At 39.5% G+C, this 72,089-nt stretch overlaps 2 protein-coding genes across 2 annotated transcripts; one reads left to right on the top strand and one right to left on the bottom strand.

The window, feature by feature from the left end:
• The first annotated feature begins 17,079 nt into the window (after nucleotides 1-17,079).
• Nucleotides 17,080-69,769, top strand: RGS5 (regulator of G protein signaling 5). Its single transcript, XM_032645065.1, has 5 exons — nucleotides 17,080-17,258; nucleotides 45,661-45,771; nucleotides 52,275-52,336; nucleotides 60,328-60,494; nucleotides 64,650-69,769. Exons 1-5 carry the CDS (start codon nucleotides 17,215-17,217, stop codon nucleotides 64,809-64,811), a joined length of 546 nt encoding a protein of 181 aa, XP_032500956.1. The 5' UTR covers nucleotides 17,080-17,214; the 3' UTR covers nucleotides 64,812-69,769.
• Nucleotides 23,787-24,274, bottom strand: LOC116759733 (biorientation of chromosomes in cell division protein 1-like). The gene is given in 2 exon segments (XM_032643792.1): nucleotides 23,787-23,989; nucleotides 23,992-24,274. Coding segments are annotated over 2 exon segments (486 nt in total).
• Nucleotides 69,770-72,089: the final 2,320 nt, after the last annotated feature.

Here is a 72,089-nt window from a genome sequence, read left to right as displayed (position 1 = left end):
TGTTCTATTTCTTCCTGGTTCAGTTTCGGAAGGTTGTGCTTTTCTAAGAATTTGTCCATTTCTTCCGGGTTGTCTGTTTTACTGGCATATAGTTGCTTGTAGTAATTTCTCACAATTTTTTGTATTTCTGCAGTGTCAGTTTTTACTTCTCCTTTTTCATTTCTAATTCTGTTGATCTGAGTCTTCTCCCTTTTTTTCTTGATGAGTCTGGCTAATGGTTTGTCAATTGTGTTTATCTTCTCAAAGAACCAGCTTCTAGTTTTATTGATCTTTGTTATTGTTTTCTTTCTTTTTCATTTATTTCTGATCTGATTTTAATGATTTATTTCCTTGTGCTAACTTTGGGGATTTTTTATTCTTCTTTCTCTACTTCTTTTAGGTGTAAGTTTAAATTGTTTATTTGAGATGTTTCTTGTTTCTTAAGGTAGGATTTTATTGCTATAAACTTCCCTCTTAGAACTGCTTTTGCTGCATCCCATAGGTTTTGGGTCATCGTGTTTTCATTGTCATTTGTTTCTAGGTATTTTTTTATTTCCTCTTTGATTTCTTCAAAGTGATCCCTTGATTATTTAGTAGTATATTGTTGAGCCTCCATGGGTTTGTATTTTTTACAGTTTTTTCCTGTAATTGATATCTAGTCTCATAGCATTGTGGTCAGAAACGATACTTGATATGATTTCATTTTTCTTAAATTTACCAATGCTTGATTTGTGACCCAAGATATGATCTATCCTGGAGAGTGTTCCATGAGCACTTGAGAAGGAAGTGTATTTGTTATTTTTGGATGGAATATCCTATAAATATCAATTAAGTCCATCTTGTTTAATGTGTTATTTAAAGCTTGTGTTTCCTTATTTATTTTCATTTTGGATGATCTGTCCATTGGTGAAAGTGGGGTGTTACCGTCCCCTACTATTATTGTGGTATTGTCAATTTCCCCTTTTATGGTTGTTAGCATATTCCTTATGTATTGAGCTGATCCTTTGTTAGGTGCATAAATATTTACAATTGTTATATCTTCTTCTTGGATTGCTCTCTTGATCAGTATGTAGTGTCCTTCTTTGTCTCTTATAATTGTCTTTATTTTAAAGTCTATTCTGTCTGATTTGAGAATTGCTACTCCAGCTTTCCTTTGATTTACATGGAATATCTTTTTCTATCCCCTCACTTTCAGTCAGTATGTGTCCCTAGGTCTGAAGTTGGTCTCTTGTAGACAGCATATATATGGGTCTTGTTTTTGTATCCAATTAGCCAGTCTGTGTTTTTTGGTAAGAGCATTTAATCCATTACCTTTAAGGAAATTATCAATATGTATGTTCCTATTAACATTTTCTTAATTGTTTTGAGTTTGTTATTGTGGGTCTTTTCCTTCTCTTGTGTTTCCTGCCTAGAGAAGTTCCTTTAGCATTTGTTGTAATACTGGTTTGGTGGTGCTGAATTCTCTTAACTTTTGCTTGTCTGTAAAGATTTTAATTTCTCCATCAAATCTGAATGAGATCCTTGCTGGTAGAGTAATCTTGGTTATAAGTTTTTCCCTTTCATCACTTTAAATATGTCCTGCCACTCCCTTGTGGCTTGCAGAGTTTCTGCTGAGAAATCAGCTTTAACCTTATGAGAATTTCCTTGTATGCTATTTTTTGCTTTTCCCTTGATGCTCTTAATATTTTTTCATTTTATTTAATTTTTGATAGTTTGATTAATATGTGTCTTGGCGAGTTTATCCTTGGATTTATCCTCTATGGGACTCTCTGCTTCCTGGACTTGATTGACTATTTCTTTTCCCATGTTAGGGAAGTTTTCAACTCTAATCTCTTCAAATATTTTCTCAGACCCTTTCTTTTTCTCTTCTTCTTCTGGGACCCCTATAACTTGAATGTTGGTGCATTCAATATTGTCCCTGAGGTCTCTCAGACTGTCCTAAATTCTTTTCATTCTTTTTACTTTATTCTGCTCAGCAGTAGTTATTTCCACTATTTTATCTTTCAGGTCACTTACCCCTTCTTCTGTCTCCGTTGTTCTGCTATTGATTCCTTCTAGAGAATTTTTAATTTCATTTATTGTGTTGTTCATCATTGTTTGTTTGCTCTTTAGTTCTTCTAGTTTCTTGTTAAATGTTTCTTGTGTTGTCTCCATTCTATTTCCAAGATTTTGGATCATCTTTACTATCATTACTCTGAATTCTTTTTCAGGTAGACTGCCTATTTCTTCTTCATTTGTTTGGTCTGGAGGTTTTTACTTTGCTCCAACATCTGTTGTGTATGTCTGTCTTCTCATTTTGCTTACCTTACTGTGTTTGGGGTCTCCTTTTTGCACACTGCAGGTTCATAGTTCCTGTTGTTTTTGATGTCTCCCACAGTGGGTAAATTTGCTTCACTGGGTTGTGTAGGCTTCCTGGTAAAGGGGACAGGTGCCTGTGTTCTGGTGACTAGGGCTGGATCTCGTCTTTCTGATGGGCAGGTCCACTTCCGGTGGTGTGTTTTGGGATGTCTGTGACCTTATTATGATTTTAGGCAGCCTCTCTGCTAATGGGTGGGGCTGTGTTCCTGTCTTGTTAGTTGTTTGGCATGGGGTGTCCAGCCCTGGAGCTTGCTGGTCGTTGAGTGAAGCTGGGTCTTAGTGTTGAGATGGAGATCTCTGGGAGAGCTTTTCTATTTGATATTACATGGAGCCAGGAGGTCTCTGGTGGACCAATGTCCTGAACTCGGCCCTCCCACCTCAAGGGCTCAGGCCTGACACCCAGCTGGAGTACAAATTCCCTGTAAGCCACACAGCTCAGAAGAAAAGGGAGGAAAAAAAGAAAAAAAGAAAGAAAAGTAAAATAAAGTTATTAAAATAAAAATTTTAAGATATTATTTAAAAAATTAAAAAGTAATTTTAAAAAAGAAAGAAAGAAGAGAACAATGAAACCAAAAGAAAATCTACCAATGTTAACAAGTGCTAAAAACTATATTTAAAAAAAAAAATTGACAGACAGAACCCTAGGACAAATGGTGAAAGCAAAGCTATACAGACAAAATCACACAAAGAAGCATACACATACAAACTCACAAAAAGAGAAAAAGGAAAAAAAATATATATATGTATAAAAGGAAGAGAGCAACCAAATCAATAAACAAATCTACCAGTGATAATAAGCTCTAAATACTAAACTAATATAAACCTAAAACCAGAAACAAATTAAATATAGAAAGCAAACCCGAAGTCTACAGGTGCTCTCAAAGTCCACCACCTCAATTTTGGGATGAGTCATTGTCTATTCAGGTATTTTAGAGATGCAGGGTACATCAAGTTGACTGTGGAGATTTAATCCACTGCTCCTGAGGCTGCTGGGAGAAATTTCCCTTTCTCTTCTCTGTTTGCACAGCTCCTGGGGTTCAGTTTTGGATTTGGCCCCACTCTGTAGGTCAGTTACCCTCTGCCTTCTGTTCCTCGCCCAGACAAAAGGGGGTTAAAGGAGTCACTGATTAGGGGGCTTTGGATCACTCAGACTGGGGGGAGGGAGGGGCACAGAAAGCAGGGTGAGCCTGCGGTGGCGGAGGCCAGTGTAATGTTGCATCAGCCTGAAGCATGTCGTGTGTTCTCCCTGGGAAGTTGTCCCTGGATCACGGGACCCTGTCAGTGGCAGGCTGCACAGGCTCCTAGGAGGGGAGGTGTGGATAGTGACCTGTGCTTGTACACAGGATTCTTGGTGGCTGCAGCAGCAGCCTTAGAATTTCATGCCCGTCTCTGGGGTCCATGCTTATAGCCGTGGCTCACGCCAGTCTCTGGAGCTCGTTTAGGTGGTGCTCTGAACCCCCTCTCCTCGTGCGCCTCAAAACAATGGTTTCTTGTCTCTTAGGCAGTTCCAGACTTTTTTCCCAGACTCCCTCTCAGCTAGCTGTGGTGCACTAGCCCCCTTCAGGCTGTGTTCTCATAGCCAACCCCAGTCCTCTCACTGGGGTCTGACCTCGGAAGCCTGAGTCTCAGCTGCGAGCCCCCGCCCACCCCAGCGGGTGAGCAGACAAGCCTCTCGGGCACTGATCCTCTGTGCAGGAATCGCTCCGCTTTACCCTCTGCACCCCTGTTGCTGCGCTCTCCTCTGTGGCTCTGAAGCTTCCCCGCTGCCACCCCCATCTCTGCCAGTGAAGGGGCTTCCTCATGTTTGGAAACTTTTCCTCCTTCACACTCCCTCCCAGATGTGCAGGTCCCATCCCTATTCTTTTGTCTCTGTTTTTTCTTTTGCCCTACCCAGGTACATGGGGATTTTCTTGCCTTTTGGGAAGTCTGAGGTCTTCTTCCAGCATTCAGTAGGTGTTCTGTAGGAGTTGTTCCACATGTAGATGTATTTCTGATGTATTTGTGGGGAGGAAGGTGATCTCCGCGTCTCACTCTTCTGCCATCTTGAAGGTCCCCCCCTCCTGTTTCTTATTTAACCTGTTGTTATCTGGCTTATCAGATTTTATTGGTCTCCTTTAACTCTAACCGATTGCCTATACAACAATCAATAATCTAATTCTACCTTTTTTCTTCCCCCTTATCCCATTTTTAGTTTTATTTTTTATATAAAGAATTATTGCACATCAATACTGAAAAGCTAAACAGCAAAATAGTAAGATTGTTTAATAAATGAGAATATACAACAAATGGAAGAAAAGAGCAGCTATGGCCAATACAAATATGAACAAAAGCTCGAATTCATCAGTGATCAGAAAGTCAAAAATCAAAATGATATATTTTTGCCTGGCAGTGGCAAAAATTAAAGCCTGGCAAATGTTGTGTATTGGTGAAAATGAGAAGAAAATGATGTAGTCATACATTTCTGTTGGGGGGACCTAAATTGGTCTGACCATTTTATAATTTTGTAGTATTATATCTCATGATCTAGCAATTGTGCTTTATGAAATACTTAGTAGATAAACTGCTCCAGAAGACATAAACAGTGACATTAATTGAAGTACTTTTGTGAGAAGTAAAAAATTGGGAATGACCTAAATGTTCAACAGCTGGTCTGTAGACAAATGCAATTATATATGTATATGATAAATTCTCTCCACCAATTAAAAAAGATACACCAGAGGTAGAGTGTAGGCTCCATACTTGCAGTGTTAATATCAATGCTTTTTAACTCTCAACAAGTTCATCTTTATTTAAAAGATCAAAGTGCTCCCTCATTTTTAAAATGATGATAACTACAACACTTATCTCATGGTTTTATTGTGAACATTAAATATACAAATGTATGAAAAGTGTTTTTTAAAGTTCCTAGTTCATAGAAAATGTTCCATAAGTGTTAGCTAACACTGCATGCTAAAAACAAAAACCAAGAATGCATAATTTTAAATAAAAAATTAAGATGGAGATTATATTACCATATATATAAATCAAAACATAAATTATTACTATATACTTTTTATGAATCCAATGTATGTGAAGGCATTAAAAAATGATCTGAAAGACAAACACATACCAAAATATTAATAGGGATTTTGTGTGTGAAAATGGGGAATAAATGGAAATAGGAATGGTCTTTTAAAAGTTTAGTTCTATCGTTGCTTAATTTAAAGAAGAAAAAAAAATGCCTGGAAGCAAATATCACAACTTGTTGACAGTGTTGACTTCTGGGTGGTGGAACTGAAAATTGACCTTGTATATAATTTTAAAAATTTATCAGAAAGAAAGAAAGAAATCAAGCAACATGTAATGTGTGCTCCTAGCTTGCCTGAGGGTGGAACTCAGCAGCAATAAGGGAGATGAATCAGTGGGTGGGTGATGCCTCTTCATCGTCCACCACACATCCTGGAGGTCACCAGATTGGACGTTCTCCTTGTGGTGCCATCACTGGCTGTAAAATGTGTCTCCATAAACATGTTGCTAATAATAGCTAAATAAATCAATACATGATTTAGCTAAGAAAATGAATTAGAAATGAATCAGAGCAGTTGTGTGTGGGGAGAGAGGTGTGTGGGCAGGAGACCCTTTCATCTGATGAAAATTTTCAATTACTCCCACCATTTCCATCTCCTCAGCTAATTCCTGTCCCCTGTAGTATCTAGCATTTGGATCTGAACCCCTGTGGGGTTATTCCTGCAAGGCAAATGGATACCTTTTTTGGGGGTGTTCTCTGAATTCTTTCCCTTGTTTCTTTAGTTACTACTCCTAACCATCTTTCCTCCTCTGATAAAGAGATTGAAACCACTCAGAATGTGATGACCTGTTTCCCTTTCTCTATGTTATTATAGCTTTATACCTTTTTCATACATTTACTATCATTTTGAGAGGTGTTCAGGAAGGAAGAGGAGAAAAAAATGTTTGTTTTAAAAAGAACTACAAAGTTATTTTAGAGTGTGATGATTAATTTTTTTTAACATCTTTATTGGAGTATAATTGCTTTACATTGTTAGTTTCTGCTGTATAACAAAGTGAACAGCTATAAGTATACATATATCCCCATATCCCCTCCTTCTAGCATCTCCCTCCTACTCTCTCTATCCCACCCCTCTAGGTGGTCACAAAGCACTGAGATATCTCCCTGGGCTATGCGGCTGCTTCCCACTAGCTCTCTATTTTACATTTGGTAGTGTATATATGTCAGTGCCACTCTCTCACTTCTTCCCAGCTTACCCTTCCCACTCTCTGTGTCCTCAAGTCCATTTTCTACATCTGCATCTTTATTGCTGCCCTGCCCCTAGGTTCCTCAGAACCATTTTTTTTTTTTTTTTTAGATTCCATATATATGTGTTAGGATACGGTATTTGTTTTTCTCTTTCTGACTTACTTCACTCTGTATGACAGACTCTAGGTCCATCCACTTCACTACAAATAACTCGATTTTGTTTCTTTATATGGCTGAGTAATATTCCATTGTATATATGTGCCACTTTCACTTTTATTGGAGTATAGTTGATTTACAATATTGTTTTAGTTTCTACTACACAGAAAAGTGAATCAGTTATACATATACATATATCTACTCTTTTTTAGATTCTTTTCCCATATAGGTCCTTATAGGGTATTGAGTAGAGTTCCCTGTGATATACAATAGGTCCTTATTAGTTATCTATTTTATATGTAGTAGTGTATATATGTCAATCCCTGTCTCCTAATTTATCCCTCCCCTCCCCTTTCTCCCCTGGTAGCCATAACTTTGTTTTCTACATCTGTGACTCTATTTCTGTTTTGTAAGTAAGTTCACTTGTATGTGATGGTTAATTGTATGTGTCAAGTTGATTGGACCACCAGGCACCCAGATATTTGGTCAAGCATTATTCTGGGTGTGTCTTTGAGGGTGTTTCTGGATGAGATTAACATTTGAATCAGAAGACTAAGTAAACCTGATTGCCCTCCCTAACATGGGTGAGCCTCATCCAATCCACTGAAGGTCTGAGTACAATATAAAGGCAGAGGAAGGGACAATTCATCCTTTCTCCCTGATTGTCTTTGCGGGGACATGGATCTTCTCCTGTCTTCAGACTGGAACTTATACCATCGGTTCCGCTTCTCAGGCCTTTGGACTAGGACCACAGACCATTGGCTCTCCTGAGTCTTCAGCTTGCTGACTGCATATCTTGGGACTTCTCAGCCTCCATAATCATGTGAGCCAGTTCCTTATAATAAATCTCTGCCAATTTCTCTGTAGAACCCTAATACAATGAGCAAGCTCTTTTATATCCCCTCTGGTTACCTCATCCTTATGATGTTTTTAAAACAAATATATGCTGGATTAATATTAATTTCTATTGAAGTTTGCTTTTTTTTTTTTTTTTCTTTTTCATTTTGGGTTCTAGCCCATCCTAGTCCATCATTTACTATGATTGATAGAATCTTGATTTTTGAATAGTCCACCCAACACATGAACTCTTCTGGGATAGTCAGAAACCTGCTTTGATCCCCAGCCCTGGGCAAGGCATCACTCTCCAATGTTTTACATTAATTTTTTTTTCCATATTATTCTCTCCTCAAGGCCCCTTGGGTATCAAACAGTAATTTAGGCTCTAGCTCCAAGGAGTCTCCTCTGCTTGTTTTACACATATTCCCACTATGAGACTCAATAGTCAACAACAGGGTTTACATCTCTATGAAAACTGAATGTTCCATCACTCAGATTAATTGATTTTCTGGTTTTAAGTAGCCAGTAACAGCAGAACTTGGACGGTTGCATTTAGTTCAAGCAATCTTTATAAATGTCTATGTGCCTGATGTTGTATGAAGTGCTTGGGGTACAGAGGTGAATACAATAGGGTTCCTTACTTTAAAAAATGTATAGTATAGGGGGACCTTGAAGATGGCGGAAGAGTAAGACGCGGAGATCACCTTCCTCCCCACAGATACACCAGAAATACATCTACACGTGGAACAACTACAGAACACCTACTGAACGCTGGCAGAAGACCTCAGACTTCCCAAAAGGCAAGAAACTCCCCACGTACCTGGGTTCGGCAAAAGAAAAAAAGAAAAAACAGAGACAAAACAATAGGGACGGCACCTGCACCAGTGGGAGGGAGCTGCGAAGGAGGAAAAGTTTCCACACACTAGGAAGCCGCTTCCCGGGCGGAGACTGCGAGAGGCGGAGGGGGGAGCTTCGAAGCCGCGGAGGAGTGCACAGCAACAGGGGTGCGGAGGGCAAAGCGGGGAGATTCCCGCACAGAGGATCGGTGCCGACGGGCACTCACCACCGCAGAGGCTTGTCTGCTCACCCGCCGGGGCAGGCGGGGCTGCGAGCTGAGGCTCGGGTTTCTGTCGGAGCAGCGCAGGGAGAGGACTGGGGTTGGCGGCTTGAACATAGCCTGAAGGGGTTAGTGCACCATAGCTAGCCGGAAGGGAGACCGGGGAAAAGTCTGCACCTACTGAAGAGGCAAGAGACTTTTTCTTCCCTCTTTGTTTCCTGGTGTGCGAGGAGAGGGGTTTAAGAGCGCTGCTTAAAGGAACTCCAGAGACGGGCGCGAGCCGCGGCTAAAAGCGCGGATCCCGGAGATGGGCGCGAGCCGCGGCTAAAAGCGCGGACCCCAGAGACTGGCGGGAGACGCTAAGGCTGCTGCTGCCGCCACCAAGGGGCCTGTGTGCGAGCACAGGTCACTATCCACACCCCGCTTCCGTGGAGCCTGTGCAGCCCGCCACTGCCAGGTTCCCGGGATCCAGGGACAACTTCCCCGGGAGAACGCACGGCGGGCCTCAGGCTGGTGCAACGTCATGCTGGCCTCTGCCGCCGCAGGCCCGCTCCGCACGCAGTGCCCCTCCCTCCCCGCAGCCTGAGTGTGCCAGAGCCCCCGAATCAGCGGCTCCTTTAACCCCGTCCTGTCTGAGCAAAAAACAGACGCCCTCCAGCGACCTACACGCAGAGGCGGGGCCAAATCCAAAGCTGAGCCCCTGGGAGCTGTGAGAACAAAGAAGAGAAAGGGAAATCTCTCCCAGCAGCCTCAGAAACAGCGGATTAAAGCTCCACAATCAACTTGATGTACCCTGCATCTGTGGAATACATGAATAGACAACGAATCATCCCAAATTGAGGAGGTGGGCTTCGAGAGGAAGATCTATGATTTTTTTCCTCTTTTCCTCTTTTTGTGAATGTGTATGTGTATGCTTCTGTGTGAGATCTTGTCTGTATAGTTTTGCTTCCACCATTTGTCCTAGGGTTCTATCTGTCCATGGTTTTTTAAAAAAAATTTTTTTTAATAATTAATTTTAATAACTTTATTATACTTTATCTTCTTTCTTTCTTTCTTTCTTTCTTTCTTTCTTTCCTTCCTTCCTTCCTTCCTTCCTTCCTTCCTTCCTTCCTTCCCTCCTTTAGACAACGAATCATCCCAAGTTGAGGAGGTGGTCTCTGAGAGCAAGATTTATGATTTTTTCCCCTTTACCTCTTTTTGTGAGGGTGTATGTGTATGCTTCTGTGTAAGATTTTGTCTGTATAGCTTTGCTTCCAACATTTGTCCTAAGGTTCTATCCATCCCTTTTTTTTTTTTCTAAATAATTATTTTTTTTATTCAATAACTTTATGATACTTTATTTTCTTTTACTGTATCTTCTTTCTTTCTGTCCTTTTTCCTTCCTTCCCTCCTTCCTTCCTTCCTCCCTCCCTCCCTCCCTCCTTTCTTTCTTTCTTGCCTTCTTTCCTTCTTTCTTTCTTTCTTTCTCCCTTCCTTCCTTCCTTCCCTCCTTTCTTTCTTTCTTTCTTTCTTCCTACTTCTACTAATTCTCTCTACTTTTTCTCCCTTTTATTCTGAGCCATGTGGATGAAAGGCTCTTGGTTCTCCAGCCAGGAGTCAGGGCTCTGGCTCTGAGGTGGGAGAGCCAACTTCAGGACACTGGTCCACAAGACACCTCCCAGCTCCACATAATATCAACTGGCGAAAAACTCCCAGAGACCCCCATCTTAACACCAGCACCCAGCTTCACTCAACGACCAGCAAGCCACAGTGCTGGACAACCTATGCCAAACAACTAGCAAAACAGGAACACAACCCCACCCATTAGCAGAGAGGCTGCCTAAAATCATAATAAGGCCACAGACACCCCAAAACACACCACCAGACGTGAACCTGCCCACTAGAGAGACAAGATCCAGCCTCATCCACCACAACACAGGCACTAGTCCCCTCCACCAGGAAGCCTACACAACCCACTGAGCCAACCTTAGCCACTGGAGACAGACATCAAATCAAAAACAGCAGCAACTACGAACCTGCAGCCTGCAAAAAGGAGACCCCAAACACAGTAAGATAAGCAAAATGAGAAGACAGAAAAACACACAGCAGATGAAGGAGCAAGATAAAAATGCACCAGACCTAACAAATGAAGAGGAAATAGGCAGTCTACCTGAAAAAGAATTCAGAATAATGATAGTAAAGATGATCCAAAATCTTGGAAATAGAATGGACAAAATGCAAGAAACAGTTAAGAAGGACCTAGAAGAAATAAAGATGAAACAAGCAACGATGAACAACACAATAAATGAAATTAAGAGTACTCTAGATGGGATCAATAGCAGATTAACTGAGGCAGAAGAACGGATAGGTGACCTGGAAGATAAAATAGTGGAAATAACTACTGCAGAGCAGAATAAAGAAAAAAGAATGAAAAGAACTGAGGACAGTCTCAGAGACCTCTGGAACAACATTAAATGCACCAACATTCGAATTATAGGGGCTCCAGAAGAAGAAGAGGAAAAGAAAGGGACTGAGAAAATATTTGGAGATTATAGTTGAAAACTTCCCTAATATGGGAAAGGAAATAGTTAATCAAGTCCAGGAAGCACAGAGAGTCCCATACAGGATAAATCCAAGGAGAAATACACCAAGACTGTCAAACTATCAAAAATTAAATACAAAGAAAGCATATTAAAAGCAGCAAGGGAAAAACAACAAATAACACACAAGGGAATCCCCATAAGGTTAACAGCTGATCTCTCAGCAGAAACCCTACAAGCCAGAAGGGAGTGGCAGGACATACTGAAAGTGATGAAGGAGAAAAACCTGCAACCAAGACTATTCTACCCAGCAAGGATCTCATTCAGATTTGATGGAGAAATTAAAACCTTTACAGACAAGCAAAAGCTGAGAGAATTCAGCACCACCAAACCAGCTTTACAACAAATGCTAAAGGAACTTCTCTAGACAAGAAACACAAGAGAAGGAAAAGACCTATAATAACAAACCCAAAACAATTTAGAAAATGGGAATAGGAACATACATATCGATAATTACCTTAAATGTAAACAGACTAAATGCTCCCACCAAAAGACACAGATTGGCTGAATGGATACAAAAACAAGACCCTTATATATGCTGTCGACAAGAGGCCCACTTCAGACCTAGAGACACATACAGACTGAAAGTAAGGGGATGGAAAAAAATATTCCATGCAAATGGAAACCAAAAGAAAGCTGGAGTAGCAATTCTCATATCAGACAAAATAGACTTTAAAATAAAGACTATTAGAAGAGACAAAGAAGGACACTACATAATGATCAAGGGATCAATCCAAGAAGAAGATATAAGAATTGTAAATATTTATGCACCCAACATAGGAGCACCTCAATGCATAAGGCAAAAACTAACAGCCATAAAAGGGGAAATCGACTGTAACACATTCATAGTAGGGGACTTTAACACCCCACTTTCACCAATGGACAGATCATGCAGAATGAAAATAAATAAGGAAACACAAGCTTTAAAGGATACATTAAACAAGATGTACTTAATTGATATTTATAGGACACTCCATCCAAAAACAACAGAATACACATTTTTCTCAAGTGCTCATGGAACATTCTCCAGGATAGATCATATCTTAGGTCGCAAATCAAGTCTTGGTAAATTTAAGAAAATTGAAATTGTATCAAGTATCTTTTCCGACCACAACACCATGAGACTAGATATCAATTACAGGAAAAGATCTGTAAAAAATACAAACACATGGAGGCTAGACAATACACTACTTAATAATGAAGTGATCACTGAAGAAATCAAAGAGGAAATAAAAAAATACCTAGAAACAAACGACAATGGAGACACAATGACCCAAAACCTATGGGATGCAGCAAAAGCAGTTCTAAGGGGGAAGTTCATAGCAATACAAGCCCACCTTAAGAAGCAGGAAACATCTCGAATAAACAACCTAACCTTGCACCTCAAGCAATTAGAGAAAGAAGGACAAAAAAACCCCAAAGCTAGCAGAAGGAAAGAAATCATAAAAATCAGATCAGAAATAAATGAAAAAGAAATGAAGGAAACAATAGCAAAGATCAATAAAACTAAAAGCTGGTTCTTTAAGAAGATAAACAAAATAGATAAACCACTAGCCAGACTCATCAAGAAAAAAAGGGAGAAGACTCAAATCAGTAGAATTAGAAATGAAAAAGGGGAAGTAACAACTGACACTGCAGAAATAAAAAAAATCATGAGAGATTACTACAAGCAACTCTATGCCAATAAAACGGACAATCTGGAAGAAATGGACAAATTCTTAGAAATATACAACCTGCCAAGACTGAATCAGGAAGAAATAGAAAATATGAACAGACCAATCACAAGCACTGAAATTGAAACTGTGATTAAAAATCTTCCAACAAACAAAAGCCCAGGACCAGATGGCTTCACAGTAGAATTCTATGAAACATTTAGAGAAGAGCTAACACCTATCCTTCTCAAACTCTTCCAAAATATAGCAGAGGGAGGAACACTCCCAAATTCCTTCTACGAGGCCACCATCATCTTGATACCAAAACCAGACAAGGATGTCACAAAGAAAGAAAACTACAGGCCAATATCACTGATGAACATAGATGCAAAAATTCTCAACAAAATACTAGCAAACAGAATCCAACAGCACATTAAAAGGATCATACACCATGATCAAGTGGGGTTTATCCCAGGAATGAAAGGATTCTTCAATATACGCAAATCTATCAATGTGATAAACCATATTAACAAATTGAAGGAGAAAAACCATATGATCATCTCAATAGATGCAGAGAAAGCTTTTGACAAAATTCAACACCCATTTATGATAAAAACCCTGCAGAAAGCAGACATAGAGGGAACTTTCCTCAACATAATAAAGGCCATATATGACAAGCCCACAGCCAACATCATCCTCAATGGTGAAAAACTGAAAGCATTTCCACTAAGATTAGGAACAAGACAAGGTTGCCCATTCTCACCACTCTTATTCAACATAGTTTTGGAAGTTTTAGCCACAGCAATCAGAGAAGAAAAGGAAATAAAAGGAATCCAAATCGGAAAAGAAGAAGTAAACTGTCACTGTTTGCAGATGACATGATACTATACATAGAGAATCCTAAAGATGCTACCAGAAAACTACTAGAGCTAATCAATGAATTTGGTAAAGTAGCAGGATACAAAATTAATGCACAGAAATCTCTGGCATTCCTATATACTAATGATGAAAAATCTGAAAGTGAAATCAAGAAAACACTCCCATTTACCATTGCAACAAAAAGAATAAAATATCTAGGAATAAACCTAGCTAAGGAGACAAAAGACCTGTATGCAGAAAATTATAAGACACTGATGAAAGAAATTAAAGATGATACAAATAGATGGAGAGATATACCATGTTCTTGGATTGGAAGAATCAACATTGTGAAAATGATTCTACTACCCAAAGCAATCTATAGATTCAATGCAATCCGTATCAAACTACCACTGGCATTTTTCACAGAACTAGAACAAAAAATTTCGCAATTTGTATGGAAACACAAAAGATCCCGAATAGCCAAAGCAATCTTGAGAACGTAAAAAGGAGCTGGAGGAATCAGGCTCCCTGACTTCAGACTATACTATAAAGCTACATTAATCAAGACAGTATGGTACTGGCACAAAAACAGAAAGATATATTAATGGAACGGGATAGAAAGCCCAGAGATAAACCCATGCACATATGGGCACCTTATCTTTGATAAAGGTGGCAGGAATGTACAGTGGAGAAAGGACAGCCTCTTCAATAAGTGGTGCTGGGAAAACTGGACAGGTACATGTAAAAGTATGAGATTAGATCACTCCCTAACACCATACACAAAAATAAGCTCAAAATGGATTAAAGACCTAAATGTAAGGCCAGAAACTATCAAGCTCTTAGAGGAAAAGAGAGGCATAACACTCTGTGACATAAATCACAGCAAGATCCTTTTTGACCCACCTCCTAGAGTAATGGAAATAAAACAAAAATAAACAAATGGGACCTAATGAAGCTTCAAAGTTTTGCACAGCAAAGGAAACCATAAAGAAGACCAAAAGACAACTGTCAGAATGGGAGAAAATATTTGCAAATGAAGCAACTGACAAAGGATTAATCTCCAAAATTTACAAGCAGCTCATGCATCTCAATAACAAAAAAACAAACAATCCAGTCGAAAAATGGGCAGAAGACCTAAATAGACATTTCTGCAAAGAAGATATACAGGTGGCCAACAAACACATGAAAGGAGGCTCAACATCATTAATCATTAGAGAAATGCAAATCAAAACTACAATGAGGTATCATCTCACACCAGTCAGAATGGCTATCATCAAAAAATCTAGAAACAATAAATGCTGGAGAGGGTGTGGAGAAAAGGGAACACTCTTGCACTGCTGGTGGGAATGTGAATTGGTTCAGCCACTATGGAGAACAGTATGGAGGTTCCTTAAAAAACTACAAATAGAACTACCATATGACCCAGCAATCCCACTACTGGGCATACACCCTGAGAAAACCATAATTCAAAGAGTCATGTACCAAAATGTTCATTGCAGCTCTATTTACAATAGCCCGGAGATGGAAACAACCTACGTGCCCATCATCAGATGAATGGATAAAGAAGATGTGGCACATATATACAATGGAATATTACTCAGCCATAAAAAAGAAACGAAATTGAGCTATTTGTAATGAGCTGGATAGACCTAGAGTCTTTCATACAGAGTGAAGTAAGTCAGAAAGAAAAAGACAAATACCGTATGCTAACACATATATGTGGACTTTAAGAAAAAAAAAATGTCATGAAGAACCTAGGGGTAAGACAGGAATAAAGACACAGACCTACTGGAGAATGGACTTGAGGATATGGGGAGGGGGAAGGGTGGGCTGTGACAGGGCGAGAGAGAGTCATGGACATATACACACTACCAAACGTAGTAAGGTAGATAGCTAGTGAGAAGCAGCCGCATAGCACAGGGAGATCAGCTCGGTGCTTTGTGACCGCCTGGAGGGGTGGGATAGGGAGGGTGGGAGGGAGGGAGATGCAAGAGGGAAGAGATATGGGAACATATGTATATGTATAACTGATTCACTTTGTTATAAAGCAGAAACTAACACACCATTGTAAAGCAATTATACCCCCATAAAGATGTTTTAAAAAAATGTATAGTATAGAGCTATAGCTTTCAAGCCTTTTTGATTATGATTTATAGTTAGAAATACACTTTACCTAATGACCATGTTCACACACATATATGGATAATTAAAGCAAAAATTTCGGAAAACAATGTCTAACTTTCTTCATGCAATGTAATTAGATATTTGACTATTATCTTCTATTTATTTAATTTAAAGCATGAGGTCATAATACACTATATTGACTTTACAGTTCCTGATCAACAGTTAAAACCGTTTAAAACAAGTAATTTCAAATAAAAAGGAACTTTATGAGCATCATATTTAATTCCAAATTTAGAGCTTTTCTTACAGCTTATGTGATGTTCTTTATTTTTAGCTGGGATTCATGCCTACCCCTTAGGCATTTGCATTTACATATTAATTTATCAGCCCCTTGGGTCCTGAGAGGATGAAACACAAATAAAATTAATTTTGGTGAAAATAATCCTTGAATGGTGGGAAGCAGGAAAATGTTGAAGGGGAAAGCGTGACAAATCTAACCAAGGATGAGTGACTTGGTGGGGGTGGTGCTCCGAAGAATTACCTAACCTAGTCATCAAATAAAGATCAATCAGAATACCACTTATAGAATTAGGGGAACTTGGGGGGTAAAATCTAGTAGATAGAATCATGTAAGGTATTTTGTCTCTTTCATCACTCAGCTCAGGGGTTATTGCCTCCAAAAAAATCTTCCCTTGTGGTGCTTGAAAACACAATATCCTGGACCTGCCTCTATTGCTCACTTATATCGTACTGATATGATGTTTGGGGATCTTGAGAGCAGAGAGTACCTTCTTCTTTGAACTCCTAGCATCCACCTGAGTGCCTGGCACATCATAGGGACCCATGTACATGTCCCCTGAACTTCTCTAACACTGTTTCCTCCACTGTGAAACAACGTTGGGCTATATGATCTGCAAAGGCCCTTACAGTCCTAACAATCTACGACTTTGACATATCTGAACTAGCCCAAGGCCCTCTGCTTCATAACAAAGCCCACATCTTTGGTGTGGTTCGTTCAAAATTATGTGTTAAAACATGAATGATTTGTGCACAGTTTAGGGACTCCTCTTGCCCTGGCAGAGTAAGTGTTCTGATAAGAGCAGTTGGAAGCCTAATGCAGCAGCGCCTGCAGCAGAGAAGAGATTCCAGCCTCCAACTCCCACACAATTGCTGCTGTTCTCCAGCCTGTAATTTCCTCTTAGGCTCTGGATTGGTCCACAGAGTGACAGAGGGCTGGGAAAGAGCCTCTATATATTCCTCAGAGAAAAAGGCAGTCCCAGACGGATTTGAAGTTTTCAAAGACTTGCTCTGCTGATAAGGACTTGTGCTCAAAGCTGAGGACCTAAGCCATTTGCCAAAATGTGCAAAGGACTTGCAGCCTTGCCCCACTCATGCCTGGAAAGGTGAGTTATTTTGACTTAAGAGGTAGAGATAAGGAGAATCTTCACTCAGGGGAGGATACTCAGAGGCAATAGAGGGCCACTGTAGTTTGTGGCAAAACAGGTGGTTGATTATAGACTGGGAATTGCCTCCTCTCTGTTAATGGCAAGGTTTTGAAAGATCTGAGCTAGCAGACTGATGCAATATGAGATATATCATACATCATTTATATCCAGAACATCATTTCCTCTGAGGAGATGCCTACTTTATAAGCTCTTGTTCAGACTCAGAAGTGTATGGTTAAGAGCATGGATTCCAACATCAGACTGCCTGGGTTTGAATCCTGGCTCCATTACTTACTATTTGTGTGGTGTTGGACAATTTATTTAAACTCTGTATCTCAGTTTCCTTACTGGTAAAAATGGATCTACTAAGTATCTTCCTCACTAGCTGGCTATGAGGATTGAATTACTGTATGTGAAATGCTCAGAACACTGTCTGGCACATATGAGAAATGTGTAAGTGTTAACCTTTATTAATGTACATGGAATAAGAAAGGAAGACTGAGATTTGCAATGAGGCAGAGAGGACTTCTCATTTTTCTTTGTATCTGGATACCATCAGATAGAAGGAGCTGGATTGCTGGATAGAAGACAGCCCTTGGGACATAGACATTATTTATTAGCTATCATTGTTCTTTAGATACAGAGGAGCACCTTTGAGGCTCTGTGGTTGTCCTCAGACTGGACAATGTTCTGGAGGGAATCCTAAGTATCTAGACTAAGTAAACAGGAGGAGAACAAATATCTGACTTGTTAGAAAATTTAACCCAGAAATCCTACCTGATGCAGAGAATTAGGGATATTTCTCCTCTTCTTAGTTCTTAAGAATGAATTTGATTAAATTTTGTTTGATCCTACACTATTTAAAGGAAATAAAGGTGATCCTTGTACAGCCTAACTTCATCCCTAAAGGCACTGTCAATGTTTGCCTAAGAAGGTTGTGTTGTTCAATGGATCTGTACTTCTGTCTCTTACAAGTTCAGGTTTTCTTTTTGATGACTTCAACCCTAGAAATAATCTCAAAATGATTTTTAAAGAGATAACATCCTAGCAAAGGAATTTGTCTCCAACAATACTGTCTAGTGACCAGAAATAAAGACCTCTCTCACTTTGTGCTGTCAAAAGCACAGATTATTTTTAAAAGATGTATATATTTTTTAAAAAAGTAAAGTAGGACTTAAGTAACTAGACTAGGACTAGATTGTAACTAGGTGGGCAATATTGGCCATTGGATCATCCTCGGGGGGGAGACAGGTTTCAGTGCTGGGTACTGTTTATCAGCCTATCTTTCCCCCTAGAGAAAGCATGAGAAACAGGGGGAATACAGGGGTGAAAGGCAATTCCTTGAACATGACAATGCATAATTTTTTCCATTTCCACTTTTACAACTCTGCGAATTGCAGATTTGACTTTTACAACAATTTTAACCCATGTCTTTAGCCCACTTATTGTTTGAAATCATGTACTTTCATGTAATGGGTAAATCTTAACCTTGTTAATTGGTGAACTATTGCCTCAGAATGATTGTTAACATCGGTCTGCCAGTCATTTTGTGATCCTATGACCCGCTGCTTGGCATTTAGTGAAAAAGCAAGAAATGTTTGTTGAAAGTTTGGCATTGTTACTAATGTTGCCCGATTTGTTTTTGTAAGTATGCATAATGTTTACTGAGGCACATGGATTGCACATTTCTTTCATTGATTCCTATAACTGTTTCATATCTGATTCACTAATTCACTACCAACATTGCTATTGATTCACTTTACAAATCTTTTAATTCACAGTAAATTCTTCTGCTCCAGGATATAACTAATGTTCACACAGTATATTATAGACTGACCAAGGAGCAAGCTCTTTTGCATAGATTGCCTGAAACTTTTAAGGCATATGGTAGAATCCTGTGATTATTGTGTCCTATTACATTTTTTTTCATGATCTGTTACCATTGCAAATATAGTCATACTTCCAATGACTGTAACGAATGATTTGGAGAAGTGGAATTGTAGAGCTAGGGAGCTGTTAGCACACTCTCATGGAAAGAACCTAAAACTGTCCACTCCAAGGGAAAAATGATACTTGAATAAATCCTTCCAAACCTGCCTTCCTTGGCTCTATTCATAGTGGAAAGAACACTGGTTACGGAGTAAAGAACAGACTTCGTTTTGTCATTAACTAATTTGTGTCCATGAGCAAGTGATTTCACTGTCCTGGGATTTTATTTTCTTATTTAGTAAATGAATGTTGGATTAGCTGTTCTCTAACATCCTTTCTAATCATAATATAGTTTAAATAAAGTGAAATACACCTGGTTTCAGTGACTAGCGAGAGATGCAAGTAAAGGAAAATTTTTCCTAATTTATTTCTCTCTAAAAGTTTGGGAGCCAATTAATGAAAATCGTCAAGAATTCAACCCTGTGTTGAAATCATGGCTGTGGCAGAAGGAATATACTCAGTGAGAATCTGACTTCCAAGAAAACAACATTTACTTCATGTAACAGGAGTTTTGGAAAATAGTCCTTTCTCAATGTTTACGGAAGCATTAAGCCAGAGTCAACTTTGACGTATTTGTAGAAACTATTGTTTTACTATTTATTTATATTTTTAAGACTATTGCTCATTAAAACTCAAAGTTGACCTCACATTTTTTATATATTTAAAGAGACCAATAATCCAAATATTTGGGCAATAAATGGCCCCCACCCCACAGTTTTTACCTTCTAGCCTATTGAAACCTGTGCTGTATGGGTGGGAATCTTAGAGTCAATGGAAAAGGAAAGAGTTGAGTCAATTGAAAGTCTTCTTTTTACCAGTGATTTTCCGCTATGAATTTTAGGCTTCTTTTTAAAAATTCATTTTATTTTAAGTGTCTTGAATTTCTCTGAACAAGTTTAATTTTTAAAGTAAATATTGCTCTTTGGAAAAAGATGGAAGTCTTCTGAAACAAAGAGTGTTATCATTGTGATTCCGCCAAAGCTGTCACCATTACATAAAGCAACCAGTGTGATTATTATTGTTTTTGTCCATCGGGGTTGACCACTCCTGATACCAAATTTACAGTCTCTACTAAACTAAAAACGGGGAGTAAAGGAGTAATGAAGACAGCTACCGACAAAGAATTTTCCCTGGGCTGTTAATAAAGTGTCACAAACTCTTCTACAGATATCTGACCTACATCTGATTTCTGTTTAAAATTATAAAGGCTGCTAGTTGTGGAATGTGTTTAATCCATAGTTCACACAGGGGCTTCTGGCCACCTCAAGTGTGTGGCCATGCTGGGAATTTCAGGAGCTATAGAAAGTAAATGGAGAAAGTGATGTTTTGTTTTGTTGTTTATTATCATTTTACTAAACATTCAATTTTTCCCCATCTTCTTCAATTTATGTGGGTCTAAGTATGGATAATTTAGAGTAGAAAAGTACCTAATCAACTAATCTTGTAAGGTTGTCAAGCCACACAGAAGCAACAAACAGAGTGGGTCAAGGCTCCTGAGTCCACAGGATTAAGTAAATACAGCTTTTTCCAAAGGCATGAGCACATCCTTGGACCAGTTATAGAGAAAAGATAAGCACCTAGTGAATTAAAGACTGTAGCAATGAACTTGAATAAATGATCAATGAATCAGAATGGACACAGGATCATCAAAGAAGCCTAAAGAGATAGTAGGGTTTGGGATCATGCTTTCTGGGAACAAGTATGAATTTGAAGCTTTCTATTGCTGATAGAGAGTCTTGTGACATAATTGCAAATATTTCAGTGAAACCCTGCAATCTTAAGGAAGTGAATAAACTATTTAATAAAATAGCAAGGGGATGTTCCTAAGAAAAACCTTTGTTTCAATTCTTACTGATGAAACAATTTCTATTGTTTCTCTGGATTGCCTTTCCAACCTCCATACTTGCCTTAAGCATAAGGGTGAAAGAACTCTCAGGGAAATTTCAGTCCACGTAAGGAGATAAATAAGAAGAAAGTAGCCCTCCGTGTTGAGATCCACTATAGAGGAATAAATACACCAAGTGCTAAGAAGCACAAAAGTGGGGGGAATGGGTGGGGAGCTCCTAGAGTTTTGGGTAGCTATGGAAAACTGTAAGAAGTCACAGGGGATGATGCTTATGAACTAAGCCTGAAAGGACTGAGGAGTTGGTCAGGTCCAGAGAGGAAGAGGAAAGAGAAGGAAGTCATCCCAGGCCAAGGGGCACGTCTGCATGTGCAAAGGCTGGGAGGTGAGAGGGGATTGATGTTATGACATCTTTGTGCAGTCTGTATTGTCTCTCTCATGCAAGCAAGGAGGGAACTTTGGATTTCCAGCCACAGTTAACTTCCCATGCACCTCGTCCTGCATACTGTTTCCTTGGAACTTGTCCAGTGCCCATCTACTCCAGCTGTGAGGATTGAAAAGATGTGTTCATGAAAAAGATTTTCCCCCCTTTTGTCTAAAGACTTCAATTACTAAAAAGACAATCTGTACTTGGCACGTAGTAGGCACTTAAATACTTTGTCAAAAGAATGCACAAATATTTATTATAGCAAGTGGAGACAGACCTGCTTCCAGGTTGTCCTGGTGTTTTCTCTGCTTCCAAAGGGATTGAGAAGGACAAGGGCAGTGACTTTTATGCTACAATAGGATAAAGAGTGTATGTTGCAAAATAAAGAGGACTTCCTGTTTGGGGGGCAGAGTGGAAGAGACTGGGAGAGGAAGAAAGCTTTTCTATAATTTCATCAGGAAAACCTTGTTAAAGAGGTGAGTCTTCTTTTGCTTCTAATGCAAGATGAACCTCATGAAATTATATCACTTTGGCTATTTCTCATGCAGTACTGTCCCAGCTTCTTTAATGACTTACATTCTGTATTCTGTTGCCTCTTCCTATTATTTCTTTCATTTACTCTGAGCTATGTTGAAACACCAGATATCAATTCAAAACGCTTTTAGATCCCAGAATCTTAAGTTTGGAAAGCTAACCTGAAAGGTTATCTAATTTGTTTCTCCTTCTTTAACAAGGACTACACACTATTATGGGATAGATGCTATCTAGGGAGGGAGTTTATATTTCTGGGGTTGTGTGTTAATGGCTTTTGTCTGTCCTGCTGGCCAGAAAGCAAAGAAACTAAACTTTAATTAGTTCAGTCAGGATCAATCATTAGTAACAGGAACCAGAATATGGCTGGAGGCCAGAAGATAACAGGTTCCTATCTCTTTCTTCCTTTAAAGTTCATTTGAATGGAGTCTCAGATAACATTAAACCTGCCCTCTATTTTAAAGGCTGAGTCACCCAGAGGATAAAGACAGTGAAAGCCTGATTGTTTTTCACTGAGAAAGTAGCTCCTAAGATTACACATTTTAGAGATATTAAAGAAAACCCAGAGTAAGGAAGGATGTAAGTTCACAGTCTATCCCCTGCCTTAACATCAGCAATGTGGTGCAGTGAAAAAAACATGGAGGTGGTAACTCCATCTCTATTACTTCCTTAGTTGTATAAACTCCAGAAACTAAACCTCTCTGGCTTTCATTCCTTATCCATAATTGAGGATATTTATCTTGTTGGGGAGAGATGCTATAAAAAATAAATGAAATAATGTATATAAGGTAACTAGTGTTTAGTAGGCAGACCCTTATTAAATACTTAATTTCCTTCCATCCTTCTTTCCTTCTTTATAGGTAGTCAGAAAAACAACATTTACATTTCAGTTATGTGCCACGGCTTTTTTTTCCCCCAGAGTATCAAATGATTTAATTACAAAACTTAAGCCACTTATTAATTATTCACCTTCTAAAAAACACAGACATGAGAATAAAATAAACACACCCAAGACTCACTAGCCCTTGTAGGATAGGAAGAAGCCTTGGACAGAGAGCCTGCAAATGTGTTTTCCGTACATCTAAGTCTACATTTTCTCATGCATTCTAAGGTCCCATGTTTTGACACCTTACAGGGGAGAGGAAATGGAAGATACAAAGAGTCATGCACAAGAGGGTCACAAAGATCTGAAAGCTATTTGCTGCTAATGACTTGTACAACTCTGAGAAAGAGTATCAAATAAGCATTGTCCAATGTTTACTCCTGGCGAACCTTTAGTGTCATTCTTTGAAATTGCATCTTTGGGACTGGTTATGTTCCTTCATTATAGCTTTTGCTTATCCCCACGCACAAACCCTAAAATTCACACACAGTTTCTAAGTTCAAGTACAAAGGTTCGTTTCAGGACAACCCCGAGTTGAGGTAGTGTTTCTTAATATATCTGTAGTGTCTACTGGGGGTCATCCCCTTGGACAGGCTGGCCAGACGGCAGCACGACGTGGGGCCCACATGGTCAACTTTCCTACTGGCCCACTTGCTCCCTAATTTATCTGGACACCGCCACACAGTCTACGTTGCATCTTGAAGCCAGTGATGACCTTGGCCTGTCTTCAATCTGAAGTTGTACTCTTATGTAACTGAATCCAATGCTTCACCGTTAATTCAATGGAGCTTCCAAAACGTGTCAGGTCTATTCTTAGGAAGCATCCTGGGATGGGGCTGGAGGGTCCTGGCTTTCAGGCTCTGCGGGGGGTGCTGGCACAGCTTCTTTTCTCTGGGCCGCCAGGAACTCATGAATTGCTCGTTCTGTCTGTGGCCTGAAGATGTGGTTTAGCCTGGGATCCACCATCTGGTAAATAATTCTGTCCACTCCAGCTTCCAGCATGCCTGACTATACCACCTCAGACCATTTCGCAATTGGTTTTTGTTCATCGTAGGATTCCATTCCTGCTTCTCCAGATGTGTTGACACAAAATTATCCACATTCTGCCTCAGGTTTTGGTAAGCTGGCTTGGTGTCCACGTCTGCCAGGCAGTCCCGGCGAAATCTGTCAATCAGGCCCCGGTTCTTGAGCTGCTCCAGGGTGAGCGCTATGAGCTGCGGGTGTCCAGGAAGCAGTGAGGCCGGGTGGATGGGGCCGCCACCCACCATGCCGGTGCCTCCACCTCCCCCGCTGTCTGTCATGGCTGCGCCCCGGGCCCGCGAGGGGAGACCGAATACGGCTTCCTCTCAAGGACAGAGGGCCTGGGTCCCGTGGAGGTGGCAGAGAGGCCAGAGAAGGAGGCGGCGGCAGCAGCTGCAGCGGCGGCAAGTTCTGAGGCAGCAGAGGTGGTGGGAGAGGTGGTGGAAACCCTGTGCCACGGCTTTTGATAAAACATTTCTTTTCATCCTTCCTCATCATAGCCTCATTAAAAAAAAATAATGATGATGAGTTTGTATAATAATACAGTATTTTTACAATTTTGCCCATAATTCTTTCAGCAAGTATCCCGTTTAAAAGCTCTTTACAAAACATTAAAAGACATTAAAAACCACGATTATACTGAAAGATGAACAATTCTTTAATATCCTTAAATATTCAGTAAGCATCCAAATATCTTCAATGACCTTTTTGCAGTTGGATTGTTTGACCCCTCAGGGTCCAAATGAGGGTCACACATTTTTTTTTGGACTACTGTTAAATTTTATTATTAGACTGATAAGAACATAACCAGTCCCAAAGATGCAATTTCTACTTCTTTCTACAATTAATTGGGTTCTAGTTATGGAAAACCACTTATTGCAAAAGCACTTTAAGGTCCCAGAGAGACTGAGAGACCAGTGTCTTCTATCTGGTGGGGGCACTTTAGCCATCTTAATTTGGAGCTGCTTGGTAGAGTGTGGTGAGGCATCCACGGTTCATAAACAAGATGAACTGAGGGGTTTGTCTCCAGTGCCCTTTCACCCACCTTTCACATCCCTTAAGTGACTGCAGAACCACCGGCTCCTCCACATCAAATCATGTTTACTAAGATCCTACTGTGTGCAGCGCACACCATGCCTGGAGCTGGAAGCCGCTGGGGCACAGATCCTTTTTCTGCTTTTTTACTTCACAACAGTGAGGAGACTAAGCCGTCTTCCCTGAGGCACTGTTGAACAGATTCACATGCAATCACCCTACTCTTTTAAAACTGAAAGAGTAGGGCTTCCCTGGTGGTGCAGTGGTTGAGAGTCCGCCTGCCGATGCAGGGGACACGGGTTCGTGCCCTGGTCCAGGAAGATCCCACATGCCGCGGCGCGGCTGGGCCCGTGAGCCATGGCCGCTGAGCCTGCGCGTCCGGAGCCTGTGCTCCGCAACGGGAGAGGCCACAGCAGCGAGAGGCCCGCGTACCGCAAAAAAAAAAACAAAAAAACAAAAAAACAAAACTGAAAGAGTAACCCCAAGTCACCACCCAGGCACCAACACCACATAAACCCCAGGGTCACACACTGCAATTGGTCCAGAGCCTCTTATATCTTTCCTAATCAATGGGCTTCCGGTCTTTTATTTCTTTTTTCCTTGCAATTTATTTGTAGAACACAGAATTTTTAGATTTAAGTATAAAAGGCTATGTAACATGTGCAAAAGGTGCTGGGTGGGGAATCCAGGGTCCTGAGCTGTAAACTTGCTTCTACTAAATAGCAGAGGGTGAGTTATGAGTCACTTCCCTCCCCAGGCCTCATTACTGTATTTGTAAAAGGTGAGAAATTAATTATATGATCCTCTTCACTCCTTCTAGCTCCACTACTTCATTGTTCTTGATTTGGACACCGTGTACTCTGAAGAAAGATTGTATTTTTATTTTAATTTTCCAGCTCTTCCCAAGTCCTACAGGAAGGCCCAGAAACTAACTTCTGGATGTAGCTTGAAAGCAGTGATTAAAAGTGTGAAATATTCTTCCAGTCACTTAGGATCTCAATGGACTAAATTCAGTACCCAATACGTCTTTAAAATGCTTGTATGAAATTCAGAATAAACTCCCAGTTTGTGAAAAACATGTATTTATAAGTAGTGGAAGGTGACTCTTTTTATTTTGGCAAATTCCATGCAAGGAACAGATGGTTTCAGTTTCTTGTAAAATTCGAGGGTGAATTAGGTTCAAAGATCATGGATTATAACAGTCTATGATTCTTGTACAATTGACCCTTGAACAACTCGGGGCATTGGGGGACCAACCCTCCTTGGAATGGAAAATCCACTGGCTCCTTCGTATCCATGGTTCTGCATCTGCTAAATGGTGTGGTACTGTAGTATTTACTATTGAAAGAATCCACATAGAAGTGGACCTGTGCCGGTCAAACCCCTGTTGTTGTTCAAGGGTCAATGTATTTTGTTTACAGTTAATTTAGTTCTCTCTTATCTCAAGAGTATAACTTCCTTGGGGGCAGGGAGGAAAAGTGAAATAAAGACACAGACATGCCTCACCTTGGGTGGGCAGTGCCCGCCTTGACTGCTTTCACACTAGGTCCCGTGTTTCTTCAGTCGGTGGAAACTGTGGTCCGCCCATGCCCTTCTGAATGCTGCCCAGAAGGAGACTCATCCATCAACTTAACAGTGAAAGAGTTTCCATCCTTGAGGCTGGAATAAGAAGGGTGAATTGGGGTTTCTAGGCTTTTACCTAATTAACCAATTTTCATCTACCAGTTGAGTAGATACTGGAGTATAGACAATTCTCCAAGTGGCGTGAAGACTGCCTCTGACTACATGAATCCATGTCAGACACAAATATGCACAGTGACTGCAATTTCCGACTAGAATGAGGACATATATCTTGCCTTTAGACCAGGCATTAGAAATTGGGTCTTTCCTAGAAAATCTGTAGATGTGGCCAGCCTAAATCATAGGATATATGCACCACCAACCCAACTAATGCACATGCAACTTCGAGCTTACTCACCCTGACCATCGTTCTCCTGGGAAGTCCAGACAAGGTATTTCTTTGCAAAGCATTCTATTCAGTTGCCATGCTGAGATAAAACACCTTGCCCTGACTTTTTTTTTCTCCTTCCAAAAGGAAATATTTCAGGGTTGAAAAGATTCAGCTAAGCAGTCTTTGAACACTTTGGACAGTAGATACTTGATAATCAGCTGGCTTCACAAATAGCAAATAAGGCTAAGACCATTATTCTGTATTCTACATGCTTTCCTTTCTCTTTTCCAACTGCTTTCCCAGACACTTCTCAAGACAATACCTAACCCATCTGGACAAAATGTCACTCAGATTCCTAAATTTTACATTCTAGAAAGTTGTGGGAACTATCATATTAGAGTCTGAGGAAGATATGAAACATGAAGTAAAGTACCTGAAAAACATGTGAAGTGCTCTTCTGCGTAAGTGCTCATTATTGGTACTGAAGTGTGTGGAGCCGTTTTTGTCAAGCTACTACTTTTTGATATTTTTTTGTGCAAACCATCTGTTTCTCGATGAGGCACTTGTCTGTGGGGATTCAGGAAGTTTAGAAAGAATCAAGATGTCTCATTAACAAAGTAGTTTGTTGTATTTTGGTAACATTTTAAGTAATAGTTTACAAGAGATACCTGGGTCTACAGAAACATGGGACTGAATGACCTGTGCACTGTAGGGTAAGGTCAACAGTGCATGTCACACTGAAGACTTTCCCAGGACAGCCCACTATCTAAGGTCTGGTGCTTTCTGGATAACAAGCCTTCAGAGTATCGGACTTTGTTTCTGAATCCCCCAAGTCTAAAACAGTATGTCACTTGAACAAACACACATGCATACATGTGCACATGTACACACACACACACCCCTGATATTTTTTATGACTTGGAAAAAAGATGGACTGTTTGTTGAAATCAGAGATTCACACGGACAGCTTGAAAGTGTCTGAGCTGGCTAGGAGGAAGCAATTTTTTTTCATATAGATGAATGTGGATCAATGGGGATTTTTTTCCTCCCTTCACAGGTTGAATTTTATACTTTTCCTTTAGCAGGCAACAGTGAAGAAAAGAACTTTCTGTAAGTTGAGATTTTCTCAAAATTGTAATTTGATAGTTCAAAAAGCCTTTAAAAAAGTTTTAATTGCCCTCTAACATTTATCTTCCAGATCCTCTAAGAATAACTTAACCTTTGTCTCCCTTCCTGGTTCAGACAGGGCCCTGATGTTTGCAATTATGCTGAAATGTGAGTGCAGATGGCTGGGCTGCAGCTGAGGGAAAGGAATATGTAACTCTCATTAGCTACTTATTTTAATATTTTATTAAATGGATACCAGTTTAAGAGCATGAAAAAGACAAGATTAGCAAAGACAATTGACAATTGTGACAATGTAGAATTGAGTACCTAGCACAATTCTGGTCACACACATACACACGATAAAGGTCGGGTGACTCGAAATCATAGATTCTGCCCCTTGAGATGGGATGTGATTTTTTTTTCCCCTTCTCTAAGGTGACCAGCTTAGAATCACAGAATGAGAACAGGATCAGTGTCACAGACGAATTCCTTCTCTTATAGATGAGAAAACATGTCCAAACTGTTTGGTGACTTGTCCAAGACCACATAGCTGGTTAGAGTTGGAGATAATGCAAGGTCTCTGGATTTCCATATCACCTTCATTTTATTTTACCTGGTGATCTTTAATTTATGAATTTTGTGTCGTCGCTTTTAAGATATTTATTTTTCCATAGACACCATCTTTCAAAAGGTTTTGATTAGGAAACAAACAGTAGTCTTTAAGAAAAAGAATGATTTTGAACAAAATTTCTATTTACCAGATGCCTGCAACTGCCAATTACAACATCTGAACACATGAGAGAGGTGTTGCATAGTAATTAAGAGCTCAGGAGCTGAAGTGAGATTGGGTGTGACTCCTACCACTGTCATTTACTGGATGATTTTTGGGCAAATCACCTAATTTCTCTGTGACTCAGTTTTCCCATCTGCAAATGAGAATAACATTTATACCTCCCTCAGGGTTGTTATAAACACTAAATAGGGTTATGCATTATATGGGTTGAGTAAACCATTTAGTTAGCTGGAGAACATGTACTTTTTCTAAGTGTGTGATGTTTCTTAGTTATTTTCATGTTGGGATACCCTTGCAGCCATGTCTCAGAATGGGGCCAGAGCAGGAAACTGGAAAGCATCCCAAACTACCTTCATCTCCCTACAGAGTTAAACAAGACATATGGAAATGAGACTCAAATGGAAGGGCCCATTGCGTGGAACATTAGAAAGCAAATGAGAAAAATAGGTGACAGGAAGCAGGAGAGAAGGGGGATCACAGATAACCCCTCTGAGCCTGGGTGTTGACAGAATAAATGGACTATTGACAGAATTTGGTAGCCTAAAGGGGATATTCTTTTTAGGAGTAGGTAATGAGTTTTTTCCTCTGAACTCAGGTCTTCTCCTTTAGGAATTCTTAGGTAATGTCAAGTCAGAACACCTTATCCTGACTTTCCTGATAGTTTTATAGTTACTAAATTAATTTTATTTCAAAAAAAAAACCCAACTGTAACTGCGAAATGCAAGACTCTAGGGAATAACTCCTAGCTAGCTATGCCATGAAACCGAAGCCTATAGGATGCTGTGTCTGGTTTGAGCTCCTGGGGCTAGGAGAGAAGGAGAAAGATTAGAAAAGAATAGCTGGTCTAGGGAGGAAATTCAGAAAGCTAAATGCTGAAATATAGACCATTCAGTAAAGGTGAAAAGAATTGAGATTAGCTGTCAACTGAAAATAGAAAAGTAGAATGGGGATGAGAAGACAGTCTGACTGCCTTAAGTCTATTTTCCGTAGTGAATCAAGGCTGAAAAACAGAAGCTAAGAGAGGATATATTTGGTTCCGGTTGCTGCTGTAACAACTGCCAGAAGCTTAGTGGCTTAAAACAATGCACATTTATTCTCATATAGTTCCGGAAAGTAGAAGTCTAAAATGGGTCCTAGGGCTACATTCTTTCTGGCGGGTCTAGGGAAGGAGTCATTTTCTTGCTTGGTCTAACATCTGGAAGACAGCTACATTCCTTGTCTTATGGTTCCATCCTTGATCTTCAAAGCCGGCAGTGTAGCTTCTTCCAATATCTCTCAGTCTGCTTCCATTGACACATTGCTTTCAGACTCTGACCCTCTTGCCTTCCCCTTACAAGGACCCTTGCAATTACATTGGGCCCACCCAGATAATCCAGAATAATCTCTCTACCTAAAGATCCTTAACTTTATCACATCTGCAAAATTCCTTTTGCCACATAAGGCAACATATCCACATGTCCCAGGGATTAGAATGTGGACATCTTGGGGAGCTATTATTTAGCCTACCACTAATGGAGACATGAGAATGTAACTTCTGTCATGTGACTCGCTCCCCCTCTCCTCCTCTGCCTGTTTCTATGCTCTGCAGGCCATTCTTCTGTCATCTTAATTGAAAATTTCTCAGGTGCAGGCTACACCTCAAAGGGTTAACTAGATACTTTCCCTATAGAAGGCATTGTTCTTCCCTTCTTTTTTCTGTGGGACTTCCCTAGCAGGCTCTCTGGGCCTGCTTCCCCAAATTCTCGGGTCTTTTTTCTCTTGCATTTTATAGCTGATGGTCTCCTATCAGCTGTGATTTGCATCTGCAATACATAAAGTTACATTTGCATTTGTCTAAGATTGCTATGTGTTCAATCTAGAGGAGAGAGCTCAGTTCAAAGACAGCTGCTTTGCATCTTTCTTGCAGCACAGCAGCTAGGTGACCATCTGCTTGGTTCTTGGACCCTGTCCCCACCCAGAACCCAGACTTCTAACTTAGTAACTCCTATCCCAATAACCACACAATTGGAAGAATCCCTGTTCACCAAGCCTTGATGTGTGAGTGCCACAGGTCAGAATTCATTGCTCATTGGGAGAAAAATGAGAGAATGCTATAAGAATGCTGGAGAGAAGTTTCCAGCATTGCATGGAATGCAATGACATATGTATTGACCTGTGACATATGCATGGACCTTGAAAGCATCTTTGGAATTTTTAGAAAAACATATTAGGAAGATGGGGACTTCCATATTAAACTTTTGGAAGGATCCCTGGGGAGCTGGGAGAAAGACAGGAAGAGAGCAGCTGCTTTGGGATCCAACCAATACCCTCTCCTCCTTGCTCACACAGGATTCCAACCAAATCATACATCCCCAAATCTCAACCCTTCTGAGAAGCTTTCTCTTTTCTCTTTCATGGAGAAGCTAACAATCCATCCCTTGAACTCTCACAGAACTTTTTCATTGTCCCTGTATTTCTTAACACTTCTTAACCAACTTCCCTCAGATTCAACTTTGGTTAGGTATTTGACATTATCTAATTTAATTCTTAGTCTAACCCTGCAAGGTAGATGTTTTCAACATTACTATTTTACCGATAAAGAAGCACAGATAAGTTAAATATCCAGCCCAATGTCAGACAATACACTCCACATGCCTGAGTTCTGGGGTGCCAATTTCAAACCTGGGACTCATTCTATCTGTCATAGCTGCATCCAAATAAAACTATGTGTGTAGTTGGCCCGTCATCCCTGGGGGTTCTGCAGATTCAACCAACCAGGGATCAAAGGCATGCGAAAAAAAATCAAGAAAGCTCCAAAAAGCAAAACTTGGATCTGCTAAGGGCTGGCAACTATTTTGATAGCATTTACATTGTATTTACAACTATTTACATGGCATGCATATTGTATTAGGTAGTATACATAATCTAGAGATGATTTAAAGTACATAGGAGGATGTGTGTAGTTATATGCAAGTACTACACCATTTTATATGAAAATAAAATGTTTGAGCATTTGCACGTTTTTATATCCGTGGGCAGTAGGGGTCCTGGAACCAATCTTCTGAGTACACGGAGTGACAACTGTACATATATCTTCTTTATAAAATGGGAACTACTTGAGGTCTGGAACAATCGCTTATTAATTTTGTAAAGCACTCCCCATACTATCTGGTACAGTGCCTGACAGTGGTTGCTCTATTAGAGTCTGATAAGTGAATGGATAAGTGAATTTATGAAGCAATCAATAGATAATTCTTGAAAATAGAAATCTTGAGAATAATAAGGTATTGTTACATTATGTTAAGGGAGGGAGAGAAGAAATGGTTTGAAATATAATTCTGTACTTCAGACAAGTAAAGCTCCTCTTATTCTTCATCGTTATGTCATTATTTTGCTCAGCACATAATAATCTGGCAAAGATAAATGTTGACCAAGTGTTCTGATTATTCAAGGCAACGAACTGGTATCTATTACATAAATTCATTGCCAGCGGACACGTTAAGTTTTGGGAACTGTAGTTTTATTAAGTGATGTAATATATGTTCACGTTGATTAAGGTTTAGGTAAATTTTACTTTACTACTCTTTCTTTCCCTCTTTTCTGATACCCTTTATTGCCACTTTTATTTCTTGCTTTTATAAGATATAAAACAACTAGAGTCCATGTATAACTAGAAACTTCATTCTAGAAAGTCCTTCTTTATAATTTAAAACAGAATGAGATGGAGATGTTCAAAGGCTATGGGTCACACCAGTGTTCAGAGAGGCTCTCATGGGAATGCCTTCTGACCTCTCCACCTTTGGAGCTCAAAATAAACCACAAATTTCTGTCTTCCTCAACTTGAAGACCAGTTTCCCACTGTTCATTATCTGGCTTCCAAACTGAATTACAGAAAGTCCAGAAATCCTGCCAACAATATTTTGAATAAGACACAGAATTTAAGGTCAAAGGGAAAAAAAGACTTCTACCCTGTCTGTCTTGTTCCTCCACTGTCTCTTTCCTTACTCCTAATAACCTACTCCGAGTGATGACTATGTAAGAGACAGGCCATAAAAGCATGAGAATTATCTCAATTTCCATGGGAATCCTTGAGTAGGGAGTAGCCAGTGCTTGGGAAAAACAATACTTTTTATTTTTTCATTTTAAAATAGCAGCACAAGGCTGGTGATATTATAATGTAACTCTGAGCTGAGCTAGGTAGCAGCAGAGGTCTCCAAATTTGCTTTCTTTGTCTCTCTGTAGGAGTGCTGTCCAGAAATGTATATCCTCTATGCTTTCAGAATTAGTTGCATTATTTCAAGGTGGAGACTTTCTGAAAGGAGCTTATCTCCCATGTCAGTCAAAAAGATCTTTGTTGAGTTCTATTCTATTCTATTTATGCAATAAACACTACCCAACACCCATGTGCAAGATGCTGTGATAGGATAGTAGGACAAATACAGTAGAACAGTAATAATAATAGGTAACTTTTAAGGAATATTTACTGTGTGCTAATTACTCTTCTAAACACTTTAATGCCTTAACATATTTAGCTCCATAATATATATGTGAGGTAGGAACTATATTGTCACTATTTTACATAGACAATTGGAAGCTTAGAATTTAAGTAACTTGCCCAAAGTCACTCCACTAGTAAGTAAGAGTTGGAATATAAACGAAAGCAGTATAGAACTGTACTTTTATCCTCTATACAATCCTAGGAGTTAAAGCAACTTTAAAGTTATTTTCTAGGTTCTCTGGGAGATCAAAGAAGTAAAATATGGTACCCACCCTCAATGGGCTCGTTATCTCACTGGGAGTACATACACATGGAAGTCTTATACACGCATTCACGAGAAAGTAGAGTAATTGGGTGAAAATGTGCTGTCCATAACTATAGCAGAAGGAAAGCATTCTATCCCTTGCTCTGCAACTTACTAGAAATCTAAGAATAACATCGTATGAGATCTTCGAAAAATATTTTAATTTACACAAACCTCAATTTTTCTACTCTTAAAATAAGGGTAGGGCAAATTAAAAGCTCTGTAAGGTCCATTAAATATGATCACAAAACAGAGGATCTTATGTTAGAGGAGAGAGAAAGCACTCTAGGCTTTTGCCTAGAGGTTTCAGGAAAAAAAGTGAGATTGTTCTGGTCCTAGAGCATTAGAATAGTTTTAATTGTCATATGGGTGGCAGTCAGGAGGCAGGTTAAGGAGGAAGCCAATGGGACTAGGTATACAAGTAGTTATGGGGAGCCAAGGGAAATAAGCTTAGAAGTGGAGGACTTTGGAAGCAAGAAAGTGATGTTTGAAACTGAATCAGTTGATCAGCAGTTCTCAGAAGTGTGGTCCTGGGACCAGAGATATAAATTCTCCGGTCCCGCTTCCGACCTCTTGAATGAGAAACTCTGGGATGGGGCTGAGAAATCTGTGTTTTAACCAGACCTTCTGGTGATTGGGGTATATATTCAAGTTTGAGAAACTTCATGGTAAATAATAGAAAGCCATTACAAGCAAGTAGGAAAGTGTACTCTAGTAGTGAGTGCAGGATGTATTCAAGTAGGAAGAAGGAAATGGTAAGGTGGGATGTCCTAGTAACTCAGGCCTGGAGAAAGGTGCTAAATTTAGATATGGAGAGGAAAAGCCACATTTAAAAGAATTTTCTAGGAAGAAAGAACAACATTTGTGATAGATTATCTACAGGGAATGAAGAAGACAAACAGTTTAATGTGAATCAGAGAGTTTATAAATTATGGGAAAGAGAATATTGTAATTACAGATAAACATGGGATGTTGGGAAGGGGGACGGAATAGAAAAGGAATCTGTGGTACTATTTACAAGTCGTTTCACAGCTCAGGTCCTCGCTTTCTCATTTATTTTCTCGAGATGTTGACTGTGATGATCTTGAAGTCTTAGTTTATAATAGCTAGAGAAGATATTAGAGCTTTTCTCACTAAAGTTATTTCCTTCCTTCCTCCCTCCCTTCCTTCCTTCCTTCCATCTTTCCTTCCTCTCTCTCTTTTCTTATTTTTCACTGAAGACAAGAGAACTCAAATAACTTTCTTAAGATCACCAAGCAAATTAGTGACTGAGCTGAAAATAGGGTTTAGTTAAGGGCAAATGTTACCATGTTTACTGTTTCTTTCCTAAATTTCCTTCCTACTGTTACATAATATGTTATTGGCTTTTTTGTGTGTAAATGTTCCTTCATTGGCACAGGATTTTCTGTAAGATAATAATAATTAATAATAATAGTAAATAATACACCCTGTCATTTATGGAGTGCGTTGTCAATGTGCTAGGCATTACTGTAAGTGCTTCACATATAATAACTAATTTCATCATCGTAAGAACCTTTTGAGGTAGGTACCATTATCATCTCTAATTTACAGATGAGAAAACTGAGGCTTAGAAATTTGCCAAAAGTCACACATGTAGTAAGATAAATCTGGTTACTTTGACTTCAACATTCATGCCCTTAACCACTGTGCTATACTGTCTATTGCCTTTTAGGAAAAATTGCTTAGTTTTGGCATTAGCTACATTCTCTGGGGAATACCTCAATGTTTCACTTCGCTTTCTCTCTGGGAACAGCCTCTTTGACCCGAATCCTACTTGCTTTGCAAACTCTTCCAGTTATATAACCTGAGACGGGAGTTTTGCCACACTTAGGAGTTGGACATTTTCTCTGCCAAGGTCGGGGAGAGATTGAACACAATCCAGCATGCTGCTTGTGACTATAATAATGGACTCAAGATCTGGAAAGTATCTTATGAAATCATCTGGACAGATGCAGATGTCATATGACTTAGCTGTTATTCAAAACAGCTGGTTTTGTCTTTTCTTGATGAATTTTCTTCAGCAATGGAAAGTTGGCCACATTTAGTTCACTATTTCCATGGTTTTATCCCCATATGGTTAGTAAGTTCTCCTGAACCCTCCTGTTTTTTTTTTTTTGTGAGGGCTTTTTCACTCTTAGAGGTGGCTGGCTTTGGAACAATTTTTAAATGGATATATCATTATTTATATCTTTCTTGTCTGAAACATCAAAGTGCCTTAAATTCATTCCAAGAACTCTTGCTTGGGTCTGGGTATCAGCTTGGGTGAAGCTGGGAGCTCTGGGGCTAAGGGCAAAGTCTCATTATGGGCAGCATATAACTATCCCCCTCTGTGATCCTCCCACCTCCCTGGAGTCCCACAAAGGTGTGTGTGACAGGGGAGAGTGGGGTGTCAATTAGTTAGAGAACCCTAAACCACAGTCTTCTGACCTTGTTGTAGGGATTCCCTATTTTCCCTCTCTGTTTTTTCTGCCTCTTCCTTTACCACTCACTCATCAAAAGCAATCCTTCTCTTTCGGATGAAGCCAGCATATCTCCCCAATGAGTTTAGGGTCTTGGAAAACAAAGGCCAGAAATGGGATACCATCTTCCATCAATATCTGCTTTCGGCCTCACAACACAACTCCCTCAGAGGTAAGAAAGCACAAATGCCTAGCTACCTTCTTTTTTTTTTTTTTTTTTAAAGAAGATGTTGGGGGTAGGAGTTTATTTACTTATTTATTTTTGCTGTGTTGGGTCTTCCTTTCTGTGCGAGGGCTTTCTCTAGTTGCGGCGAGTGGGGGCCACTCTTCATCTCAGTGCGCGGGCCTCTCACTGTTGTGGCCTCTCTTGTTGCAGAGCACAGGCTCCTGACGCGCAGGCTCAGCAATTGTGGCTCACGGGCCCAGCTGCCCCGTGGCATGCGGGGTCCTCCCGGACCAGGGCTCCAACCCGTGTCCCCTGCATTAAGCAGGCAGACTCCCAACCACTGTGCCACCAGGGAAGCCCCTAGCTACCTTCTTGAAAGTCAGAAGAAAAACTATAAGTAGAGGAAAACATGAATTAACACCTCAAAACCTTAATATTTTATATGTTATTATTATTACTTTTAATAGTTGCTACAGGCCACCTGTGTTCTGCCTGTGTGCCATGAGGAGTGAACTCTTGCCCACAGCTGGCGTGCTTGCACCTAGATTCAGGGATCCTGTGATTAAAATGAAGGTCCAGTGACCTCACATGGTCTTCAACACTTGGAAATATCAGGGATGTGGGGAGACAGAGTGTGTTTCTCCCCCAGGTGATGGAGGAAGAGGCTACATCATCAAGTAGGACCAGGCTCTATTAACTTGCCTACATCCAGCCTGCATTTGACTGACAGGGAGCAAACAAAGATGCTACGAAGATAGACTTTTCCCCACTGCTTCTAAGTGAGTCAGGGCCTCGCTTTCTTTTTTCGTCATTGCTTTGCAGCCCAGTACCTTCCTGGCTTTTAACATGTAGTTTTCCTCCTATCTTCCCCCGTACAGAGTCACCAGAAATTGCTTCTGGCTTTTCGCCAGGCAAGTACTGTTTAAGGCATATAATTCACTCAACCCAGTGAGAGAAAATGAGCTTAATGCAATGAAATATTAATACGCCAGAAGTTAAGGGAAACTGCTACAAACTGTAACACCAAGTGGTATAAGATAGTATTAAATAAGTAGATATGATGATGATGGTGACCATGTATGACATGCTATTTACGTGCCAGACACCGGGCTAACTTTTACATGCATCACCTCATGCACTCCACCCAGAAACTTTTTACAGCAGGAACTAATGTTATCTTCATTTTACAAATGATGGAACTGAGGCCAAGAGACATTAGATAGCTTGCATAAGGTCCCATAGATTGGAAGTGGTTATTGAAAACTAGCCTAAACCAATTTATTCATATCCAACTCTTAGGTTCTTTTTGGTAGATAACTGTAGTTATTACTGGTTTGTGGTGGGTGATGGTTAGTTATTTCTCCACAACTTCACTACCAGCTAGTGAAAGCAAGACCACCATATATATAATGAAACCCAATTGTTCCGTACTTACTTAGGCAGGTAGTTACTAACAAGTTGGTGCAAAATATTTATACAACTGGCTCTGTCATCTCAATAAAGGCACAATTCTTTGTGCTCCGGCTATAACATGTAGGAAAATTTTACTCTGACACTAATATTCTGAGGTTGGATTCTAATACCTTTGTAGCTGGTATCAGGCAACAAGAGATCTCTGTATCAAGGCCTAGATATGGGACTACTTAGGGATCGAGCCCTAAGAGTAAAGAACTATTTACATTCTTACAACCTTTCTGTGGAGTGGGTGTGAGTTTACACAATAGTGTCTCTAGCACAAATGACTTGAATATCATTATTATGACTGGAGAGAGCCCATTCCCTATTGAACAAACCTACATGTAAAAACTCACTTCTAACATGCTCTGCTAATTGACAAAGCAACTGATGCTGCTCTCTATAAAGACAGCTGAGGCACTCAACAGCAGCCACCTCTGGAGTGGGGCCTTTTTCACAAGCCTGCTGACTGCCACTGTGGTTACAGCAAGTAGCTGAAGCTAACGCTTACCCAGTGTCACACTGCAGCAATTACAAGAAGCTGAAATTTTTCATTTCATTGTTTGGATTCCTTATTTTGTGTTTGTCTTGCCCAACTGAAATATAAACTCCACGAGAGGATCTTGTCTTTTTGTTTCACTGGGGATTTAAAAACATGTAATAGTCTACGGCACATGGCAAGCATTTAATAAGCATACTTTTAATTTATTGAAAAAATAAGTGAGCAAGAGGAGAAGCTATTGAGGCCAGTCTTTTCTATCTCAACTGTGATCCTATGAAACCAAGTCAGTAAACTTGTAGACGGAATCTTTAGTCTTTTACAGCAGGTTGCCTGTGAGGGGCCCTGGTGATGAATCAACCTGGGGTAGTTGAGGTAAGAGCTTGAACATAATGAAAATAGCTATCATGAAGAGAACTTACTTAAAGAAGTGGTTAGAAAATACTGTGTTGGAAGGTTATAATAGACAAAAGTGACTTCTATGCACACATTTGACACAACTGACATTGTCAATTCCATTTTTTTAAAATGAATTTATTTTTATTTTTGGCTGCGTTGGATCTTCATTGCTGCATGCAGTTTTCTCTAGTTGCAGCGAGCGGGGGCTACTCTTCGTTGCAGTATGCGGGCTTCTCATCGCGGTGGCTTCTCTTGTTGTGGAGCATGGGCTCTAGGCACGCGGGCTTCAGTAGTTGTGGCACGTGGGCTCAGTAGTTGTGGCGCACGGGCTTAGTCGCTCCGTGACATGTGCTATCTTCCTGGCCCAGGGATCGAACCTGTGTCCCCTGCACTGGCAGGTGGATTCTTAACCACTGCACCACCAGGGAAGTCCTCATCAATTCCATTTTTTTCAGCCATCTTACAGTTTGACATGGCTTGTTATTTAATTCATGATTAATATAAGTGAAAACCTAAAGCTCTACCAGGGAATGATTCAATTGTGTTTGGAAACAGAGCTGTCATTTCTGGCGTTATATCCTAATGCATGAATAATAATAATACCGTATATTCTTTAGCATTTTCTTCATCTTTCTATCATTTGGACCACTGAGGAATATTTCATATTAACTAACCTAGAGTCATTTTCCATAATGTATCATATATTAATATGTGTCAAATAAAAAAATACAGACTTTAACATGGTATCACATCGCATTAGTAAACTACTTTTTCATTTTCTGCTAAAACATAAGCAATGGGTGGACTTTCTTTAGTTCAAATAGAGGTAGGTTAATTCAGGAAAATGGTAGATGCCAGACTCATATATTCTCTCTCCACCAAAATGACCCTGGAGGGGCTTCCCCTGCACTTGAGAGTCAATCTTGATTTTAAGGGGCCATGTATGGAGGATCCTGGGGAGTTGAGAATTTCAGTTCTAGAATTGACCTGATTTTCCACAGATGTTTCCTTATATTCTACTAAGGGTTTTCAAGATCACCCCTGTGTCTCATGAGCCATCTAGCGATGGCTCCATCGATCTCCATCGCTCTCAAGTTTTCAATGAGCAGTCAACAAGAAGGCTTTTCCACTCTTGAACCAAATGAATCTCTCTAGATGGGTCCAGCACAGTGGACATAAGTCTTCTGGGCTCCCTTCTCTCTATGAGCGTCTGCTGGGGTTCTGTCTACGTGACTCAGATCTTGGCTGAAAGAACTTAGAAAGCTCATTTCTTCCTCTGCTTTTCAGATCCGGCTGTAGTACTCTCCAGGTGTGGAATCTTGTTGCTAACAAGTGTTTTAGGAACTTTTACTCATCTTTAATGAGTATTTATCACATTTTTTGGAGCCAAGAAAAGACATGTCTTTTTTGCTCCTGTAGAAACAAGGTTTGTGGTATTTCTTCAGAAGGCAGCAGCCTGGAACAGATGTGCTCTTTCTCACTGATGCTCATAATTTCCCATGTCCAGCAGGGGGCATCTGCAACACAGATTTAAATTGGATTGGATTTAAATTGGATGTCCTTGACAGGGGACAGGTTGGAACACCTCTTTCAGAAATGTGTCCTAAATCCCCTGTCCTACACTTCCCAATTTTTCTCCAACCTGTCTTCCTTCCTGGCCGTTCCCGACATATGTCCAATCTCAGAACTAGTCTGTGCCTCAGGAATACTTTTGTTTAAGTAAATCCTGATAAATTTTGGTCTCATGATGGATTCTGATTAGACTGAGTGATTGTAATGACCCTCCCTGCCTCCTCTCATCAGAGTGTGTCCTATCTGGTGTGAGGGACTGAAGGGCACACTCCGTTTCAGCCCCCATTCATCTATTTCCAACTTCTCTAACAGACAGAAATCGAGTTCAGTTAGAGTCCTTGCAGTCATTTAATTACACTACCTCTCTGCAGTTAACCAAATCAGAGACATCTAAGTCCTCGATGGCTTATTTTGTGCTACACCCCAATATTTCACCCACCCACCCAAAAATGCAGTTTTACTATAACCTAGCAATTCAATTCATTCATTCGTTTGCTGATTCATCAATTTATATAGTAAATATTTATTGCATGTCTGTTAAGTGCCAGGCCCTGGGCTAAGTGCTGAGACTGGAGCTGTGAACAAAACAGATATTGATCCTGATCTTGGGGACCTGACATTCTAATGGGAGAGACAGACAGGACTCAAATAAATACACAGAGACATAATGCAAATTGATAAGGACCATGAAGGAAAAATACAGAGGCCTCTGAGAATATAGTAGGGGCAGCTGTTAAAGCATGTGTCTCCTATTACACTATCTTCATGTTATCACATTTGAACTCCTTGAGGCTAGGGTCTATGTTCTTTTATTAATATATCCCCTCCACTTTTATCAATGAGTAGAAAAATATCTAGCATATAGTTTACATGTATATGTCCTACATTCCCTTGTTCCACGTGTCTCTGAAGCAAGGAACACCTTTGTAATTCTTGAAACACCTAGCACAGGACTTTATATATAGCTGGTTACTGATAAATTTTACTTGAATATAATTGTATTTTTAAAAATTCTGTTATGTTTTTGTTTTAGTGATTGCTTGTACTGTTTTCCACACTTATTCACCCTAAGGTAATAATTTTCACTCAATTCACCAATTAGTTGGAAGGACAGAGGTGGTCCAGGGCCTTTTGAAAGCATACCCACACAGGGCACAGATTTAAAATTGCACAACCCTACAATTATTCAAACTCTTTTCAGTTTGAAATCACTAATGTAAGCCATCTAGTGAAAGGATTATCTTCCTCTGAACCCTTAATTAAAATTTCACCCAGGCATTTCCAATGATTTTATTTCAAAACAAGTTTTTCTTTGTAAAACCAAAGGATAACAGGGTTGGGGGTGTGATGAGAAGAGATACGAATCATTTCTTGTTAACAGGCATTAATGTAATATAGCCAGGAAAACTGCCTGGTGGGTGGTCAAACAGAGCCAAGGACTGAGTTGAAATCATAAACACATTAAAAAGTTTTCTTCTCTGGATGGGTTTGTTTTTGACATTAAATGAATGCCAGATACATTCAAGCTTATTTTTAAAGGAGAAAATAAAATGGAAGCTTTGAGCTTTTGTTTTGCTTGATTTTCCATTTGTTGTTTTTTTTTTTCATTCCCATATTTGGATATGTCCGTATGGTGGGGAGGAAAGGGAGAGGGGGGAATGAAATATTCCAGGAACTCTCAAGGAGAAAAACAAACATAGTAACATAGTTTATTCCTACAGAAAGAATTAAATGTTTCAAGTAGTTTCAATCTCAGCACTGGTCAACTTTTCAGCTTTTAAACATTCACTGTTTTATAAGAGAGACAATAATGTTATTCACTCCCTATATGCTGTCAAACTCCTAATTCAACCAAATGGTCTTCCCGACATGTGCGTTAACATTTTAACGTCCTATGTTTGAGCCTATACTAAACCATAGAGGGAAGTATTTTCTGAAGCACTGCATTTCCTTTCTCCCTTACATCCCCAGGGCAAGTATGAGGAAAAGAGTAATCTGGTGTTCTGGCATGTTTCTCTACTTTGAGGAAGTGAAATCTGATTTTCTATGGGCAGTGTTATAAATGGTTGATTTCTAGATTATCCCACAAAAAGACAATTTAAATAGTGATATAGATAAAATTATACGAGGATTCTGGTTCATTCTGGTTTTAAAAGTCTTTTGTGGGATGTCTTGGAGAATTTAACCACCATGTATAGACAGTGTTTTCATGGGAAAATGCATCCTGAAAGAATTAGCAAAAGAAAAATTTGAAATAGATTTGTAAGACAGGATGCCACTTCTTCATGTAGAGACAGTCTTTGAAGGCACCTTTCAATAGTTTTACCTTTTTTTGGTTTTCATACCAAATTTGCTGAAGGCTGCATACTATACAGAGGTCCTCCATCATCCACCCTTCCATCAGGAAGGGGAGGCAGAGTAAGCAGTCTTCATCTAACATGGCATTCTTCTCTCTCCAGTCACACTTTACACTCAGGCAACGCAGAACCACTTTTGCATCCCTTCAAATGATATACACATTATCCTCTTCCTACCCGGAAGTCCCAGTCTTTTCTTGTCTACCTGGCTAACTGCTATTCTACCCCTGCCTCTTCTGAGAAGCCCCACTGACTCACCCTTGTGGACACTGGGGTCCTCCCCCAGTGCTCTGTTGTTCACCTTTGTGGACACTGGATGCCCAGAGAGATGCTGCTTTCTGGGCATCTTCTTCTTTAATACCTGCTTGTGATTGCTCACAAGCTTGAGACTTCGATAGGCTATAAGTACCCTGTAGGCAAAGAAAAAACCCTGTGAGTGTTTGTCTGTTTACTGTGTACTGATGACACAGTAACATGATCAAGGAGTAAAGTAGTATGAATAAATGAAATGTTAAAATGCTCAACCCCTTCATTCTAATAACCTGTTCATGTCCAACTTACTCTTTCACTAGGCAATCAAACACAAATATCTCTCCGCCTTTTACAAAAGCAAATGGCTCAAATGGAGCAAAAGAGGAAAAGAAAAAAGAAACAGAAGTTGAGATGGGGAAAAAAATGCAAAACAAAAATCTAAAGAACCAGCCAAACTACCAAGTACAGGAGAAACATTCATTAGACACTCATTAGATAATCTTTAGCTAGATATTGGTGAGTGAACTATTGGGTCAAGTGAAACTCAAACAGTTGCTTCACGACTTCCCCTTATGGGCAGGAACTGAGGGGCATGTAGAGCAAGTAGAAGAGGTATTATGGATGGAGTTCTTCAAGTTCTGGGTGGGATCGCGTGTCTTGATGGAAAAGATGAACCTGCAGCTTCTGGCTGTAGTACTATACACTGGCCAGCAGAGGGTAGCCACATGTATTGCATGCATTTTTCCCCCCAAATACTGTTTTCTTCATCCTTCAGATAAATAAATATAAAGTTGGCAGTTCTTGTCTCCAGAGGTAGAATATGGGAGGCAGTGGGTGTATTAATTCTTAGTAACATGTGGGAAATTTCTGAATGTTTTAATTTGGTAGTCAAAGCTAGGGAACATGGCTTGAGTTTGGCTGGAAAAAAATTATTATGCAGTTAGAACTAACTTGGAAGAAGCCGTATTATATGCCAACTGCTGCTTTACGTGATTCACGTGCATTAACATATTTAATCGTCACAAAAATTGTATAAGTATGTACTGTTTTATCAGTCCCACTTTCTAGGTGAGAAAACTTAACATTAGATAGTTTAAGCAAATTGCAGAGCCTGGAATCAAAGTACATTTATTCTTATTCTCATGTTTTATATAAGCTCCCTCAGCAGAACATTCTGTTTCAGCTGTAATGGGCTCAGTGGAGCTTGATCTGCTGTAATGGGGTACCTGAGTTGTCTTAAGCTGGAGAGCGGGCCCTAGGGAGAGAACAGAGGCAGGAAGAAACGAAAAGGAAAAGACATTGTGGAGGTTACTAATTCTAAATCAGAGCTTCAAAATAACATTTACTATACTAAAGGAACCTATGATATGATTGAATATTTATGTTTTTTTAAGTTATACAGTATATGTCCTTAACTTTTTCTCCCTAATATCCATAATTGCTAACGTCACACATTTTATTTATTTAAATTGTCTCATCACTGTCTTCGCGTGAATGGATGAGGAAAGTGTGTTTACAGTAACAAAACTCTATCTGGCAACAGCATGATATCCTAATCCCGACACAGCTCTGTAAGGCTTCGGTTATGATCAGCATTGACTGGGAAATAAATGTCGGCAGATTTGTGAGGAACAAAAATCAAGATATTTTTATTTCACTTTGGCAAATATTTTTGAATATTGACTATGCTTCCAAGCTTTGTGCTATGCACAGGGTTGAAAAGGTATTTAAGACTCAATTCCCACCTGTAAAAAGTTCTTATATCCAGCTTGGAAAACAGACACATAAATCAGTGACCATAATGCAGTGTGATAAGCCCTATCTTAAAAGCATGTATGAAGTGCCAAGGGGACAGTGAAAGGACAGCTTTTTGGGTCTCTCAGTATACAATGGCTTGTCTTATGGATTAATGCTTAAGATTTGCTTGGTGTTTTTGAATTCAGATTTGTGATAAAATGATGGGTAACTTAGGAGATTAGTTTTGAAATGGGCATGAAAACAGTTGCATTCTAGGGTGGAGAAGTGCCCAGAATTCTGACCATGTCTGTTCACTAAAATGTTGAAGATAGAAAGGAGTAATACGATTCTGTCAGTCTGTTGGTAATTAATACTCATCTATTGAAGGCTTACTGCGTGTAAGATACTACAATAGCCATTGTGGAACAATGGGCAAGGGGTTGGAAAAAAGTCAAATCTTTATAAAAGAAGAACAGTTTATAGAGAAGTAATCATCAAGAAGAATAATTTAATTTTATAGGTGCAAGTGGCTGAAAAAAACATCTAGGTTAACTCTGTCATCTTACAGATGAGGGAATGGAGGTCTGGCAATAAAACATGATTATTTTTTCAAACGTTATATGTCTAATTAACGGCAGAGCTGGGGCCAGAGCCCTCAGAAGACTGGTAGGCAATACAGTGAGTTCCACCTGTGAACTTCAAGTCAGACAGCTTGGGGTCAAGTCCATTTCCATCACATACTGGCTGAGTTACCTTAATTAAGTTATTTGAATTCTCTGTCATTAGTTTCTTCACCTGTAAAATAGGACTACTATAGTATCTGCCATATATAACATAAAAGAATACATATAAAACAATAATTAAGATTAAAATGAGATAATGTATATTAGCCAGGGACATGTTAAGAGCTTGATAAATGTTATTAGAACTCACGTGTCCCAATTTCTACATTAGTATTCTTTCTGCCACAACAGTGAAATGGGGTTTTGCTCATTTTTGTTTCTTTGACACAGAACGAAATCCCTTTTTTAGATCTTTATGCTAATATGCTGTCCATTTCCCCTCATACATCTCTTCTTTCAGGGCCAAGGAGATTAAGATCAAGTTGGGAATTCTCCTCCAGAAGCCGGAGTCTGCTGCTGACCTTGTCATTCCATACACTGAGAAGGCGGAGAAATCAGCCAAGACCCAGAAGTGAGTCATGATTATGGATTCCACTCTTTTCCTCCAGAGGATGGCTATTCTTCAAATGTATAGCGCCATCCCTCCTCTGTAGAACTCTCCCCCTTCAGTGACTCATTGAAGATCATAAGAGTACTCAGAGACTTGGTTTGTGAATAGGATTTTTTTTCACTCTCTTGTGTATGGAGCATAATATTGCTTACTGGCAGGATGCTTAAAAAATGAAGATAAGGCCACGTATTGGGACATCATTGGAGAAACAGGCCGTGTCTTATAAAATGGCACCAGCCACCTCATCACACAGAAGTGTGGTTAAAAATACCTGCTCACTTGCTGTCCTTGGGTCAGGTGAGCATTGCTGATCCAATTAATTATGATCCCTGGATGCTCACCTGCTCAGGAAATATCTTGAGGGTTACTTCCTCAGCAGGGAGATACAAGTGGTGACATCTCCCTCAAGAAGAGGCTAAGTTCAAGGCAGACTATTAAGCCTAAAGGTTTCTTCTCCAAGGTATTGTCCCTTCAAGGTCTAAAAGAGGAGCAGAGGACTGTTCCCTGGTGGAGGAATGAATACTTGACCAGATACTCCTATTTAATGCACGTCAAGCAATTTTTCCCCAGTCCATAAATTAATAGCCCTGACAGGACTTCTGCAGTCCCTAACTACGCACCAACATACTTCTATCAATTTAGGCCTGGAGGGAAGCTATAATTCTCAATATTCACGATGTTATGGCAGTGAACATAGCCCACAATTTCATTGGCATTACTCTAACTTAATAACACTACTCACAGCATTCACGGTGTTTACCGTTGTTCCACTAGCTACACAGCCCGACATTGACTAGACAGATACACTCCATCTTCCCTTTAAAACAGAGACACCACTAAAATCAAGAAAGGAAAGTGGGAAGAAGAAAAGCCAAATGTATTCAAACCCCTTCACTCTACTACCTAAAAGCTTTGAAGAGATCACAGAAGTGTGGTAAAAATATAGGAATCCCTTTTAACCTCCATTTCTTTTAAAATTTAATATTTGTATAAATTGGCCAATCTTTTCTCCAAATGACCTTCAAATTAATATAGCTGGATTGGTTGGGGGATAGAGAGACAGGTTATTCCTTTAAAATTTTTTTCATCAATCTAAGTGGATGTTTCCACTCTCCTTATATTACTTCAGAGTGATCCCAAACCAGAAATGAGGCATAATTGAGTTTTCTGCGCTTAGAAAAGGGAAGTTAATTCAATGTGGAGTGGCAGGCACCAGGCACTGGGAGAGAATAAGAACCACGTTTCATAATAGCAAAAGATCAAAAAGTCTATTTTGAAATAAGCATTGTGGTGGTTATTGATCTGTTGGAATTAACTTTTAAAAAATAAATACAGTACTACATTTCCTCCTTTGATTCTCTGCCTTAATATCCCACACAGACACTTGAACTATTTGGCTTAACAAGGATTTGGAGAGAAGCAGTTTTGGAAGATAACTTGGGGCTGACACTCATTGGATTATTTTCTTCTCTTGTCTTCTAGCCCCCTTTTCCATCCAGAAGTTTGAATTGTTTTGGAAAAATCTTTCTTATCCCTAGAGAATATTTGTGTGTCTCTACTACATTTTTAACAGTGACCATTACAAATCTTTCCTATCCTCTTCCAAACTCGTAAACCCCATTTCACTCATATTTGGCAAATTTCCATGCTTTTTAACAAGCAGGAGAAGACTGTGTTCTGTAGGAACTCAGCTGATCTCGCTTCTCCTCACTTAAAAGTTTCTCTGTATTTTTTTTTACCCACATTCTTCTCAAGGAGAAGAAAATAAATCTCAGAGGAGAAAATAGACCTTCTCCGGATGGAAGGTATTTTTAACTCCTCTCATCTTTTTTAAAAAAGCAATCCCTTTTTAAAAAAGCATTTTCTCTTTTTTAAATATATTTTTATTCTTCTCGTTAGGAAAAAAATTGAACCATTTAAAAAAGTAGAAAAACGTTGCCTATATCCCTACCACCCAAGGCCAGCCTCTGTTACCATTTTAGTATTCTTAACTGTTCTTTTTCCCTCTAGACCCTCTTCCACTAGAACAAACAAGTACCATATTCCACTCTGAAAAACACCCTCCCAGCCCCTCACCCCTTCTACTCATATCTCTTCCTCTTGCTTACGCTGGAAAACTCTAGAAATGGAAAGTCACTGCTTTCAATTTCTTCTTTAACTCCTTTTGTCGGGTCTAAACCTTACTACCTAACTGAAACCATCATCACCAAGGGCTAACTCCTGACACGTGGACAGCATTTGACTCTGCTCACCAGTTGGCCACCTTAAAACTCTCCACCTTAACTTCTAATTTTGAATTCTCCTACTGCCTTCTCTCTCTCTAAGGGCTCTCACTTTTGCCCACCCTCTATATGTGAGCATTCCCTAAGGCTCTGCTATAGGTCCTCATAATGAAAAATAAAGATGTTACAAGACCATGTAAATTTAGTTTACAGTAACTATTATCATAGCTCATAATATAATCAATTGCAAAATACTCAAGAGCTGGTATAGATATTTTTATAGTTTATTTTATATTCTAGATGTTCATTTACTCTCTGTTGATGTCACTAATTTTAACTATCTTTTGTTGTTGCTGTTGTTTTGCCACTTTATAACTCTGGAATGACCTCCACACATAAACAGTCCCTAGCCTGTGCACGGGGGAGAACCACTACAAACTGTTGTCCTGCATACACTCTGGCCTGGTAAACTGCAGAGTGAGCCTTACTGTGCAGATTAAAGATGGATGCACAATGTTTGGCCCATGGATAGACATCAAAAAGTGGCTGGTGGGAATGTGAATTGGTACAGCCACTATGGAGAACAGTATGGAGGTTCCTTAAAAAACTACAAATAGAACTACCATATGACCCAGTAATCCCACTACTGGGCATATACCCTGAGAAAACCATAAATCAAAAAGAGTCATGTACCAAAATGTTCATGGCAGCTCTATTTACAATAGCCCGGAGATGGAAACAACCTAAGTGCCCATCATCGGATGAATGGATAAAGAAGATGTGGCACATATATACAATGGAATATTACTCAGCCATAAAAAGAAAGGAAATTGAGTTATTTGTAGTGAGGTGGATAGAGTCTGTCATACAGAGTGAAGTAAGTCAGAAATTGAGTTATTTGTAGTGAGGACCTAGAGTCTGTCATACAGAGTGAAGTAAGTCAGAAAGAGAAAGACAAATACCGTATGCTAACACATATATATGGAATTTAAGAAAAAAAATGTCATGAAGAACGTAGGGGTAAGACAGGAATAAAGACACAGACCTACTAGAGAATGGACTTGAGGATATGGGGAGAGGGAAGGGTAAGCTGTGACAAAGCGAGAGAGAGGCATGGACATATATACACTACCAAACGTACGGTAGATAGCTAGTGGGAAGCAGCTGCATAGCACAGGGAGATCAGCTCGGTGCTTTGTGACCACCTGGAGGGATGGGATAGGGAGGGTGGGAAGGAGGGAGACGCAAGAGGGAAGAGATATGGGAACATATGTATATGTATAACTGATTCACTTTGTTATAAAGCAGAAACTAACACACCATTGTAAAGCAATTATACCCCAATAAAGATGTTAAAACAAAAACAAAAACAAAAAAAGTGGCAGGTGTATTTATCTGCATTCCCATCCATGGTGCCCAAGTCACTGTTGGCCCTGAGGGGAGGGCTCAATAAATGTCCATGAACTTGAGACTGGACATGAGCAGACACGTTGCAGGAAGGAAGGGAGAACTGAACAGGCACTTAAGTGCCAATAAATAACTTGGATTTCACTTTCCTTGTCAAGGGCGAGAGCACGTGAAAACATTATCAGGAGTGTTTAAATGTATGCCAGGGACTGTGTAGATATTTTTAAAAAGGAAGAAAACAAAAAAGAAAACCACCAGTGCTTAGAGAGGTTAAAATAATCTCCCAAGGTGAGAGCTAGTAAATGCCAGAGTTGCTTATAGCTGTAGTCCTGGTTCATGGGGCTAAAACTTCTGTACTCTAAGTGTTGGATTATTTGTGGCTTTCGTCAACCAGACTAACTCTGAGCAAACTGAACCGTTATTAATTTACACATTAATCTGACATGCATATTGCTGGGTAGATGAATGCTGCAGGGAATGCACTGTCGGACAGGGTAGAATGGGAAAAGATCTCCATGGCTGACAAGCTATACCTCCAGGCAGTGAGTGCATCATTGCCTTGTAGGAGATTCAAGATGTAAATGTGGTAAGAGTATAGTAAAGAGGGAGAGAACACTTCCAGCTGAGATCATTACTTCCTGGACCAAATGGCATTTACACTGGCCATTATAAAACAGTTAATCATCTCCATAAATGTTTATTTTGCCTTTCATTTGAACTGGGTTCCTCTTTCCCTCCACACCCACACACAGAAACTCCATGCCCACTCCCTGTGGGCAGCTATGACCTTGCAAACCAGGACACTTATTGGTCATTTAGATCTGCATCTATCTCATTTCAAAGAATTCAGACTTAATGGCAGATTCTGAGAATCAGGACAGGATGAACCTGTGGCACCTCCTAGGCTGGGAATCAGAATACTGGGCTTCGAGGTGTGGAGGATGTGTTCTGCTTGATTGTGTCCTTGAAACAATTTGGACTAATATTACCCCCAAGCGGGTTCTGCACGTATCCTTTTCAGGAATTTAATCTTGGCTGTGAGGCACTGCTGATTTTGACCATTAGTCTGGTTCTAACAAGACCATTTGGGACAGCTTGGATCTGGTAACATGCTTAAGTTCGGTGCACCTGCTCTTGCCATTTCTTCTTCCTGTGCCCCTCCATACTAGCCAGAGGAAACGGAAGGCAGGAAGGTGATTTCATTTTACGAGGGGTATCTGCAAAATCAGAAGGCAATTCAGCCTTCCCCTTGCTCTGTTTCTTTTGTTCAATTATTTAATGTCTTCTTGTTTCTGTCAACAATAAAGACTTGGCAGGTGTCATATGTACAACATGGAACCCACTATAGTGAAGAAATTAAGATTCATAAGACTGTGCTAAAAATGTTGGTACAAAATAATATATACATAGGAAAAATTCTCAGCGTGAAGTAATATAGAAGAGCCAAAAGGAGTTATTGACCTCTAGAAAATAGCTCTTTTTCTTGTTAGAAATAAAATGAGGCAGAAAAATATATGGGCATGCTTGTAATTCCTTCCTCATGTCATTTCTCCTCCCTGTGTTCCTTTACACTAGCCAGAAGAAAACGGGAGGAGAGAAAGTAGTTCACTCATTAAAAATAAATTTCCAAGGAATTAGTGTTGAGTTTTTGATCTATGATACATATGTTTCTAGCCAGGAAAATGAAGCCATTTAAGATTATTCCACCAGGTTTGTTACTCTCAGTATTGGCATGTTTTAACCTTCAAATAGTAAAAGCGTAAAACTTTATGGAAAGTCGTATGATTAAGACTCAAAATCTGCACATGCTCCACAGTGAGGAATAGAGAATGGAAGGAATTAGTCACAGCATTTTAGCCAAAAAATCTACTGCCATCCTGCACTCCTTACATAGGTAAAGTGAGGCTGACTCTGAGCCTCAAGAGGAAAGCGAAAAGGAGAATCAGCAACAGTCTTATCAATCTCACTGATAACCTAAAGGATTAAAGCCCTAAGATATTATTTTTTTTAAAGCCAGAAGCAGGAATTTTCCTGGGTTGTCTGAAGAGCTGATCAACAAGTTAAGAGCTAAGGAAATTCCAATTTAGGAAAAACACCTTCATTGGCCTTAATGTTCTAATAAATGCCTTGTTAGTCTGTTTTGATTTGACAACGAAGAACTCACATTGTAACACAAGAGTGAGAGCTGGGGCTGAGCGGGGAGCCCTGGGAGAGCACAGTCAGCCGTTTTCCCCAGACAGTACCAGCCCGCCTTGACACAATTCTGCTGTGAAAGAAAAATCGGTAGTTAAAACGAAAGAGCTGCAGGGTTTCTGCATATATAAACGTTAAAATGAAAACAGCCTACGTGGGAATTATGTGTTGACTAGTACCTTCAGCGTCCTGAGCATTTGTGTACAACATTCCTTTGCACGGTGTCTAACCACTTCTCTTCTCAGAAAGAGTAAATCTTAAAAAAAAAAAAAGCCCTATATTGGGACAACTGGATTTTATTCAGTTACTTTTGGAAAAAAAGACCACAATTGGAGGCACTGTTATGGGATACACAAGAATATCAAGACGTGGCTTCATGACAAATAGACTCTGCTTCTGAAAAGGGAGAGGCTTAACCCAATTGTTCAACAAGAGATGAAAATATGCAAGATAGATGTAGGCAAGCAAACCCAGCTCATCATAGCCACTTGTTCAGAATAAAACAGCTCTAACTCCCTTGTCCTGAGAATGGGTCATCAATTGTAACATTTCAAAGAAAAGCAAATCCAAGTCATTGTTGCTGTATGTGATTAACTCCCTTCTTATGGCTGTCTCCTTTTTCTTTCTTAATACTTGATTTAGACCCTCATTGGACAAGGCCCTGCAGTGGCATGATTCCCTGGACAAGCTCTTGCAGAACAACCGTAAGTCTGAATTATCTTTATAAAGGTCAGGGGAAGGACAGAGGCAAAAAAAAGCGCTTTAGGCTGCCCATGTCCTTCTTCCCCAATTTTGACGTTTCTTCAATTTTGGAAGAAGGCCAGGGGAGTGTGGTTATCTAGCTCATGGTAGGAGAATGTGCAAATAAGGTGTCCTGAGGACTCCTGAGTGCAGGTTGTATTCCCATCTGTCCTGCTTACTTGTGTGAGCGGAGCTAGTGGCTTGATCTGTGTAGTTCTTAAAATTTTCATCAGTAAAATAGAAATACTGCCTCTTCCAGCTTGGCCTCATAATGGCTTGCTGTGGATTCGGTGTAGCAGGGTACATATCACTGTACTATGAGGAATGGATTGGGTGTATGTCCCAGTTCAAAGTGCTATTAATTGCTTTTGTAACCCGCCATGGGTTGTTAACCTCCCCTAACCACAGTTTCCTCTTCTGGCAGCAGGCCTTTTATATCTCCATTCAAGACATGAAAAAAGTGCCAGCAAGAACTCCTCTCCAAGCTAATACCAATATACCTGAGCACCGTTTGCCTTTCCCCAATACAAAATCCTTACTGATTCCCAGGCCTAAAGTATCAAGTTCAAATTTCCAATGTTTAGGATTCTCCATAATAGTGATGATATGGCTGGCTGGTCTGCAGTCAAATTGAACTGTTCTCCCCTCCATATAGGATTTCTACATGCATTCCCTTTGGCTGGAATACTTTGTATTCATATCTCTGTCTGTTGAAATTCTCCTCTCCTATAAAAGTGAATCTAAATACTAAATGCCTAGTCTTCCTTGACCGTTCGGAATGATTTATCTTCCCTCTGAGGTTCCAGTGCAATTTGTCTGCACATTTTTATGCCGCTGTTACTTGCTACATTGTACTCTGATCATAGCCGTCTCCCTCCTATGACAGATTATAAGCTCATTGACAGCCAGGATTTAGTCTTTTTCTTCTGGATAATTTCACAACAGGAAGTGCACAGTAATAGGAAAACAAATATTTGTTGAATCGTTCACTCTAAAAATAGGATTCAATGTAAGATCTCTAACCCATATTTTTCCATTTTCATCACAAGATAGAATATAAAACTTTATTAAATGCTTTGCAAAAATAAGAATTTAAAAAATATTTCCCACAGGACCATCAAGATTAATAGACACAGACCACATAGCAAAGAATGTATGTTGAATTGTATACAAACGTTTTTTATTTCTTGTTTTTGGTGAGGTAATCTGCTTACCTGTGACAGAATCAATATCTTATATTTGGAGGCAGAACACCAAAGCCTCTGATTTGGAACTTTCTCAATATTATCCATTTTTAATTTTCTTTTTTATTTCTTGTGTTAAACAGAGTACCCAGTCCTGATACATATAAAGTGTTCCACGAATGCTTATTGAATAACTGGGTTAATGAATGACTTCATTATTCTTCTAGGACACAGAAGTTCCATGAAGACAACTAGGAGAAAAATATTTATGTTTATCAGTTGACTTACTTATTGTGTTACACAGTGGTTTTAGGGCCAGTAGCAACCTGACAGATGACATATTATATATTATGAATTCTAAGTACCCTGGGTACAGGTATTTTTTGCTACTGTCAACAAACCTGAGAATTAGCAGAACCATTTCCATGCTTTTAAAACCATTAAAGAGAAGGATATATATTTATGCGGCCATATAAAATCCTTTTCAGTCATACTAATCCTTAGGGCCACATGTTCACATATTTCAGGCTTTCAGGAGAACTTAACTATAAGTTAGCCAGAGGCAGTTGGTGTTAACACCTTAGCATTTGTTGAGGGACTGAAGTTCTTCAGCTTGCAAATAGATGATTTTCATGATGTGAGCTTGAGGCCGGAGAGTCTCACAATAATATTTTCTGCTTCTTAGAGGGGAAATATGTATATGCATGGGTGTGTAAATATATATAAAATTCACAATGTTTTATTTAATTAGATATATTTTAAAATTATATATACTATATATGTTATATATATAGTATATGTCTGTGTATATATATGTGTGTTCTTAAGTTCCACATCATTATCCTCTTAAGTAATTAACACTTTTAAGACTTGGGTGATTTCCCCAAGCAACAAAAGGAAAAGCATTTGATAACTGTTCTAGTCAAAATTCTTTCCTTGAGAATATATCTATCCATTCAAGCTAGCATGAATGAAAAAGAGGGTTTCTGGTATGGATACAGAGATCTCACAGAAACAAAAGAGTGCCATGCTCTATGGGAGGTGATTCCATGAGCGAATAAGACAGCTTCTCCCTCCCTCTGCCTCTGTTTCTCTGTTCTGTGTCTCTGTCTCTTCCTCTCTTTCCATTTTGCCCTCTATCTCTGCTTCTATGACTCTCCCTTTTGCTGTGTCTGTCTCTTGCCACTTTGTCTCTGCTGCCCTCTGTCCAGCTATTTCTAGAAGAGGACTAGTGGAATGACAGGCATGCCCAAGTAATTCTACCCCAACACCGTCAACCTAAAGAAACAATTTTTTTTTTTTTTTTTTTTTTTTTTTTTTTTTTGCGGTACGCGGGCCTGTCACTGTTGTGGCCTCTCCCGTTGCAGAGCACAGGCTCCAGACGCGCAGGCCCAGCGGCCATGGCTCACGGGCCCAGCCGCTCCGCGGCATGTGGGATCCTCCCGGACCGGGGCACGAACCCGTGTCCCCTGCATCGGCAGGCCGACTCCCAACCACTGCGCCACCAGGGAATCCCTAAAGAAACAATTTTTGACCTATTTCCCCAAACACCAGCTTTCGTGCACCGTGAATAACTTTTAAGCCAAACTTTGGCAGCTCAGTTCTTATGAGATACTCTTATTTGAATCTGCAAAAACTAACGGTCTATAACCAGAACTATGATAGTTCTGACATTAGCTGTGATTGATGCAGAATAGGTAATGAAGAAAGATACATTAGAAAAATGCGTATTTAAAACTTCACAATCCCCTCTTCCATGTTTGATTTGATAAATTAAATCATTTAACCTCAAGGAATGGCATATTTGCTGATTTATGAGGAACATTTGGCATTCTCTTGTGCTAATGTAAGGTATTGATTCAGTTCCCCAAGCATTTCTTAAATCCACATTTTTCTTAAATTTTCTTGAGTGGAAATGAAATCAATTGGTACCAAACCTCTTAAAAAAAGGACAGTTAAGCTGCTACTCAATCTCTTCCCTTCCACAAGATTCCTCTCTTCCTTTCCTCAGTTTTTAAAAATCTTTTTTTATTGAAATATAGTTGCTTTACAATACTGCATTGTGTACAGAATGATTCATTTTGTACAGATTATATTCTGTTATAGGCTATTACAAGATAATCACCTATTAAACCTATTAAAACCTAATAGGCATTACCTAATGAACCTATGAAAAATAGTTTTTAATAGCCCAGTGTATTCGACTCTGTTCTGAAAGAACAGCAGTTGTTCTTACGTTCTTGTCTTCAGTTTTATATATGGCACCATCTGTTTGCTTTTTGAAGGTCCATGGGGCACATAACTGGTGTATTGCTTTTTAAACACAAAAACAGATTGCACGTGGGAGTTTAAATAAGACAGTGACATTAAACGCTTCCACACGACTGTCTTTAGGAGCAGACGAAGAATGAAACACAGTCCAGTAGTAGCAAAGTTTTTATGTGAATCTTTTTGCCCCAGGAGTTCCAAAATGTCAGAACATTTCCTTGAGACACGCTTGAGATTTGGACTCTTGCATGGGGAATGGAATAGCCTGGCTCCTGGCTCCTCTTTTTGTTTCCGTCTTTGCATTCTCCTTCTGCTTCTCTTCTTTTGTTTCCAATTTTCTCCCTTCTCTTTTCTGGCTCATACTTACCATCATCTTACTCACTGGTAGCCACAATTCCCTTTAAAGCAACAATTATAACAATAAAAGCAATAGCTTGCATTTATTATTCACCATGTGCCAGGCACTGCCCTATGCACTTTGCATTTATTAGTTTATCTAACGATTTCAATAATTTTAGGACTTACGTACAAAAACAATCCGTATTTTTTTCAGAAAAGGGAACTGAGACATAGAGAGCTTAGGTAACTTGCTATTTGCTACAGCAATAGCCAAATCAGTCATTTTATTTTTCCTTAATGTTTGTATTTTTCAGTTTTGACGCTTGAGAGGAAACTTTTGTCTCAATGGGTCTTATTTTATTCAGCGTGAACCTCTATTAAATGTTAGGCCCACAGATTTAGACTAGGAGGTGGGATGTTTTCAAAAGAAGGGCAAAGATAAATGAAACTCAAACCTTGAACTCAAATCGTCAACAGCCTCCTGGGAAAGATAGCCATAGAAGCAAATAATCCCAACCAAAACCGAGAAAGTGATCTCTCCTCTTATGATGCTAAAAATCCTCAACAGCAAGTTGGAGGTACTGGGTAAAGACTACCTTGTATATGAGGCAACATTTGAGTTGGGTTTTGAATGGTGATAAAGATTACTTTTAAATTGGGCATGAATAATAATGATGAAAGTCAGCATTTATTGAGCTATCATTATGTTCAACATCATGTAAGAGCTTTCCATGAATTATTTAACCCTTATAACCACCCTGTCAGGTAGTTTCCATTAGTACCCCACTTACCAGATGTGGCAACTGAGGCTTGGAGAGGTTAGATTACTTGCCCAAGTTACTGTAGTAGTGTGGTTTGCGAGCATCAACCTCCAGGCACTCTTAGCTCTAGAGTCCATGCTTTGAAAGTAAACTATGAAATGGTATTTATCAACTATCAGTAACGTTTCACTATTTTTCCTCTAGGAGAAGAGATTTGTGCTAATCTACTTTTCAGCAATTTTTTCCTTTATAACAGTTGGACTTGGATTTGTCTTATACTCTTTTTATTTTTAAAGTGGTTTTATAGGTGGTTTCATTTTGTTCTTTGGCAGGGTTGTTATTTTATTTTACAGGCACGTCAAAAGTGACATCACTCATTAGGGCCAGCTCTGGGATTATAATGTGGGTCACAACCCAGAGTGTTGCCACCAGACCAGAAGATCAGGTGGGCTTCATCTACTTCTTAGGAAAAGGATGCCCGAAGATGTGTGTGGAATGGTATTTTGAGGCTCTGTGTGGGCTCAGCAAGGAATAATGTAGGGATTTTTCAGGGCTGTGTACTGAGGACTCTACTGGGGTGTGGAGTGGGCAGGGGAATAATGTGAGGCAAAGAAGACATGTGTGTTCCTCGCAGAATAGAGACTTTGGCCTAGAGTAGATTTGACTCTGACCCAAGAGGACTTCCTCAGGGGTAATGGGAATTCCTCAGGGTCTCTGAGGAATGGACCAGTAGAAAACCAGAGGTTAAGGAGGAGAAATCATCTGGGGAGTGGCGTTAGAGGGTCCTAGGAGGGGACCCTCTAGAGAATCCTCAAAATCCAGATGAGAGAAAGAATAGCTTTAATCATCTCCCAGACCAATAAATAAATAATAAATCCACTTTACGAGTCTTGATCGAGAGTGCGTACATTGACAAAAAGCCTTGAGATAACATCATGGGATTCAAGAGAATGATGAAACCAGTACCCAGGAAATGGACTCAATACACTGGAAAGTTATTTTCCAAGTGCATTTTCTGTATCGGACGACTTGGTAAATGTATGGTAAATGTTAACATTGCTGTGGAATCCTGGAATGTATCCTCAGGTCATAAATAACAATGTTTCTGAGGACTAGAATTTTATCTCTACCTTTTTCAAAGATGTGGAGAGGGTGATTCAGAGTGCCTGAATCACCATGTTGTGGGGACATGGGACTAATGAGAATAAATTGGCCCAGACTTATTCTGTGAAGTTATTGCTTTGTCTACAATCTTAGACCTGATTGTGTGGGCGCTCATAAGACTTCATTCCTATCGTCATTTCCCGGTAGCTAGAAAGTGCCTGGGAATTTTCTCATTTCAACAAAGATTACCTGACACCTTTTGTTTAAGAAACAATGAAAACTTTAAGAATGATAGAGAGAGAATTCGGGGGTTATTTCTTCTTTCAGCATGTACCATTGACTCCAGTGCCACTAAATGATAACAAATAGTGCCGGAAATATGGTGGGAAATATGGGCAGAGAGAGAGGGAAAATACATCTGATGTTAACGAGGTAAACATTATCAAGTGGTTTCAAAGTAATTCTTCTAGCTGGGTTTCTAGAGAAAATTGTTTATCATACCTACCATCACTTCCCAATATATTTTTAGGTGTTGATCAATAAAAAATGGTTTTAGGTTAAGTACAGGGAGAGGGGATTAAAATGCAAAGTGTCTTGTTTGGATTCAGAATCACTGGTGACCCTAATCCAATTAATTATAACTTAGTCATTCTGTTTCTTTAGAACTGAACACAGTTTCAGGGAACTGTGAGGGGTATGAAGACAATAAAAATGCACAGAAGGAAAATTGAAAAAAGACAACCATATATTTCAGGCTTAATCATCACATTTTGTGCATATTGTATGAAATCGATGTATTAAGCAATGACTAATGAATGATAATTTAGAGTCCATAAAAAGGAGTAGGGAGAAATACTCAAGGGGAAGGGAAATAGATAGAAATTAGGTCAAAGGAAATGAATTCAGTACATGAATATGTCTGCAAGTAAAACTAATGAATTGAAGAAGTGTCTCCTGATGGGGAACAAGTTGGAAAGGTGGACCCTGATGTACTGATTATAGTCAGTCCAACCTTCTGCCCTGAGAGGCATGTCTGTAATTGTGATACAGTCTGTGGAAAACTAGAATTTTCTCTCCTTCCTTTAGAAATCTACTTTCCCTACATAGTAAATGGACATGGATTCTCTCTCAGTACATATGCATTTGTTAGAATTTGGGTTTAAAAAAAAGCATATATATATATATATATATATATATAAAGAGAGAGAGAGAGAGACAGCTTTAAAAGGAAGAAAATATTGAAGATAAAGAGTGATTTTTCCTTTGTTCCTCTCCAGTGCCTTCCTAAATCCTGACCTTGCCTTCTACTTATCTACCACTTTGGAGGTTAGAGCTGGAGGGATAGGAAAGAAAAAGAAAACAAAAGGATCAGGCCCAAGAATCTCTAATAGATAGATAGATAGATAGACAGATAGATAGATAGATAGATATTCATATATAGATGTATATATATTTAAATTATAAGCTGAAATATATTCTACAGGAACAACAGTGCACTGAAAACAGAATCACAGTAGTTATAATTATACTGAATTTAATATGTTTATAGACTGATGTATAATTGACGGACATAGTAAATACTCTGCAAGTGGTGACTTCATTGGGCCCCTTCCCACTCCTCCTTCAGGTCTCAAATGAAATGTCACTTTCTCATGGAGGCTTTCCCTAAACCTAAAACGAGGTTAGGACCCCTTCTGTTACTATCTTTCGTATGGTTTTCTTTTGCTGTGTACATTTATTTGTGTGTGTTTCTTCATTTTCTTTTCTACCTCCCCCAGGATCTATAAACATCATTAGGGCCGGAACCATGTCTATCTTACTTACCATAATTCCCAGAACATGATATTTGCTCAAAAATCATCTGTAGAAAAACAGAAAGACTGCAAGTAGTCCATACACGAGAATCAACATTAATGTTACTTACACTACCAAATCAAGTTTTAAATGTATTTTTTTCTTTTGGTAAGTGATAAGTATCCAGAATGGCATTAGTGTTCACAGTGTCCCTGGATGTTGTATACAGGTAAACCTTCATCACCTAAGTATAGACTGTCTGCATCTGAATCCCAGCTCTGCCACTTACCAGCTGGTTAACTAAGGGCAAGTTACTTGATCTCTCTGACTTCACTTGTAAAATAGATTCGTAATGAGGAGCAAATGAGTTAACTTTTGTAAGGTTATGGCATAAATGACAGGAATATATAGTAAATAAACCTAGGCTACAACGTGGGATATAGTGTTAGATAGATAGATAGATAGGGTGAATACATTTCCTCAAATAACCTTTTTCCTTGCTAGACGGACTTGCCAGTTTCAAAAGTTTCCTGAGGTCTGAATTTAGTGAGGAAAACCTTGAGTTCTGGATGGCCTGTGAGGATTACAAGAAGATCAAGTCCCCTGTCAAGATGGCTGAGAAGGCAAAGAAAATTTATGAAGAATTCATCCAAGCGGAGGCTCCTAAAGAGGTTGGTCCTGATGGGAAGGTGGGTGAGTGTGGTCAGCTCAACAACTTCCCAGGAAGGATTCCCGACTGCGGTACACTTTCCAGCCACAGGCTATTCCTATTTGAGAGTGGGCCACCTTTCGTAAGCGCCTACTGAGTGGAAAGGCAGAGCAATGCCGTCGAGCAGGTATGAACTTGAACTCTGTTTAGGTCACTTTCTAAGCAATCATGGGTCTCTTTTCAGTAGTATGTAATCGCAAGTCAGAATGATACCAGTTGCATGATCTTAGATAAATTATTGAGTCTGTCTGAACTTGGTTTCTTTCTTTGGGAAAAATGAGGGTAATGAAGACTATTTCTGCAGGATTGTTGTGAGGATGAAATTAAAGAGCGGACGTGAAAATGTATATCTCAGCATTTGAACTGATGAATGCTTACTGAATGTTTCTACCACTTAATTTCTTCTCTCTTCCTCTTCCCCTTCTCCTCCCTTCCCTTTCTTTTTTTATGAAAACTCTCTCTTTTCTCTTCTATTCTCTCCCATCCCGTTGTTTCCCCCAGGCCTTTTCCATTTACACTCTAGTCAGGGGAAACAGGGTTTCTACTTACAAAAATCAAATGATTACAAGATAATAGTGAGAGATGTCAGAAGACAATGTACCATTAACTGACTGCTAAAGACAAGATGTGTGTTGATTTCAAAGAGGATTTGGGGTAGTTTATCTGCCCTTTGCTGTTTATGAAACTGAATTGAAAAGGCTTTCTGTGGAATTCAGGATGGCCTCAGCAAGACCTGTTCATCGTGTTTTGGTCAGGTCACTAATTTCACATTGCACCCCATAATCCAATCTGGGCATCAAGCATTTCATCAAGATTTTGGGTCAATCACAGGGGTGATCTGAGCAAACCCTCTAGGTAGGCAGTAATTAACTTCAGATTATTTGAGAGGGGAAAACCCCAATACCCTTTTTCTCTCTCAGGTGCTCTAGACTCTTGAGGTCCCACCATTTGGTATTTATTCCTTTGGTAATGCATTATTCATCACTGATCCTTTTTGAAAGATAAATATGTTTGAATGGATGGACAAATTATATACCTAATACCAAGAGATGAGCTCCCTCCATGACACAGGACGTGGAGGTCAGGAGCATGAGAGTATAGAGCACCATGGGTCAAGGTGGAGAAACTGAGAGTCCTAAGATGGAACTGGACTTAGCCTTGCTGTGGAATCTTATCCAGATCTCCTGCTCTACTCCTCAGGCTCCCACCCTATGCATATATGTTAACTTCCCCTACTTCTGATGCCTTTTGTGCTGGGACATTATTCTTCTACCCACGTGGAATCTCTATTTGTGATGTTACCAAGGAGATTGGTATTAAATTTGACACCCATTTCCTGACTTCAACTGATCTTCCATTTCCAGCCTATCTTCCTACCAACATCATTCCTATTTACAGAAGTCTAGGATTTGTTGCAATGTCTGCACATCGTGGAGACCCATCTGGACTATTGCTTTGAGCTCCAGGAAAACTTTGTTCTCGAGGTTCCTTACTAGAACATTGGTGTTTATCATGAAAATATGAGACATTAAAAATGAAGTTTCAAGGGCTTCCCTGGTGGCGCAGTGGTTGAGAGTCCGCCTGCTGAGGCAGGGGTCACGGGTTCGTGCCCCGGTCCAGGAAGATCCCACATGTCGCGGAGGGGCTGGGCCCGTGAGCCATGGCCGCTGAGCCTGCGCGTCCGGAGCCTGCACTCCGCAACGGGAGAGGTCACAACAGTGAGAGGCCTGCGTACTGCAAAAAAAAAAAAAAAAAAAAAATGAAGTTTCAAAATAAACAAAACCCTGGCTGAGTTACTAGAACACACAAATGGTGACCCTCATTATGAGGGCCTGTGAGCTCAAAATAAAATAGCCTTGGCCTCCAGTCTCTGAGCTGGGCATCAGAGAGAATGTGAATCTCACTCCTGACACATAATAAACATTCAGTGAATATTTGTGAGATGAATGGGTGCAGATGTCCCAACCCAGACCTTTCTCAATGTGTACCTTTGGGCAAGTTTCTCACTAAAGCTCTCTAATTCTCAGTTACCTTAACCGCAATCATCTCACATATATGTATGTGTACCTAGAGGATGTTTAATAAATTGTAGCTGTTATTTTTAAAATTCTCCAACTCTTGTATTTTGACCCCCAAATTTACTATTTCATTTTGGTGACCAGCAGATTGACCTATAAAACAAATTGACCCAGGCAAATAGTAATCTAAATTTTCTTTCTCTGAATGTTCACCTCAGTTCTTTAAGATAAGGAACTGAAGGAGAGATACAGTTGTAAAAAAATTGGAACTAAGATTAAAAAAAGAGAAGTGACCCTGCATAGTTCAATAAGTAGAAAACTCGTATACTGCAGATTGTCAACTGTCCATATTTTAAATTAATGAAAAATATTTTCTTGGCTCTCTAGTAAACGGATGAGTATATATCAAAATGATTCATTAGAGGAGCCCATGCACATAAAACTTATAAGATAAATAGCTGTTTTTGCTGGTGTATACAATGTGTTAGAAAGTTTTAAATACATCACTTCTTTAAAAAATAGGATTAAGGGATAATTCTATAATTTTTAGAAATGCAACTATTTGAGTAAGGCTGCCCACCTAGCTCAGCATATATTTAAAAGAAGGAAGAAACATTGCTTTCGCGTGGCGAGAAGAATAACAGACTGAGAATAGAGAAATATACATGATAGCCTCACTTCTGTCCCTCACTAGCTGTTTGTGGGCCTGTAACGACCTCTCTGGGTCTCGGAGTCTTCACCCGTGAAGGCAGGAGTCAGACTACCTCACCTCCGAGGCTGTTTCCAGTGCCTCCTGTATAGTCTTCTGCCATTCCTGCATAAAGCACACAGGCCCCTTTCGTCTGTGGAAAACATGTCATAGCCTCAACTCACTTCATCCTGGACCTCCAGTCACAGTCACTCCTGTGTGTTCTGGCCTGGTACTCCCCAATCATGTCTTTGTCCCTGACTCTGACCTAAAGCTGCTTCATAATTCTCTGAGCCCAAATAGCTTTTCTCAGTATCAAGAACTTCTAGCAGCCCAGGAGAGACCTAAAACATTTTCTCATGTTCCAATTCAAAATTATTGGTTGATTTGTTTCTCTTTTACATGCAGACTCCTTAAGAGTCATTGAAATATACAACGTGATTTCTCTCAAATCATACTCAGACAAGCCCAGGCACGTTGTACACTGTACAACTCCAGGGGCCATTTACGCGGACCCTAACGTGAATGGTGTCCCTGGGAATGGCTCGATGTAGTAGCCCTGCATTCAGGACAAATACGTCATAATGCCTTCCAACACTGCAGTCTACTGGGTAAAAGCAACATTGCTGGGCTTTTGAGTTTTCTCCCTACCACTTATGATCTTGGGCAAGTCACTTAACATTTCTGTCCCTCGGGTGTCAAATGTAGGTGTCAGTATTGCCTTCTAGAGTTGTAAGATTCAACGAATTCATAGCACAGTGCCTGTAAAAGTTAAGCTCTCCTCACTCATTAAGTATTAGCTGCTATTGTTATTATTGTTGCGTTAGAACCATTGTTTCCCACTCAGTTTCAGGAAAAGACCAAATTTCTTTGTTCTTCGAGAACCACACAAAAGGTCTTGGATTCCTGGTCAGAAGTTCTTTCTCTCTCTTCATTCTCCCCACTAGGTGTGAAACCAAATGCTGTGGTAGGAGGATTGTGGGATTAGGCATCAGGATACTTGGATTCAAATTCAGAGTCTCTGCATTCAAATACATTTATTAGTTCTGTGATCTTGAAGAAGTCTCTACCTATATCTATCTATCTATCTATCTATCTATCTTTCCCCTACAAAAGGAAAGACTCATTCTTAGGGTTATTGTGAGGATTATATGAGGTCTGCATGTGTTGGCTGCTTGTTTCTAACAGTGGGTGTCTAACACTGGTTGATCTTAATCTGAGTCATGCGTTTGTTGAAGCATTTGTTGAAGTTGCCTTACCCCACTGCATATAAAATAGAAATGATATTTCTCACTTGCTATGACTCTCTTCCCCTCGTGTGTTATACTGGTGAGAAATTCCACTTCTCTCCCAACCCCTCCTCAAATCCCACAACCTGTCTGCCTCAGTGACCCTGTTTCCTGTCTCATAGGTGAATATTGATCATTTCACGAAGGACATCACAGTGAAGAACCTGGAGGAACCTTCCCCAAGCAGCTTTGATGTGGCCCAGAAAAGAATCCATGCCCTGATGGAAAAGGATTCACTGCCTCGCTTTGTGCGCTCTGGGTTTTATCAGGAGTTCATCAAGTAGCAATGTAGTTGGTCTGTGAGAATCATCCTGACAGTTATTTCCTCCACAATAACCCTGCACTTTCCAGCAACCCACATATTTTCCTATAGCAGCTTTTGCTCAAAGACTCTCAAACGGAAAACGCCAGAGAGTGTTGCTTCCTCCTTTGCCCACATTGTTTTGGATGTTTATCTATTGCCCAAATGCCTTCCTTTTCCAATTTCCTCTTCCTGCCCCCAATCTTAATTAAGCTCTACTCTTGTATGTTGTTGTGAAACTCAATCAGAATGACAGAAAAAAAATCTATCAAAGGAAATATAAGATAAGAATATGATATCATTGAATGTAGGTCCATTTGGTTTAGGTAATGGATCTCCCCCTAAATTGGTATGAAGAAGAATGTGGATGTGGAAAGACCAGTTTCAACTGAAACTAATGGATCTCATTTTTAAAAAAATTCTGATCCATGAGGGGGTCACCCCTCTCATTATTTCTGAACTTGGTTAGTAAAAGTTGCTAAGAATTTTATGAGGCAGAGCCACTATTGGATTTTTTAAGCAAATACGTTGTTAAAAAATATTGATCTTCTTCTGAGAGCATCTTTGTGTTAGATAGAGATTATAAACAAGAGATATAGATACATAAATATGCTGTGTTTATATAAAATCGATCTGAACGCCATCCATATAACTTCTTTCCCTATACTTCCCTCATACCTTCCCATGCATAAAGTTACGAAATTCTGTATTAAATCAATGACCTGAGATTGACAAGGGACTACTTTATACATGTATCTATGCCTCTAGCATGTAGGCACAAAGTTTCAATTTTCAAATTGTTTAAAATTCGTGTGAGTATAAAATTCCAAAATTTCTGACTCCAATCATATAAAACAGTTGCTACTCATTGCAGTGGTCTCCCACCTCAATATCAAGAGGGCTGTACACTAAGATGGGAAAATCTTGTCAAGCCTAAAATAGTTAGTTGTCCTATGATGCCATCAGTTTGTTTAGTAAAAGACGATTATCTTTAAAACACCTAATTATCTTTGGAAAACTTAATTTGACTAAATGCAGAGACGTTCTAAGTGAGATAAAATTTTAAAGTACCCTGCATTTTGCAAAATAATCTGATCTTTTAGCAACCCCTCACTTCCCTCCCTATTTTGCTCCCTGCATTAGTGAATTGTATTTATAGTCAAAATGCACATTTATACCCCTCACATGCCTTACACACAACCAATTGATAAGCCATGGTACTTTTAGTAGGTTTAAACTTTTAATTCTGTATTTCATTATTATAAGTCTTGCTAGAATTTTTTTCTTATCTTTAGTAGATTTGATTAAACAATGATTTACATAATCTAGTAATAGAGTCAAACTATGTATGAATATAACCAAGGTGAGGACACTGAGTTAACTAAACAAGTAACTTTTAAAGGACTAATAAAAATCTGAAATGTTTAAGTAGAAGACTACATTGTTTAGTCTTGTATTTACTCTTTTTGTTTCTTTTTTTCTTTCACACACTCCTAGTTTCACATGTTTGTAGCCCATTTATCCACTTAATTCCTAAGAGTACTGAAAGTGAAGCAACTATATGACTGTATTCTTTGAGTAAACACTGACTGTATTTGCTGGGTTTTCTTTTTTTTTTCTTTTTTTTTTTTTTTTTATTTCAAAGGCTAATGTGCCCTTCCTGAATACTTGCCATTTCAAACTCTGAAAATGGGTCGGAGTGACTGGGTCTACTGCCAACTCTTGCTAGTCTGGTATGAGTTCATTCATATTTGTCAGTATTGCTCACTTCAAAGAATCTCCGTCATCAAGCAGTCGACAGCTAGGCCAGACCAACATTGTGAGCATGAAAAAGAAGTTCCCACCATGTCTATTCATGTAGGAGTGACAAGCAACTCACAACAAGAATTCCCAGCACAGCCATCCTTAGCATCTGTCTATGCTGCCCCAGATCAGTATAAAATCACCAATCCTTTACTTGCTAATGCAGCTAGAAAATTTAAGAACTGAAGAATCTAGGTGAGTTATGTTTTTCTTGAATGCCAAAACATTTTTAAGAAAAATTTTCATGTCATTAATATTTCAAATATTTTATTCATATTATTTGAAAGAGCAAAATGTTTGAAAATACCCAGAGAATTAACTAGAGATTACAGAGTTCACCAAGATGGTTGATATGACAAAGACTCGGACTGACTGTATTCACAAATTGACTGCACATCCTATGTAAGTGGGTAGACTTGTCAGTGGAGGATAAGAAGGACCTTCACCTTTTCATAAGCTGAACCCAGGGGGCAGAGGGGCAGGAAAAGCACCAGGAGGGCAATGCTGTAAAGGCTACAAGAAGCATGAATGCCTTGCAGTCAACCGGTGACATGTAATATATATGTAAATATGATTTTAAATTTAAAGCAGTACACACACACACACACACACACACACTCTTCTAAATAATAAAATTAAAAGGAGTACAAATATCACAGCCCAAAATGAAAAAGCAAATGTATAAAAATTGCCCTAGAAAATTCTTTGAAATCTTTGATGTTTTTAAACTTAGAAAAAAACCCTGAGCTGCTAGAAGTTGCCATAGTAACATAAACAAAATAAACATTCTTTTAAATTTTGGGAAATTAGGAAAACTGGGATGATCTTTCCAGGAAAGAAAAATGTGTAACATCTGTTTATCACTCCCTTTGCCTCCTCCCCTTCCTCCCCGCTCTCCCTTGAGTAAATTGCCTGGGAAAGTATGAAACTCAATGCAGGAGCGAGCCCTGTGGTGCTGACATTTTCCTCCCTTGTGAAAATGTAACAGTCATAAGTGAATCTGGAATGTAGAGAGGTAGTCAATGGGAATAGGAGTATATGCTTCTCATCCTTGAGAGAAACCTAAGATTGGTAGGTAGGTCAGGTAACCACCATAACCTGTTTTTCTGCCTGGGTTTGATATAGTTTGTGGTTGTGGTTGGTGTCTGATTAGGATCTAAACTTGACCAGAAGAAAAAGACAGACTCTCAGAGTAAATTAGGAGGCTGTGTTCCATGCTCACCTGCTAAAGCAATGCTTGTTCCTGTGAACAACTCCCTACACACACACGCACACACACATGCACACACATACACATTTTCTTTCTCTCAGATAGACACCTTCTGAAATGCAGAACTGAGGTGTTTCAGTAACTTTGCTTTCCAATCGATAGAATCAAATTTATGAAAACATTTTGTGCCCCACTCCCCATACCACCTATGTACTCTAATTCTCTATGGTATAAATTATGCTTTAAGCAGATTTCAGTTTTTAGTGCATAAAGAGAAGAAGTTGTTAAAGAAATTGTTTTTACTTTTGTCCTCTACAAAGCCATGGATTATGCTTGGTTGATGTGCTCTCTGTATACACTCCCTTTCAACAGGGTGGACTTGTTATTATTTCCCAAAGAATAATAGATATCCAGAAGTTTCAATAAAAACTTGACCATTAGTAACTCAATTGGTAAACTAATGAACATCCTCTGCCAGGGCTTTGTCAAGCTATCCGTCCCATCACAAATTTGATAATTTGAGAATCATTTCAAAGGCTATCATATTTCAGAGGAATCATTTTTATCCCTGAAATCATTCCCTCTAGCAGGGTATTTTCCTTGTTTCCTGGTAATTTAGCAAGTTTGTGAGAAATAGGGTCATGAGAAAAGAAAGGGGGGAAAGGAGAGATGGGAAGTGGTAAAGAAGTAAGTGCCCAGACCTACAAAGTGAGACCATTCACTAGGAGACATTTAAGAGCAGCTCCACTTGATTGAAAATCAAATCATTTCTGCTGTCACCACCAAGACTTGCAGGAAGGCTTTTCTTGACTAACAATGCAGATTGATGTGAAAATCCATTTTAGTATCCTAGGGATTCTTGATTAGATAAAAGAAGAAACATGGAAGATTTTCTTTCCCCAGTGGGCTTGCATGTGCCAGAGAGCAGAGCATGGAGAACCCAGTTTCTAACATCCAAATGTCCAAACCCAAGGGCCAGGCAACTCTCTGTAGGTTCTGGACACGATGTCTTGATACATCTCAGTGTATGGGTTTTCCAGGCTCTCCATTCTATAAGACTGTGTTCAATTCTTGCCTTGGATAAGGCTCTTTAGCAATTTAGCAACTACTCATTGTGCTAAACATATTTTCATTCAAATAGGTTATATGGCCGACCAGAGCAATAGATATCCAAAGAAAGGCTCTCCCCAGCATACTGAAACTGAAAAGATCAAGACTTCCAACAGAGACATTTGTAGCTTTGAATGGAAACTCATAGCAGAGAGTAAAGGGAAAAAGACAGACAACCCGAACTTTGGAATATTATCCTCACCTCACAGTTTAATAATAATCATTTCTAGTAGAGAAGCTACAAAACCAACATTTATATCCAGTTTGATAAGCCTCTTGTTTTTTCACCTGAGACAATTTTCCTTTCTGTCTCACACCTATATCTCCATTTCTTTTCTCCCCCTGTATGAGGATACATTTTAAATAGTTGAGTCTAACCACTGTTATCTAATAATGAACACAATTAAAAGCATTTAACTCACTATCTAGGAAAATGTATAAACTAAGGCATAGACAAAACAATGGGAAATGCTGAAAACTTTTCCTATGGAGAGAAGTAATCTGGATAATTTTTGCCAAAAGTTCTTTTCATGTCATATGTTATTAGAATTTGGGGGGACTAAATTTTTTAAGAATACTGCAACTCGCAACTCATCTTCAGGAGACCAGCCCAGAGAAAGGTGTAGAAATGAAAGGTTTGGAAAGCCATTTGTCAGCATTTATCCTATAAGTTTTTCATTTAGAAACAATGTGTTTATCTTCTAACTTTGTAACCAATACGTTGTATACTATGTAACTCATACTTCTTGATAAAGCACCAAATATGTATCTGTAACCACAATCACATATATTATATTAAATATATATCTATATAATAACCTCATATGAGTCCTTCTTGACTCCTGAACATTCTTGATATGAAACTCTATCTTAAGGTAGGCTTGTTATTCACTTCGCTCCTTATACCAGGTGAGTCCTTGATCAGTTGGGAGGATCCCTCTCCTAATAAATATCAACTGTAATACAGCCTGACAGACTAAACTCAGAAAGGGAGATACAAAGTGCCCAATATCCATACACTCTGTTTACTACTTTCCCTTGGATTCAGATGGCAACAACTTATTGATGCAGGTATTCACTGTTAGCATTGACTGAGCACATTATACCATTTGGACCCTGCAATATTCAGTGAGTATAGTTATTCCTTTCTCTTCCTGCACTGGTGAAAGATCTGAAATCCATGTGCCACTGCAAGCAACTCAATTCTATGACCTTAGATTTGGTGCTCAGATAGCTTAGGTAATGGCCTCAGATTATACAACTAGTGGGGTTGGGATTGGATGAAAGGGAAAGTTTGTATACAGAAAGAGGCATGAATAGAATCAGTTTACAGAGAGAAACAATGATGAGAATCCATGTGAAGGGAGAATGGGAGAGAGGAATTGAGAGATTAGAGAATGTCTGCTTGGCCTGTGACAGTTTCTAAGTTCTCACTCACAGTTCCCATGAAGCCTAGGTATATTTAATGTAGATGCAATCACCATGGATCATTTCAGTACCATCTATTCTATTCTCCTCTTTATTTGAATTATCTTGGATGATTTTCTGACAGTTTCCACCAAGAAGCATTATTAGATCAAAGATCACTAACACTTTTATCTCCCCCACAGAGAAGTGATGCCTCGAGGTCATTGTGTGAATCAGTGGCAGAATAAAGCTTGCAGGTCAGATTGCCTCTCAGACTGCTGTTGATCCATTCAACCAAAGGAACCGCACGCTGGGCTTCCCTGGTGGTGCAGTGGTTGAGAGTCCGCCTGCAGATGCAGGGCACGCGGGTTCGTACCCCGGTCCGGGAAGGTCCCACGTGCCGTGGAGCGGCTGGGCTCGTGAGACGTGGCCGCTGAGCCTGCGCTTCCGGAGCCTGTGCTCCGCAATGGGAGAGGCCACAGCAGTGAGAGGCCCGCGTACCGCCAAAAAAAAAAAAAAAAGAACCACACGTGACCCCCTCAAACATTAAGATTACTGGTTCTAATTTGAGTAAAACAGGCTAAATCCACCCCTGCCCTAGTGGGAGTCCATTCTGTCATGTTAGGGATGTAAGCCATGTTCTCCAATCTACAAAGTGTCTTTTGCTAATTTTACGTTTTCTAAATCAGCTGTATCTTGAAAATTATTTTGTTCACAAACCACTTTCCAAATACCTTAACTCTTCAGATGGCTTCCCAATGCCTCAGTGTATTCTACATTTAAATTAGTTTCATCTAGCAAATTCCTGGTCCAAATTCCATGCTTTTCCACTTTTTAGTCTATTTCTACCTTCTCAATGTTTAAACTCATTAAAAACAATTTGAAATGTGGATGGAAATTGTACCAGAAAGCCAAGCTTATGAGGAGGCAGTCTTTACTCAATCCTTGGGAGCCAGGCCTCATGGCCAGGCCACCGGGTCTCTTAGTTAATGTCACATTTCCAAAGTACTCCCACCTTGGGAGGATGCAGAGTGTGTGACAGACAGGCAGGGGTGGGTATGCTCTCCCACAGGTGACTTTGGAAGTCTTAGTTATGTTTTGAAGAAGTGGTGCCTTGTCTGCCGCTGGAAGGACCTGTCTGTGACCTGTGACAAACAGATGCTTTGCCTCAGATTGAGCCACTAAAAGCCCAAAGCCTCTTGGCTTCTAAGTAAAATCCTTATGGAACATCACAGATATTTAAATAGGAACTGGAGTCTAGGGTCATTAATGAATAAGGATGAATGAAGATGGATATTTCTGTATTTCTTTTAACTGAATATTTATTTTGACTACTTTTTAATTTATCAGTGAAAGCCATAATATGTTTACTTGAGTTTCACTAACATTTCTACTGACAACGAGAACAGGGGTTGTTACAGAATCAGATCTGTTCGCCTGGCACTTAGTAAGCCAAATGCTGACATGCCAAGGTTTGTGGTAGAGAAACAGTTTATTCTCAAAGCAGCCAAGCGATGAAATGGGAGAACATGTCTCAGATCTACCTCCCTGAAAGTGAGGGGGTTGGGATATTTATGGGATAAGCAGGGTGGTCTTAGACATGGGGAAAGTTGGCTGGATGTAGAGAAAAGGTGAGGTAATCGGTGTTCTGCACAGGTGTATCTTGTTTACATGTGTCTGCATGTTCAAGATGGAGGCACTTAGCATGATCTGAAGCTGGAGTTTTCCAGC

This window comes from Phocoena sinus, chromosome 1 (genome assembly GCF_008692025.1).
Source record: "Phocoena sinus isolate mPhoSin1 chromosome 1, mPhoSin1.pri, whole genome shotgun sequence".
Classification (NCBI taxonomy): domain Eukaryota; kingdom Metazoa; phylum Chordata; class Mammalia; order Artiodactyla; family Phocoenidae; genus Phocoena; species Phocoena sinus.
Note: the sequence above shows the minus strand (reverse complement) of the source record. Positions and strands in the feature narration are given on the sequence as shown.

What these genes read in the sequence shown, in the direction of transcription:
- RGS5 (XM_032645065.1), top strand. Translation starts at nt 17,215, where the DNA reads ATGTGCAAAGGACTTGCAGCCTTGCCCCACTCATGCCTGGAAAG. An exon ending in AAATCAGCCAAGACCCAGAA is followed by an intron (nt 45,772 to 52,274) that starts GTGAGTCATGAT and finishes TACTTGATTTAG; the next exon opens with ACCCTCATTGGACAAGGCCC. An exon ending in CAAGCTCTTGCAGAACAACC is followed by an intron (nt 52,337 to 60,327) that starts GTAAGTCTGAAT and finishes TTTCCTTGCTAG; the next exon opens with ACGGACTTGCCAGTTTCAAA.